At 48.1% G+C, this 72,089-nt stretch overlaps 1 protein-coding gene across 3 annotated transcripts; it reads left to right on the forward strand.

Moving 5' to 3' along the window:
• The first annotated feature begins 11,554 nt into the window (after positions 1 to 11,554).
• RABL6 (RAB, member RAS oncogene family like 6) lies at positions 11,555 to 59,464 on the forward strand. Of its 3 annotated transcripts, none has more exons than XM_063936239.1 (16): positions 11,555 to 11,657; positions 16,312 to 16,804; positions 35,519 to 35,653; positions 39,668 to 39,715; positions 40,257 to 40,312; positions 41,324 to 41,415; positions 42,653 to 42,793; positions 44,520 to 44,625; positions 47,049 to 47,152; positions 51,658 to 51,995; positions 52,184 to 52,337; positions 54,560 to 54,757; positions 55,708 to 55,927; positions 56,130 to 56,298; positions 56,438 to 56,493; positions 57,117 to 59,464. In XM_063936239.1, the coding sequence occupies exons 2-16, from the start codon at positions 16,675 to 16,677 to the stop codon at positions 57,318 to 57,320; spliced, it is 2,151 nt and encodes a 716-aa protein (XP_063792309.1). In that variant the 5' UTR covers positions 11,555 to 11,657; positions 16,312 to 16,674; the 3' UTR covers positions 57,321 to 59,464. The 3 variants fall into 3 exon arrangements, with proteins under 3 accessions (XP_063792309.1, XP_063792311.1, XP_063792310.1); XM_063936241.1 differs by having other exon boundaries at positions 52,187 to 52,337; XM_063936240.1 differs by lacking the exon at positions 11,555 to 11,657 and adding an exon at positions 14,844 to 14,862.
• Positions 59,465 to 72,089: the final 12,625 nt, after the last annotated feature.

Raw genomic sequence — 72,089 nt, forward strand, 5'->3', positions numbered from 1 at the left:
CTACTCAGAAACTGCACAAAATTACTTTGTAGCCGCTCTGCGATCCTTTTGTTCGCACTTCTGCTAAGCTAAGATACACTCCCAAAGGGCGGTGGCTTAGCGTTTGCACGGCTGCTAAAAGCAGCTAGCGAGCGAACAACTCGGAATGGGGGCCATTGAGCACTGCTGTAAGATGACATGGTGCTGTACTGCAGTGGTAACAAGGGCTGTACTGACACTGCAGGAACACTGGGTGCTGTACTGCAGTAATGACAGGGGATTTACTGACACTGCAGGTACACTGGGTGTTGTCCGGTAACATGGTGCTGTACTGCAGTGGTAACAAGGGCAGTACTAACACTGCAGGTACACTGGGTGTTGTCCGGTAACATGGTGCTGTACTGCAGTGGTAACAAGGGCAGTACTGACACTGCAGGTACACTGGGTGCTGTACGATAACATGGTGCTGTACAGCAGCGGTAACAAGGTCTGTACTGACACACAGGGACACTGAGTGCTGTACGGTGACATGGTGCCGAACTGCACTGATAATAAGGGACGTACTGACACTGCAGGGACTCTGGGTGATTTATGATGACACGGTGCTGTACTGCAGTGATGACAGGGGATGTACTGACACTGCGTGCTGTATGATGACACGGTGCTGTACTGCAGTGATGCCAGGGGACATGGGTGCTGTATGATGACATGGTGCTGTACTGCAATGATGACAGGAGATGTACTGACACTGCAGAGACACTGGGTGCAGTATGATGACACGGTGCTGTACTGCAGTGATGATAGGGGATGTACTGACACTGCAGGGACACTGGGTGCTGTTTGATGACACAGTGCTGTACTGCAGTGATGATATGGTATGTACTGACACTGCAGGGACACTGTGTGCTGTATGATGACACGGTGCTGTACTGCAGTGATGATAGGGGATGTACTGACACTGCAGGGACACTGGGTGCTGTATGATGACACGGTGCTGTACTGCAGTGATGATAGGGGATGTACTGACACTGCAGGGACACTGGGTGCTGTATGATGACACGGTGCTGTACTGCAGTGATAGGGGATGTATTGACACTGCAGGGACACTGGGTGCTGTATGATGACACGGTGCTGTACTGCAGTGATGATATGGTATGTACTGACACTGCAGGGACACTGTGTGCTGTATGATGACACGGTGCTGTACTGCAGTGATAGGGGATGTGTTAGGGTAATAAGCTTACACCTCAACTATCAACGCCTTAGTAGCCCTTCTGTCTTGGAGATTCAAAGTACTGGATACAGCCGGCTGGAGAGCAAGAAGTCACACTAAACAATTTTAAGTATAACACTGCTCTGTCCTGTGACACTTCACTGTGATTGGAGGGCATGTAAAAGCCCACTTCTCTTTTGGTATAAATAAAAGCTCTCCGGGCAGATGTATTAACCTGGAGAAGGGATAAGGAAGTGATAAACCAGTGATATGTACAAGGTGATAAAGGCACCAGCCAATCAGCTCCAATATGTAAATTAACAGTTAGGATCTGATTGGCTGCTGCCTTTATCACCTTGCACATATCACTGGTTTATCACTTCCTTATGCCTTCTCCAGGTTAATACATCTGCCCATCAGTCCCAAACTATTCCTGGAGTCTGTCTTGTCCAAGAATGAGGCGATTGCTGAAGATCTCTATTTCTGTCATTCTCTGTCTCCTGGCTTCGCATTCTTATCTTGTAAAGTATTTAAGGAAACCACCTGTTGTCTCACACATACAATACAAGCAACGATCACCTTATAATATATGTAAAGGTTCATATATACAGTATTTAGAATATAGTGAAACATTAATACAGCAAAAAAAATTTAATCAATATTACTCTTACAGATGTATTGACACTGCAGGGACACTGGGTGCTGTATGATGACACGGTGCTGTACTGCAGTGATGATAGGGGATGTACTGACACTGCAGGGACACTGGGTGCTGTATGATGACACGGTGCTGTACTGCAGTGATGGTATGGTATGTACTGACACTGCAGGGACACTGGGTGCTGTATGATGACACGGTGCTGTACTGCAGTGATGATAGGGGATGTACTGACACTGCAGGGGCACTGGGTGCTGTATGATGACATGGTGCTGTACTGCAATGATGACAGGGGATGTACTGACACTGCAGGGACACTGGGTGCTGTATGATGACACGGTGCTGTACTGCAGTGATGATATGGTATGTACTGACACTGCAGGGACACTGGGTACTGTATGATGACACGGTGCTGTACTGCAGTGATGATAGGGGATGTACTGACACTGCAGGGACACTGGGTGCTGTATGATGACACGGTGCTGTACTGCAGTGATGATATGGTATGTACTGACACTGCAGGGACACTGGGTGCTGTATGATGACACGGTGCTGTACTGCAGTGATGATAGGGGATGTACTGACACTGCAGGGACACTGGGTGCTGTATGATGACACAGTGCTGTACTGCAGTGATGATATGGTATGTACTGACACTGCAGGGACACTGTGTGCTGTATGATGACACGGTGCTGTACTGCAGTGATGATAGGGGATGTACTGACACTGCAGGGACACTGGGTGCTGTATGATGACACGGTGCTGTACTGCAGTGATGATAGGGGATGTACTGACACTGCAGGGACACTGGGTGCTGTATGATGACACGGTGCTGTACTGCAGTGATAGGGGATGTATTGACACTGCAGGGACACTGGGTGCTGTATGATGACACGGTGCTGTACTGCAGTGATGATATGGTATGTACTGACACTGCAGGGACACTGTGTGCTGTATGATGACACGGTGCTGTACTGCAGTGATAGGGGATGTGTTAGGGTAATAAGCTTACACCTCAACTATCAACGCCTTAGTAGCCCTTCTGTCTTGGAGATTCAAAGTACTGGATACAGCCGGCTGGAGAGCAAGAAGTCACACTAAACAATTTTAAGTATAACACTGCTCTGTCCTGTGACACTTCACTGTGATTGGAGGGCATGTAAAAGCCCACTTCTCTTTTGGTATAAATAAAAGCTCTCCGGGCAGATGTATTAACCTGGAGAAGGGATAAGGAAGTGATAAACCAGTGATATGTACAAGGTGATAAAGGCACCAGCCAATCAGCTCCAATATGTAAATTAACAGTTAGGATCTGATTGGCTGCTGCCTTTATCACCTTGCACATATCACTGGTTTATCACTTCCTTATGCCTTCTCCAGGTTAATACATCTGCCCATCAGTCCCAAACTATTCCTGGAGTCTGTCTTGTCCAAGAATGAGGCGATTGCTGAAGATCTCTATTTCTGTCATTCTCTGTCTCCTGGCTTCGCATTCTTATCTTGTAAAGTATTTAAGGAAACCACCTGTTGTCTCACACATACAATACAAGCAACGATCACCTTATAATATATGTAAAGGTTCATATATACAGTATTTAGAATATAGTGAAACATTAATACAGCAAAAAAAATTTAATCAATATTACTCTTACAGATGTATTGACACTGCAGGGACACTGGGTGCTGTATGATGACACGGTGCTGTACTGCAGTGATGATAGGGGATGTACTGACACTGCAGGGACACTGGGTGCTGTATGATGACACGGTGCTGTACTGCAGTGATGGTATGGTATGTACTGACACTGCAGGGACACTGGGTGCTGTATGATGACACGGTGCTGTACTGCAGTGATGATAGGGGATGTACTGACACTGCAGGGGCACTGGGTGCTGTATGATGACATGGTGCTGTACTGCAATGATGACAGGGGATGTACTGACACTGCAGGGACACTGGGTGCTGTATGATGACACGGTGCTGTACTGCAGTGATGATATGGTATGTACTGACACTGCAGGGACACTGGGTACTGTATGATGACACGGTGCTGTACTGCAGTGATGATAGGGGATGTACTGACACTGCAGGGACACTGGGTGCTGTATGATGACACGGTGCTGTACTGCAGTGATGATATGGTATGTACTGACACTGCAGGGACACTGGGTGCTGTATGATGACACGGTGCTGTACTGCAGTGATGATAGGGGATGTACTGACACTGCAGGGACACTGGGTGCTGTATGATGACACGGTGCTGTACTGCAGTGATGATATGGGATGTACTGACACTGCAGGGACACTGGGTGCTGTATGATGACACGGTGCTGTACTGCAGTGATAGGGGATGTATTGACACTGCAGGGGCACTGGGTGCTGTATGATGACACGGTGCTGTACTGCAGTGATGACAGGGGATGTATTCACACTGCAGGGACACTGGGTGCTGTATGATGACACGGTGCTGTACTGCAGTGATGATAGGGGATGTACTGACACTGCAGGGACACTGGGTGCTGTATGATGACACGGTGCTGTACTGCAGTGATAGGGGATGTATTGACACTGCAGGGGCACTGGGTGCTGTATGATGACACGGTGCTGTACTGCAGTGATGATAGGGGATGTACTGACACTGCAGGGACACTGGGTGCTGTATGATGACACGGTGCTGTACTGCAGTGATAGGGGATGTATTGACACTGCAGGGGCACTGGGTGCTGTATGATGACACGGTGCTGTACTGCAGTGATGACAGGGGATGTATTCACACTGCAGGGACACTGGGTGCTGTATGATGACACGGTGCTGTACTGCAGTGATGATAGGGGATGTACTGACACTGCAGGGACACTGGATGCTGTATGATGACACGGTGCTGTACTGCAGTGATAGGGGATGTATTGACACTGCAGGGGCACTGGGTGCTGTATGATGACACGGTGCTGTACTGCAGTGATGACAGGGGATGTATTCACACTGCAGGGACACTGGGTGCTGTATGATGACACGGTGCTGTACTGCAGTGATGATAGGGGATGTACTGACACTGCAGGGACACTGGATGCTGTATGATGACACGGTGCTGTACTGCAGTGATGACGGGATGTACTGACACTGCAGGGACACTGGGTGCTGTATGATGACACAGTGCTGTACTGCAGTGATGATAGGGGATGTACTGACACTGTGAGTTTTTTTTAATGAAAATGCATCTTATTTGCATTGCTATGTGGCTAGGATGCACAAGCAGCTTCTGCTGATTAAAATAAGAATTTACTTACCGATAATTCTATTTCTCGGAGTCCGTAGTGGATGCTGGGGTTCCTGAAAGGACCATGGGGAATAGCGGCTCCGCAGGAGACAGGGCACAAAAGTAAAGCTTTCCGATCAGGTGGTGTGCACTGGCTCCTCCCCCTATGACCCTCCTCCAAGCCAGTTAGGTACTGTGCCCGGACGAGCGTACACAATAAGGGAGGAATTTTGAATCCCGGGTAAGACTCATACCAGCCACACCAATCACACCGTACAACTTGTGATCTAAACCCAGTTAACAGTATGATAACAGCGGAGCCTCTGAAAAGATGGCTCACAACAATAATAACCCGATTTTTGTAACTATGTACAAGTATTGCAGATAATCCGCACTTGGGATGGGCGCCCAGCATCCACTACGGACTCCGAGAAATAGAATTATCGGTAAGTAAATTCTTATTTTCTCTATCGTCCTAGTGGATGCTGGGGTTCCTGAAAGGACCATGGGGATTATACCAAAGCTCCCAAACGGGCGGGAGAGTGCGGATGACTCTGCAGCACCGAATGAGAGAACTCCAGGTCCTCCTTAGCCAGGGTATCAAATTTGTAGGATTTTACAAACGTGTTTGCCCCTGACTAAATAACCGCTCGGCAAAGTTGTAAAGCCGAGACCCCTCGGGCAGCCGCCCAAGATGAGCCCACCTTCCTTGTGGAATGGGCATTTACATATTTTGGCTGTGGCAGGCCTGCCACAGAATGTGCAAGCTGAATTGTATTACACATCCAACTAGCAATAGTCTGCTTAAAAGCAAGAGCACCCAGTTTGTTGGGTGCATACAGGATAACAGCAAGTCAGTTTTCCTGACTCCAGCCGTCCTGGAACCTATATTTTCAGGGCCCTGACAACATCTAGCAACTTGGAGTCCTCCAAGTCCCTAGTAGGTGCAAGGCACCACAATAAGCTGGTTCAGGTGAAACACTGACACCACCTTAGGGAGAGAACTGGGGACGAGTCCGCAGCTCTGCCCTGTCCGAATGGACAAACAAATATGGGCTTTTTTGAGAAAAAAAACCCCACCAATTTGACACTCGCCTGGTCCAGGCCAGGGCCAAGAACATGGTCACTTTTCATGTGAGATGCTTCAAATCCACAGATTTGACTGGTTTTAAACCAATGTGATTTGAAGAAACCCAGAACTACGTTGAGATCCCACAGTGCCACTGGAGGCACAAAAGAGGGTTGTATATGCAATACTCCCTTGACAAAGTTCTGGACTTCAGGAACTGAAGCCAATTCTTTCTGGAAGAAAATTGACAGGGCCGAAATTTGAACCTTAATGGACCCCAATTTGAGGCCCATAGACACTCCTGTTTGCAGGAAATGCAGGAATCGACCGAGTTGAAATTTCTTTGTGGGGCCTTCCTGGCCTCACACCACGCAACATATTTTCGCCACATGTGGTGATAATGTTGTGCGGTCACCTCCTTTCTGGCTTTGACCAGGGTAGGAATGACCTCTTCCGGAATGCCTTTTTCCCTTAGGATCCGGCGTTCCACCGCCATGCCAACAAACGCAGCTGCGGTAAGTCTTGGAACAGACATGGTACTTGCTGAAGCAAGTCCCTTCTTAGCGGCAGAGGCCATAAGACCTCTGTAAACATCTCTTGAAGTTCCGGGTACCAAGTCCTTCTTGGCCAATCCGGAGCCATGAGTATAGTTCTTACTCCTCTACGTCTTATAATTCTCAGCACCTTAGGTATGAGAAGCAGAGGAGGGAACACATACACCGACTGGTACACCCACGGTGTTACCAGAACGTCCACAGCTATTGCCTGAGGGTCTCTTGACCTGGCGCAATACCTGTCCCGTTTTTTGTTCAGACGGGACGCCATCATGTCCACCTTTGGTATTTCCCAACGGTTTACAATCATGTGGAAAAAACTTCCCGATGAAGTTTCCACTCTCCCGGGTGGAGGTCGTGCCTGCTGAGGAAGTCTGCTTCCCAGTTTCCATTCCCGGGATGAAACACTGCTGACAGTGCTATCACATGATTTTCCGCCCAGCGAAAAGTCCTTGCAGTTTTTGCCATTGCCCTCCTGCTTCTTGTGTTGCCCTGTCTGTTTACGTGGGCGACTGCCGTGATGTTTTTCCCACTGGATCAATACCGGCTGACCTTGAAGCAGAGGTCTTGCTAAGCTTAGAGCATTATAAATTTACCCTTAGCTCCAGTATATTTATGTGGAGAAAAGTCACCAGACTTGATCACACTCCCTGGAAATTTTTTCCTTGTGTGACTGCTCCCCAGCCTCTCGGGCTGGGCTCCGTGGTCACCAGCATCCAATCCTGAATGCCGAATCTGCGGCCCTCTAGAAGATATGCACTCTATAACCACCACAGGAGAGACACCCTTGTCCTTGGATATAGGGTTATCCGCTGATGCATCTGAAGATGCGATCCGGACCATTTGTCCAGCAGATCCCACTGAAAAGTTCTTGCGTGAAATCTGCCGAATGGAATTGCTTCGTAGGAAGCCACCATTTTCTACCAGGACCCTTGTGCAATGATGCACTGTTTTTAGGAGGTTCCTGACTAGCTCGGATAACTCCCTGGCTTTCTCTTTCGGGAGAAACACCTTTTTTTTTTTTTTGGACTGTGTCCAGAATCATCCCTAGGCACAGCAGACGTGTCGTCGGGATCAGCTGCGATTTTGGAATATTTAGAATCCACCCGTGCTGTTGTAGCAGTATCCGAGATAGTGCTACTCCTACCTCCAACTGTTCCCTGGACTATGCCCTTATCAGGAGATCGTCCAAGTAAGGGATAATTAAGACGCCTTTTCTTCGAAGAAGAATCATCATTTCGGCCATTACCTTAGTAAAGACCCGGGGTGCCGTGGACAATCCAAACGGCAGCGTCTGAAACTGATAGTGACAGTTCTGCACCACGAACCTGAGGTACCCTTAGTGAGAAGGGCAAATTTGGGACATAGAGGTAAGCATCCCTGATGTCCCGGGACACTATATAGTCCCCTTCTTCCTGTTCGTTATCACTGCTCTGAGTGACTCCATCTTGATTTGAACCTTTGTAAGTGTTCAAAAAATTTTTAGATTTAGAATAAGTCTCACCTAGCCTTCTGGCTTCAGTACCACAATATAGTGTGGAATAATACCCCTTTTCTTGTAGTAGGAGGGGTAATTTAATTATCACCTGCTGGGAATACAGCTTGTGAATTTTTTCCCATACTGCCTCCTTGTCGGAGGGAGACCTTGGTAAAGCAGACTTCAGGAGCCTGCGAAGGGGAAACGTCTCGACATTCCAATCTGTACCCCTGGGATACTACTTGTAGGATCCAGGGGTCCTGTACGGTCTCAGCGCCATGCTGAGAACTTGTCAGAAGCGGTGGAACGCTTCTGTTCCTGGGAATGGGCTGCCTGCTGCAGTCTTCTTCCCTTTCCTCTATCCCTGGGCAGATATGATCTTATAGGGACGAAAGGACTGAGGCTGAAAAGACGGTGTCTTTTTCTGCAGAGATGTGACTTAGGGTAAAAACGGTGGATTTTCCAGCAGTTGCCGTGGCCACCAGGTCCGATGGACCGACCCCAAATAACTCCTCTTCCTTTATACGGCAATACACCTTTGTGCCGTTTGGAATCTGCATCACCTGACCCCTGTCGTGTCCATAACATCTTCTGGCAGTTATGGACATCGCATTTACTCTTGATGCCAGAGTGCAAATATCCCTCTGTGCATCTCGCATATATAGAAATGCATCCTTTAAATGCTCTATAGTCAATAAAATACTGTCCCTGTCAAGGGTATCAATATTTTTAGTCAGGGAAACCGACCAAGCCACCCCAGCTCTGCACATCCAGGCTGAGGCGATCGCTGGTCGCAGTATAACACCAGTATGTGTGTATATACTTTTTATGATATTTTCCAGCCTCCTGTCAGCTGGTCCTTGAGGACGGCCCTATCTATAGACGGTACCGCCACTTGTTTTGATAAGCGTGTGAGCGCCTTATCCACCCTAAGGGGTGTTTCCCAACGCGCCCTAACTTCTGGCGGGAAAGGGTATACCGCCCATAATTTTCTATCGGGGGGAACCCACGCATCATCACACACTTTATTTAATTTATCTGATTCAGGAAAAACTATGGTAGTTTTTTCACATCCCACATAATACCCTCTTTTGTGGTACTTGTAGTATCAGAAATATGTAACACCTCCTTCATTGCCTTTAACGTGTGGCCCTAATAAGGAATACGTTTGTTTATTCACCGTCGACACTGGATTCAGTGTCCCTGTCTGTGTCTGTGTCGACCGACTAAAGTAAACGGGCGTTTTAAAACCCCTGACGGTGTTTTTGAGACGTCTGGACCGGTACTAATTGTTTGTCGGCCGTCTCATGTCGTCAACCGACCTTGCAGCGTGTTGACATTATCACGTAATTCCCTAAATAAGCCATCCATTCCGGTGTCGACTCCCTAGAGAGTGACATCACCATTACAGGCAATTGCTCCGCCTCCTCACCAACATCGTCCTCCTACATGTCGACACACACGTACCGACACACAGCACACACACAGGGAATGCTCTGATAGAGGACAGGACCCACTAGCCCTTTGGAGAGACAGAGGGAGAGTTTGCCAGCACACACCAAAAACGCTATAATTATATAGGGACAACCTTATATAAGTGTTTTCCCTTATAGCATCTTTTTTATATATTTCTAACGCCAAATTAGTGCCCCCCCTCTCTGTTTTAACCCTGTTTCTGTAGTGCAGTGCAGGGGAGAGCCTGGGAGCCTTCCCTCCAGCCTTTCTGTGAGGGAAAATGGCGCTGTGTGCTGAGGAGATAGGCCCCGCCCCTTTTTCGGCGGCCTCGTCTCCCGCTCTTAACGGATTCTGGCAGGGGTTAAATATCTCCATATAGCCTCCGGAGGCTATATGTGAGGTATTTTTAGCCAAAATAGGTTTTCATTTGCCTCCCAGGGCGCCCCCCTCCCAGCGCCCTGCACCCTCAGTGACTGCCGTGTGAAGTGTGCTGAGAGGAAAATGGCGCACAGCTGCAGTGCTGTGCGCTACCTTTAGAAGACTGAGGAGTCTTCTGCCGCCGATTCTGGACCTCTTCTTATTTCAGCATCTGCAAGGGGGCCGGCGGCAAGGCTCCGGTGACCATCCAGGCTGTACCTGTGATCGTCCCTCTGGAGCTGATGTCCAGTAGCCAAGAAGCCAATCCATCCTGCACGCAGGTGAGTTCACTTCTTCTCCCCTAAGTCCCTCGTTGCAGTGATCCTGTTGCCAGCAGGACTCACTGTAAAATAAAAAACCTAAGCTAAACTTTTCTAAGCAGCTCTTTAGGAGAGCCACCTAGATTGCACCCTTCTCGGCCGGGCACAAAAATCTAACTGGCTTGGAGGAGGGTCATAGGGGGAGGAGCCAGTGCACACCACCTGATCGGAAAGCTTTACTTTTGTGCCCTGTCTCCTGCGGAGCCGCTATTCCCCATGGTCCTTTCAGGAACCCCAGCATCCACTAGGACGATAGAGAAAATGATATGCAGCATGCCTATATACTGTGTGAGAGTGTTGCTGTATCTGCATATGAAATGCTACATACAGAATATAGGCATGCCGCATATCATTTTAATCAGCAGAAGCTGCTGATGCCCCTAGGCATATCAAATGCCCTAGGCAATTGCCTAGTTTGCCTATGCCTATGGCCGGCTCTGCTGCAGGGACACTGGGTGCTGTATGATGACACGGTGCTGTACTGTAGTGATGACAGGGGATGTACTGACACTGCAGGGACACTGGGTGCTGTATGATGACACGGTGCTGTACTGCAGTGATGATAGGGGATGTACTGACACCGTGTACTGTAGTGATGACAGGGGATGTACTGACACTGCAGGGACACTGGGTGCTGTATGATGACACGGTGCTGTACTGCAGTGATGATAGGGGATGTACTGACACCGTGTACTGTAGTGATGACAGGGGATGTACTGACACTGCAGGGACACTGGGTGCTGTATGATGACACAGTGCTGTACTGCAGTGATGACAGGGGATGTACTGACACTGCAGGGACACTGGGTGCTGTATGATGACACGGTGCTGTACTGCAGTGATGACAGGGGATGTACTGACACTGCAGGGATACTGGGTGCTGTATGATGACACGGTGCTGTACTGCAGTGATGATAGGTGATGTACTGACACTGCAGGGATACTGGGTGCTGTATGATGACACGGTGTTGTACTGCAGTGATGACAGGGGATGTATTGACACTGCAGGGATACTGGGTGCTGTACTGCCTCTGCAGACACCGGTCCCGGTATACAGTACGCTGCAGCAGCACTGATGACTGATGTGGAAGAACCCATGTGCTGCGCATGCGCCTCGCCCTGACCGGTTTCGCTCTCTGCGGTATTTTGGCTCCTGCGGGCTCCGTAGCAGCTGCAGCGTCTCCGCCTTCTTGCTGCTCCCGGGAGGAGGAAGGAAGATGGCGGCGCCGCGGCTCCGGTTGGAAGCGGGAGAGAGAGAGTAAGGCAGCGGGGGCGGGCTGAGGGAGGGGGCGCAGAGGTGACCCAGCACTACGCTGTGACCCGGGGGAGGGCAGGGCGCCCTCACCCCACATCTGCCACGTGACACAACACATAGCTGTCACATGCCACATACATGTTCTGTTACACACCATACTCACATACATGTTCTGTCACACACACCATACTCACATACATGTCCTGTCACACACACCATACTCACATACATGTTCTGTTACACACCATACTCACATACATGTTCTGTCACACACACCATACTCACATACATGTTCTGTTACACACCATACTCACATACATGTTCTGTTACACACCATACTCACATACATATTCTGTTACACACCATACTCACATACATGTTCTGTTACACACCATACTCACATACATGTTCTGTTACACACCATACTCACATACATGTTCTGTCACACACACCATACTCCCATACATGTTCTGTTACAGACCATACTCACATACATGGTCTGTTACACACCATACTCACATACATGTTCTGTTACACACCATACTCACATACATGTTCTGTTACACACCATACTCACATACATGTTCTGTCACACACAACATACTCCCATACATGTTCTGTCACACACAACATACTCCCATACATGTTCTGTTACACACCATACTCACATACATGTTCTGTTACACACCATACTCACATACATGTTCTGTTACACACCATACTCACATACATGGTCTGTTACACACCATACTCACATACATGGTCTGTTACACACCATACTCACATACATGGTCTGTCACACACACCATACTCCCATACATGTTCTGTTACACACCATACTCACATACATGTTCTGTCACACACACCATACTCCCATACATGTTCTGTTACACACCATACTCCCATACATGGTCTGTTACACATCATACTCACATACATGTTCTGTTACACACCATACTCACATACATGTTCTGTTACACAGCATACTCACATACATGTTCTGTTACACAGCATACTCACATACATGTTCTGTTACACAGCATACTCACATACATGTTCTGTTACACAGCATACTCACATACATGTTCTGTTACACACCATACTCACATACATGTTCTGACACACACACACACACACACACACACACACACACACACACACACCATACTCACATACATGTTCTGTTTCACATTATACTTAACATGTGTGTTCTAATGCACACGTCCTTGTCTTACATGTTCTGATGTACACCTCCCTGTCATACGTGTTCTGATATACACCTCCCTGTTATACGTTTTCTGATGTACACCACCGTATCATATGTGTTCTTATACACATTATACTCACATGCATGTTCTATTACACACCTCTCTGTCATACATGTTCTTATACACATTATGCATGGGTTAGATTCAGTTGTTTATTGCAGCACTGACAGCTGCCGGGCACCCAGCGGAGAAGTTTAGTTGTTGCTCTGGCCGGTCGCGAACAGCCGCCAGCGCTGGAACTTCAGCCCAATAGTTTAGCGTTAAACGGCTAAACCTTGTCTGTTTGGGTGCGAAGGAAAAAATATTTGAATCTCACCCTTTGGGGACGATTCAATTCAGCGACAGTTGAATAGCGCCGGGAGTTAGCTCCCGGCACTATTCAATACAGCGCCAAGTGACACCAATTGTCGGGAATTCCTCTCTCACCCCCGGGGGATGAGAGAGGAAATCCGACAAAAGTGCTGCCACGCGGCCGGTGCGAGGCTGATTCTGTCCGGAATCAGCATTGCGGCGGGGAGTTAAGTCGGAGAATGCCTGTTCTCCCGACAATTCAACCTGTTAAGTCGGCGAGAACGGGCCTGCGCCGACTTAACTTGACCTGAATTGAATAGCGACGGGAGCTAACTCCCGGCGCTATTCAACTGTCGCTGAATTGTGTTCATTCTAGCACCCTGCACCTAATCAGTGGGGGGGGGGCACATATTTTTAGTGGCAACATTTTAGACATAGAAACATAGAATTTGACGGCAGATAAGAACCACTTGGCCCATCTAGTCTGCCTCTTTTTTTTTTTTATCCTTTATGTAATCTCAACCCTTTTTGAACCCTAATTCTTTGTAAGGATATTCATATGCCTATCACAAGCATGTTTAAATTGCTCTACAGTCTTAGCCTCTACCACCTCTGATGGGAGGCTATTCCACTTATCCACTACCCTTTCTGTGAAGTAATTTTTCCTTAAATTTCCCCTGAACCTCCCCCCCTCCAGTCTGTGTATCGCTACAGCTACTGTAACTATAGCTGCACATTTTTGCCTTTCAAAATTAAAATATGCCCCCCTCACTGATTAGGTGCAGGGTGGGGTGTGGTATGGAAGATCGACAGTAACTAGGTCGACAATGTCTAGGTCGACAATGTCTAGGTCGACCACTATTGGTCGACAGTAAGTGGGTCGACAGGGTGTCTAGGTCGACATGTTCTAGGTCGACAGGTCAAAAGGTCGACATGAGTTTTTTATGTTATTTTGGTGTTGTTTCCTTCGTAGAGTGACTGGGAACCCCAATTAGTGCACCGCGTCCCCTCGCATGGCTCGCTTCGCTCGCCATGCTTCGGCCAAGGTGCCTTCGTTCCGCTACCGCTTCCCTTGGCACAGATTACCGTTCCAATCGTAGTCCACGTGGATCGTTAAGTATGAAAAGGTTCAAAAAAAGAAAAAAATTGTGAAAAACTCATGTCGACCTTTTGACCTGTCGACCTAGAACATGTCGACCTAAAGACCCTGTCAACCTAGACACCCTGTCGACCTACTTACTGTCGACCAATAGTGGTCGACCTAGACATTGTCGACCTAGTTACTGTCGACTTAGAGACCGGTTCCCGCAGGGTACTAGAATGCACACTAAATGACACACATGTTCTAATACACACCTTCCTGTAATACATGCTAAAATACTCATCATTCTCCTATATATATTCTAATGCACATCACCCCTACACGTTCTAATAAATAGATCCCTTTCATACATGTTCTATTACACATTGCTTACATGCATGTTCAGCTGCACACCTCCCTCATACATGTTCTGATACACAGAACCTTTTCACGTGTTCTAATGCATGATTAATATACAGTAAGTAGCATATCAATATATATGGACCATCCTAGGAAGGCAGCAGCACTCCATAGAGAGCCAATCAGTGGCTAACGGTGAATACACACGGTGAGATATTGACTATCTCTGATTTTGACTATGTGATTTCCCTTGAACTCCCCCAGAGCCCAGAAGCACCGATTTTGACTATACTTTGTACTAGATAGTACACTACATAGTCAAGATTGACTTGCCTGCACAGTCTATATCTAGCCTTGCGATGCCGACCCCGCAGGAGTGCGAATCGGGATCGCAAGGTGGCTAATACCTTGAGATGTGCGCTAACTTTCCTTGCGATTTTGACTATATGGTCAAAATGGAAAGGAGAAATCTCGCACCTTAACCGTCATTATGTCATCTCCCACAAGACTTGTTGCTGTGTTTCAGCCAATGCGCTACTTTATTACATAGTCCTCGTTCTTCATCTGTGAAACAATCTTTGTACTACTGGCCGTACAGGGTGAAATCGGTGCTACCATGTGCAGAACCCCCTGCGCCTCTTCTCCCTCCTGGTGCCTGGCTGCAGCCTGTGTGAGACCAGGTAGCGCTAGCTGCAGATCGTACCACAGTTTGACGTCCTGCCTGCCTGCGCACGGCTTGCAGAATATACCATTAAATAGCATCACAACCTGCCATATAGCTAGCGGGGGAGTGAAAAGCGGTGCTGTCTGAGGGGGACTTGGGAGGGCAGCAGCCGGTTGTGTCCTTCTGTTTCATGTGATGCTTTTTAGTGTTAGGTGGAGAACCACTTAAACTTGCAGTTACAGTAGAGCTACTGTATATACTATTAATACCATTTGTTATTTTGATCATGCCTGTTGTATTGTACTTAGGGGGTCATTCCGAGTTTGTAAGCTCATACATGCGGGGGGACGCACAACACAGGGCTAGTCCGCCCCGCATGTCAGTGCCGCCCCCCCCCCGCGCCCAAATACAAAAGCATCGCACAGAGGCGATGCCTTTGTATTTGAGGAGTAACTCCCGGCCAGCGCAGCCCCTGCGGCTGGCCGGGAGTTGCTCGTCGCTCCTGCTGGCCGCAGCGGCTGCGTGAGACGTCACGCAGCCGCCACGCCCCCCCCCCAATGGTCTGGCCACGCCTGCGTTGGCTGGACCGCTCCCCCTAAACGGCGGCTTAACGCCGCCGTTCAGCCCCCTCCCACCTAGCGACCGCCTCTGTCTTAGAGGCGATCGCTAGGTAACGAAAGCTGCCATGCGCCGGCGCACTGCGGCGACGGCGCATGCGCAGTTCCGACCCGATCGCTGCGCTGCAACAAACTGCAGTGAGCGATCGGGTCGGATTGATCCCCTTAGTGCGCAGAGGCGCCTGTAAGGTGCCCGTGTTAAGTGGCACTAGGATACATTCAGGATACCCCGGCGTTTGGTGTGATGCCAGGCAGCCTTTAAATATGACCTACCTCGCCTCTACGGGTTGCCCTGCATTCATGGCGAGTGCCGCGCGTTGTTGAGTATTTGTTCGGATGCACAAACTTACTGTGTTTCTCTCCCCCATACCCTTAGGACCCGTGACTCTGGCATCGGCAGACAATGTGGATCCCTCCGACCATCTTTTTGTTGTTGACCATTTGTTCTACACTAAACTTTTGATGGATTTTTGTGAAACACTTCCTGGTATCCCGGACTTGATTGGCTAAGAGCTTGGAGCAGAAATAATTGTTTTACCCCTGAGAAAGATGGTGTCCCGGGGCTTGTGATGTCCGATATTCACCAGAAGTCTTACCATCGATATTCTCGCCTGCCTGACGCTTTATTACCTGCTCCCTGTGTATGGAGGGATTCTTTGCCGCTAGAGTCTTACATTGAGAGGCACAAGACTTCCTGTTGATCAAGTGGGCTCGTCCCCCTTTTACGTTAAAAGAGAAGATGTTTTCGGCTTTGAAGAAACTGGTGGGGTCGGATGTGGCGACGCTGAGAGAGAAGAACATTCCTGCAGGGCTGCAGTCCATGAACCAGACCCTACAGAGGAGGTTCGCCAAGGGAGTGCAGTATAACAGTAAGCAACAGGTGTTAGGTTACTACACTGCCCGCTTGCTTCCATCGCAAAGCGCTACCAGACAGTTCTACCATGCACAATCATTTTGATAGCATTAGTTTGTTACAGTGGCTATCATTATTACTAATTAGCAGTATTGGTCCGGATTGGACAGTAAAGGTCACTTTTGGCAGCTCCATCTCCGTTGGATTGGTCCCTTTCCTTTTCCCCTGGCCTTAGGGTCCTTGACTTACATAAGGCCAGATTCAGTTAGGCACAGAAGCAGCCAGAAAGGGTCCTGATGCCTTCTGCTCGTAAACTATAGAAGGCAGATTCTGCTCGTAGCCTATGGAGTGTCAAGCAGAATCTGCCGAAAGTTTTCACGGCTAATTGAATCTGCTCTATAGTGGGTGATGTTAGAGGGTTGCATTGAACACGCTACGTCATGGTACCTTGTGGCAATACCTGTAGAAACCTTCCAGCACTGTGGGGTACATTTACTAAAGCTTCTAAAAGCGGAAACCAATCAGGTTCTAACTATAACTTCTACTTGGCATCCTAGAAAATGATAGCCAAAATCTGATTGGTTGCTGTGGACAACAGCACCAATTTTCATTTTTAGAAGCTTTTCCATGCGATTCTTGTGGGTGCAATGATTCCATAAGGGTGCGCACACTGTAGAATTTTTTGTTACATTGCTAGTTGTTTTTTTTATTTAACATTGATTTCGCTACAGCTGGATGTATAAAGTGAGACTTGCATACAGGAAGGCTGTAATTGCCTGGTCTTGCTTTCTTGTGATATGCATGTGACCGTGTAACTGTCTGATGCAAATTCCTTTCCGAGCACGGAGGGCCGGACAGGGGCACATCTGACGGGAACAAAACCGCAAGACTGGGTGGATCCTTCTGCAGGGTTCCCCAAAATTCATCATGATCTCTCTCCTAACCAATTGACTTTTTTTTCTTTCTTCTATTTAATTGCCTATCTGCCATTCAGCAGTGATCTAGCCCTGCACAGACCCTGCTCCCCGCTCAGCTACTATCCTGGCAGCCTGCTTGGCAAAGGATTTGCAGCTCTCCTGCCTTTATATATCACCATTGCAATATGGGCTTGATTCAGAGCCACACTCAGTCGATGTTCACGTTGAGCAATTATTTGCAAGCGTGCGTGAAAGTCAGAAATCTGCAGAGTATGCGTTACCCTGAGTGTACGCACAAAGGTACTATTGCAATTATGATAGACGGTGTCCGAAGCGTGGTGGGAAAGTGATGGAGATCTTGAGCAGGGACTGGGAGGTGGTAAGAAATGTACGAAAACATGGTCAGGAGGAGACACTGTACCTTCCATATTTATACATGCAGTGTGACGCACGAATAAATATTGCAGCCTTCACAGGCACTAAAAGTGGGCAACTTAAGGTGGGTACACACTGATAGATATATCTGCCAATCAATTGATCTGCAGATATATCTATGGACGGATCGGGGCAGTGTGCTGTGCATATACACTGCCTGATCCGTCGGGGACTGACCTCATGAACTGGGTGGGTGTGTACACACGCCCCGCCCAGTTCAGCTGTCAATTACCACCGGACACCGCAGCATATGTGTACAGGTGTCCGGCTGGTTGCCCGTACACACACAGCGATGCGCCAATATATTGGTAGATATATTGGCCGTCGGCTGTGCTGCGGGGCCGACGCGATACGTCTGTGAACGACGGAGTTCACAGACATATCGCCCGTACACACTGGCCGACGGACCCGCGATATATCGGCCGTTCAAGAGAACGCCCGATATATCAGCCAGTGTGTACCCACCTTTAGACTTCACACCTTCGGCTACATGAATGTACGCAAGGGAAGGAGCATGTAGGCTATACACAGTAACTCACAGGCTGGCGCCCACCAAAATGCACTGTTACGTGCAAATCTGAATGTGGCCCCATATGTGGCAGTGCTCTGAGTCACTGTAATGTCCTATCTCTATTACAGAAAGAGACAGACGCGCAGCTAGAGCGCAGTCAGATCCGTTACCAGAGCTGGAAGTGTCATGTTACTCAGCGTCTTTATGCCACTCCATCACTTCTTTACTATGATGTGGTTGCAGATTATTACTTATATTTCTCTGACGTCCTAGTGGATGCTGGGGACTCCGTAAGGACCATGGGGAATAGACGGCTCCGCAGGAGACTGGGCACATCTAAAGAAAGATTTAGGTCTATCTGGTGTGCACTGGCTCCTCCCCCTATGACCCTCCTCCAAGCCTCAGTTAGATTTCTGTGCCCGGCTGAGCTGGATGCACACTAGGGGCTCTCCTGAGCTCCTAGAAAGAAAGTATATTTAGGTTTTTTATTTTACAGTGAGACCTGCTGGCAACAGGCTCACTGCAGCGAGGGACTAAGGGGAGAAGAAGCGAACCTACCTAAGTGGTGGTAGCTTGGGCTTCTTAGGCTACTGGACACCATTAGCTCCAGAGGGATCGCACACAGGACCCGACCTCGTCGTCCGTTCCCGGAGCCGCGCCGCCGTCCCCTTACAGAGCCAGAAGCAAGAAGGTCCGGAAAATCGGCGGCTGAAGACTTCTGTCTTCTCCAAGGTAGCGCACAGCACTGCAGCTGTGCGCCATTGCTCCTCATGCACACCACACACTTCGGTCACTGATGGGTGCAGGGCGCTGGGGGGGGGCACCCTGAGCAGCAATATTAACACCTTGGCTGGCAAAACTGACACCATATATAGCCCCAGAGGCTATATAGGTGTAAATTACCCCTGCCAGAATAACACAAAAAGCGGGAGAAAGCCCGCCGAAAAAGGGGCGGAGCCATCTCCCTCAGCACACTGGCGCCATTTTCCCTCACAGCTCCGCTGGAAGGATCACTCCCTGGCTCTCCCCTGCAGTCCTGCACTACAGAAAGGGTAAAAAAGAGAGGGGGGGCACAAATTTAGGCGCAGTATAATATATATATGCAGCTATAAGGGAAAACACTCTTTATAGGTGATATCCCTGTGGTATATAGCGCTCTGGTGTGTGCTGGCATACTCTCCCTCTGTCTCCCCAAAGGGCTTTGTGGGGTCCTGTCCTCTGTCAGAGCATTCCCTGTGTGTGTGCTGTGTGTCGGTACCCGCTGTGTCGACATGTATGATGAGGAAAATGATGTGGAGGCAGAGCAAATGCCTGTAAATGTGTTGTCACCCCCTGAGGGGTCGACACCTGTGTGGATGGACTTATGGAAGGAATTACGTGACAGTGTCAGCTCCTTACATAAAAGGTTTGACGACATAGGACAGCCGGCTACTCAGCTTGTGACTGTTCCAGCGTCTCAAATGTCACCAGGGGCTTTAAAACGCCCGCTACCTCAGATGGCAGACACAGATGTCGACACGGATACCGACTCCAGTGTCGACGACGATGAGACTAGTGTACCCTCCAATAGGTCCACCCGTTACATGATTGAGGCAATGAAAAATGTATTACACATTTCTGATAGTACCCCAGGTACCACAAAAAAGGGTATTCTGTTCGGTGAGAAAAAACTACCAGTAGTTTTTCCTGCATCTGAGGAATTAAATGAGGTGTGTGAGGAAGCCTGGACTTCCCCCGATAAGAAATTGATAATTTCTAAACGGTTATTGGCAGCGTACCCTTTCCCGCCAGAGGATATGTCACGTTGGGAAACGTCCCCTAGGGTAGATAAAGTGCTTACACGTTTATCAAAACAGGTGGCACTACCGTCTCCGGATACGGCCGCCCTAAAGGATCCTGCTGATAGAAAGCAGGAGGCTACCCTAAAAGCTATATATACACACACGGGCATTATATTGCGACCAGCGATTGCATCAGCATGGATGTGCAGTGCTGCTGCTGCGTGGTCAGATTCCCTGTCGGATAATATTGATACCCTGGATAGGGACACTATTTTGCTGACAGTAGAGCATATAAAGGACGCTGTCTTATACATGCGTGATGCACAGAGGGATATTTGCCGGCTGGCATCAAAAATAAGCGCAATGTCCATTGCCGCCAGAAGGGGGTTATGGACTCGGCAGTGGTCAGGTGATGCCGATTCAAAAAGGCACATGGAAGTTTTGCCTTATAAGGGGGTGGAACTGTTTGGGGATGGTCTTTCAGACCTCGTTTCCACAGCTACGGCTGGGAAATCGACATTTTTGCCACAGGCTACCCCACAGCAAAAGAAGGCACCGTATTATCAAGTACAGTCCTTTCGGCCCCATAAACACATGAGGGCTCGAGGCGCATCCTTTCTGCCGAGAGGCAAAGGTAGAGGGAAAAAGCTGCAGCATACAGCCAGTTCCCAAGAGCAAAAGTCCTCCCCCGCGTCCGGTAAGTCCACAGCATGACGCTGGGGCTTCACAGGCGGATCCGGGTACGGTGGGGGCCCGTCTCAGAAATTTCAGCACACAGTGGGCTCTCTCACAGGTGGATCCCTGGGCCCTTCAAGTAGTATCTCAGGGGTACAGGCTGGAATTCGAGACGTCCCCCCCCCCCCCCCCCCCCCCCCGCCGTTTTCTAAAATCTGCCTTACCAGCAACTCCCTCTGCCAGGGAGGCAGTGTTGGTGGCTATCCAAAAACTGTATTCACAGCAAGTGATTGTCAAGGTACCCCTCCTTCAGCAAGGGAAGTGTTACTATTCCACAATGTTTGTGGTACCGAAACCGGATGGTTCGGTGAGACCCATCTTAAATTTAAAATCCTTGAACACTTATATCAAAAGGTTCAAGTTCAAGATGGAATCGCTCAGGGCAGTTATTGCGAGCCTGGACGAGGGGGATTACATGGTCTCCCTGGACATCAAGGATGCGTACCTGCATGTCCCCATTTACCCTCCTCACCAGGAGTACCTCAGATTTGTGGTACAAGACTGTCACTATCAGTTCCAGACGCTGCCGTTTGGGTCATCCACGGCACCGAGGGTCTTTACCAAGGTAATGGCCGAAATAATGATACTCCTTCGCAAGAAGGGAGTTTTAATTATCCCGTACTTGGACGATCTCCTGATAAAGGCGAGGTCCAAGGAACAGTTGGTAGTGGGGGTAGCACTTTCTCGGGAAGTGCTACAACAGCACGGCTGGATTCTCAATATTCCAAAGTCACAGCTGGTCCCGACGACACGTCTTCTGTTCCTGGGAATGATTCTGGACACAGACCAGAAAAAAGTGTTTCTTCCAGTGGAAAAAGCCGAGGAGTTGTCATCTCTAGTCAGAGACCTCCTAAAACCGGGACAGGTGTCGGTACATCAATGCACACGAGTCCTGGGAAAAATGGTAGCTTCGTACGAAGCGATTCCATTCGGAAGGTTCCACGCAAGGACTTTCCAGTGGGACCTGTTGGACAAATGGTCCGGGTCCCATCTCCAGATGCAACAGCGGATAACCCTGTCGGCAAGGACCAGGGTGTCGCTGCTGTGGTGGCTGCAGAGGGCTCATCTACTAGAGGGCCGCAGATTCGGAATACAGGACTGGGTCCTGGTGACCACGGATGCCAGCCTTCGGGGCTGGGGCGCAGTCACACAGGGAAGAAATTTCCAAGGACTGTGGTCAAATCAGGAGATTTCGCTTCACATGAATATTCTAGAGCTAAGGGCCATTTACAATGCCCTAAGCCAAGCAAGGCCCCTGCTTCAGAACCAGCCGGTACTGATCCAATTAGACAACATCACGGCGGTCGCCCATGTAAACAGACAGGGCGGCACAAGAAGCAGGAGGGCAATGGCAGAAGCCACAAGGATTCTCCGATGGGCGGAAAATCATGTGTTAGCACTGACAGCAGTGTTCATTCCGGGAGTGGACAACTGGGAAGCAGACTTCCTCAGCAGGCACGACCTCCACCCGGGAGAATGGGGACTTCATCCAGAAGTCTTCCAAATGCTGGTAAACCGGTGGGAAAGACCACAGGTGGACATGATGGCGTCCCGCCTCAACAAAAAGCTAAAAAGATATTGCGCCAGGTCAAGGGACCCTCAGGCGATCGCTGTGGACGCTCTAGTAACACCGTGGGTGTACCAGTCGGTTTATGTGTTTCCTCCTCTGCCTCTCATTCCCAAGGTACTGAGAAAAGGGCATTCCGGAGGAAGTCATCCCTACCCTGATCAAAGCCAGGAAGGATGTCACTGCAAAACATTATCACCGCATTTGGCGGAAATATGTTGCTTGGTGTGAGGCCAGGAAGGCCCCAACGGAGGAATTTCAACTGGGTCGATTCCTGCATTTCCTGCAAGCAGGGGTGACGTTGGGCCTCAAATTGGGGTCCATTAAGGTCCAGATTTCGGCCCTGTCGATTTTCTTCCAGAAAGAACTGGCTTCACTGCCTGAAGTTCAGACTTTTGTCAAAGGAGTTCTGCGTATTCAGCCCCCTTTTGTGCCCCCAGTGGCACCTTGGGATCTCAATGTGGTTTTGGAGTTCCTGAAATCACATTGGTTTGAACCACTTAAGACTGTGGATTTGAAATATCTCACGTGGAAAGTGGTCATGCTGTTGGATCTGGCTTCGGCCAGGCGTGTGTCAGAATTGGCGGCTTTGTCCTATAAAAGCCCTTATCTGATTTTCTATATGGATAGGGCAGAGTTGAGGACTCGTCCTCAGTTTCTCCCGAAGGTGGTATCAGCGTTTTCACTTGAACCAGCCTATTGTGGTGCCTGCGGCTACTAGGAACTTGGAGGATTCCAAGTTACTGGACGTAGTCAGGGCCCTGAAAATTTATGTTTCCAGGACGGCTGGAGTCAGGAAAACTGACTCGCTGTTTATCCTGTATGCACCCAACAAACTGGGTGCTCCTGCTTCTAAGCAGACTATCGCGCGCTGGATTTGTAGCACTATTCAGCTGGCGCATTCTGCGGTGGGACTACCGCAGCCTAAATCTGTAAAAGCCCATTCCACAAGGAAGGTGGGCTCATCTTGGGCGGCTGCCCGAGGGGTCTCGGCTTTACAACTTTGCCGAGCTGCTACTTGGTCAGGGGCAAACACGTTTGCAAAATTCTACAAATTTGATACCCTGGCTGAGGAGGACCTGGAGTTCTCTCATTCGGTGTTGCAGAGTCGTCCGCACTCTCCCGCCCGTTTGGGAGCTTTGGTATAATCCCCATGGTCCTTACGGAGTCCCCAGCATCCACTAGGACGTCAGAGAAAATAAGAATTTACTCACCGGTAATTCTATTTCTCGTAGTCCATAGTGGATGCTGGGCGCCCATCCCAAGTGCGGATTGTCTGCAATACTTGTACATAGTTATTGTTACAAAAATCGGGTTGTTATTGCGAGCCATCTGTTCAGAGGCTCCGTTGTTATCATACTGTTAACCGGGGTTCCTATCGCGAGTTATACGGTGTGATTGGTGTGGCTGGTATGAGTCTTACCCGGGATTCAAAATCCTTCCTTATTGTGTCAGCTCTTCCGGGCACAGTGTCCTAACTGAGGCTTGGAGGAGGGTCATAGAGGGAGGAGCCAGTGCACACCAGATAGACCTAAATCTTTCTTTAGATGTGCCCAGTCTCCTGCGGAGCCGTCTATTCCCCATGGTTCTTACGGAGTCCCCAGCATCCACTACGGACTACGAGAAATAGAATTACCGGTGAGTAAATTCTTATTTTTTGGGGGGTTTGTTTCAGCTTTAGAGTCTCTTTATTTCCTCCTGTTGTAAAGCATGAAATAATATATCGCATTAAAATGTTAATGCCCGCTCAACGTGCTTTTAGGATGGGCTGGCCCAGTTTGGGGACTGTTGCAAAGTAACTCTTCCCTTATTCTCTAAGGGGTGAATTCAGTTGTTGTCGGAAACTTCTCTTGTCGGAAAGACGGCAGTTTCCGACTTTTTTAGGCCGGAAGGGGTTCCGAGCTATTCAGTGACCCTTCGGGTTTTCCGACAAGTCTGGAACTCTGACTTGTCGGAAAACATGTGGATCGGCAGAATAGCCGCAGATCCACGCGTTTTCTTGGAAAAGGTGGCCAAATTCGACAGGTTTTGGCCCCGTTTCCGACAATGTCAATCCGACTTTAATAAAAATCGGATTGTCATTGTCGTGAATGGCCAAATACTCATTGAATACTCAGACGTCGGATCCTTTCCGTCGAAAAGGATCCGACATCTATTGAATACACCCCTATGACCGCGTTCAGCACATAGTGGACTGCTGCACCCGGGAACCCTATACAAAAATAATAAAAATGTATAATTGCGCTTACACTGGTAATATGAATACACAAGCTGAATTCAGTTTTAGTCGATTTCTCCCAGAGAATAAAGCCACTCTCCTTTTTTTTTTTTACCTCAAAGATCACCAAGGATAAGGAAATGTAGCAACTTTCATTAAACTTTAGAAGGTTAATGAGAAAGGAAAACCTTTATGCAACATCCATATAATAAACTGAAATGACAGAGGAAAGCACAATAGTGCAGACAACCAAGATAAAAAAAAATAGTATATTTATTCGTGGTTAGGTGGTGCACTCACAAACATCTCAGATTTGTCAAGCATGTAGTATAATCCAGATCTATGCAGATGTATAATGTCCGGTCCAGTGAGTTTTTCAATAATGACAGAAGAATACTCCAGTGGAATACTACGAGATGAAAAGATATGCAATAGTGCAGACACCCAAATTAAAGGGTTAATTTTTAATTAAAAAAAATGAACTCATAAACAATTCAATTATGACAGACATATAACAAAATCGCTGATGAGGGAAGGCACTCATATAATCATCCAGCGGTTTTTCAAAAGGGTCCCATAGAGTTCCGGATACTTAATGGTTCCTATGGGGTGAGTTCTGATGCAAGTCCTTCAGTCCAATGTAAAGTTGATAGCCACTCCGCTTAATGCATTTCGAACCCTGCCTGGGTTCTTCCTCAGAAGCACCCGGGAACCCTGGCATCACATGAATATTAAGGGCTTGTAACTGGGGGTGTTCTCATGTTGGAAAGTATGTTTTAAAGCCCGTACACACTGGCCAATATATCGGTCGTTCTCTTGAACGGCCGATATATCGCGGGTCCGTTGGCCAGTGTGTACAGCCGATACGTCTGTGAACTACGTCATTCACAGACTTATCGCGTCGGCCCCGCAGCACAGCTGACGGCCAATATATCTACCGATATATTGGCGCGTCGCTGTGTGTGTATGGGCAGTCGGCCGACCGCCCGTACACATGCTGCGGCGGCCGGCGGTGATTGACAGCTGAACTGGGCGGACATGTGTACACGCCCGCCCAGTTCATGACATCAATCCCCGACGGATCGGCCAGTGTGTATGCTCAACACACTGCCCGATCCGTTCATAGATATATCTGCCGATCAATAGATCGGCAGATATATCTTCCAGTGAGTACCCACCTTTAGTGCGCAGTCAGCAACAGCTGGTAAGGGGGTGGTCAAACCCTCCAATGTAGAAAAAGAGAAATAGGGTGTACCAGCGCTGGCTGTGATAGTTACGTACAATGGACGGTTTGCTTCATATAAAAATATAAATTTATTGATACAATACAAATGAAAACAGCAGGAGTAGATTCGTATTGATGCTTGTAGCAACAAACTGCAGATACCTCCCTAAATGGGGTCACTATTGCGAGTTCACTCTTATGTATGGTAAAAAGTCAACTTATTATTGGCTAGGACAGTTCTCAAAGTGCAGTCACTGTAGAGCAATCCTATTTACCGGATCTACAGAATGGTATCCCTTGATGGCATCAGCTTTAGAAAAAGTCCATTTATAGCTGCAGGGATGAACTGGAATGATGCTGAAAATAAGATTTTAAACCTACCGGTAAATCTTTTTCTCCTAGTCCGTAGAGGATGCTGGGTACTCCGTAAGGACCATGGGGTATAGACGGGCTCCACAGGAGACATGGGCACTATAAAGAACTTTAGAATGGGTGTGCACTGGCTCCTCCCTCTATGCCCCTCCTCCAGACCTCAGTTAGAGAACTGTGCCCAGAGGAGACGGACAGCACGAGGAAAGGATTTTTGTTAATCCAAGGGCAAGATTCATACCAGCCCACACCATCCACACCGTATAACCTGGAATATACGCAACCAGTTAACAGTATGAACAAAACATTTTCAGGCAAAGACTGATTTCAACTGTAACATAACCCTTATGTAAGCAATAACTATATACAAGCCTTGCAGAAAATAGTCCGCACTGGGACGGGCGCCCAGCATCCTCTACGGACTAGGAGAAAAAGATTTACCGGCAGGTTTAAAATCTTATTTTCTCTTGCGTCCTAGAGGCTGCTGAGGACTCCGTAAGGACCATGGGGTTTATACCAAATCTCCAGACCGGGCGGGAGAGTGCGGACGACTCTGCAGCACCGACTGAGGAAACGCAAGGTCCTCATCAGCCAGGGTATCAAACGTCCTCATCAGCCAGTGTATCAAACTTTTAGAACTTTGCAAAAGTGTTTGAACCCGACCAGGTAGCTGCTCGGCAAAGCTGTAAAGCCGAGACTCCTCTGCAGCAGCCCAAGAAGAGCCCACCTTCCTACTGGAATGGGCCTTTACCGAATTTGGTAACGGCAATCCAACCGTAGAATGCGCCTGCTGAATCGTGTTACAGATCCAGTGAGCAATAGTCTGCTTGGAAGCAGGAGTGCCAAGTTTGTTGGCTGCATACAGGACAAACAGTGCCTCTGTTTTACTAACCCGAGCCGTCCTGGCTACGTAGATTTTTAAGGCCCTGACTACATCCAGGGACTTGGAGTCCTTCAAGTCACCCGTAGCCACAGGCACCACAATAGGCTAGTTCATATGAAATGATGAAACCACCTTGGGCAAAAATTAAGGACGAGTCCTCAACTCCGCTCTATCCATATGGAAAATCAGATAGAGGCTCTTGTGAGACAAGGCCGCCAATTCGGACACCCGCCTCGCAGATGCCAAGGCCAACAACATGACCACCTTCCAAGTGAGAAATTTTAATTCAACTGTCTAAAGCGGTTCAAACCAGTTTAGGAACCGTAACACCACGTTAAGGTCCCATGGTGCCACTGGGGGCACAAAAGGAGGCTGGATGTGCAGCACTCCCTTTACACAAGTCTGGACTTCTGGGAGAGAAGCCAATTCCTTCTGAAAGAAAATAGATAGGGCCGAAATCTGTACCTTAATGGAGCCTAACTTCAGGCCCAGATGGAAATCTTCCGTAGGAGCATTCTTGGCTTCACACCAAGATACATACTTCCTCCAGATATGGTGATAATGTTTCGCCGTCACCTCCTTCCTAGCCTTTATCAGCGTAGGGATGACTTCCTCCGGAATACCTTTCTCAGCTAGGATTCGGTGTTCAACCACCATGCCGTCAAACGTAACCGCGGTAAGTCTTGGAACACGCAGGGCCCCTGCTGCAACAGGTCCTCCCTGAGAGGAAGAGTCCACGGATCTTCTGTGAGCATTTCCTGAAGATCTGTATACCAGGCCCTTCGAGGCTAATCTGGAACAATGAGTATTGGTTGCACTCTTTTTCGTCTTATGATTCTCAATATTTTTGAGATGAGAGGAAGAGGAGGGAACACATAGACCGACTGAAACACCCATGGTGTCACCAGGGCGTCCACCGCTACTGCCTGAGGGTCCCTTGACCTGGCACAATACCTCCGAAGCTTCTTGTTGAGGCGTGACGCCATCATGTCTACTTGAGGAAGTCCCCAATGACTTGTTATCTCTGCAAAAACTTCTTGATGAAGTCCCCACTCTCCTGGATGGAGATCGTGTCTGCTGAGGAAGTCTGCTTCCCAGTTGTCCACTCCCGGAATGAAGACTGCTGACAGAGCGTTTACGTGATTTTCCGCCCAGCGAAGAATCCTGGTGGCTTCTGCCATTGCCACTCTGCTCCTTGTCCCGCCATGGCGGTTTACATGAGCCACGGCTGTGACATTGTCTGATTGAATCAGAACCGGTAGGTCGCGAAGAAGATTCTCCGCTTGTCGTAGGCCGTTGTATATGGCCCTCAATTCCAGTACGTTGATGTGTAGACAAGCCTCCTGGCTTGACCATAGTCCTTGAAAATTTCTTCCTTGTGTGGCTGCTGCCCATCCTCGGAGGCTCGCGTCCGTGGTTATCAGAACCCAGTCTTGAATGCCGAACCTGCGACCCTCTAGAAGGTGAGCACTCTGCAGCCATCACAGGAGAGACACCCTGGCCCTGGGGGACAGGCTTATCTTCTGATGTATTTGTAGATGGGACCCGGACCACTTGTCCAGAAGGTCCCACTGAAATGTCCTCGCATGGAACCTGCCGAAGGGGATGGCCTCGTAGGCTGCCACCATTTTTCCCAGAACTCGAGTGCTTTGATGAACAGACACTCTCTTTAGTTTTAGCAGGTCTCTGACCATGTTCTGGAGGTCCTGGGCTTTTTCCATTGGGAGAAAAACCCTCTTCTGTTCCGTGTCCAGAATCATGCCTAGGAATGATAGACGAGTCGTTGGAATCAATTTAGACTTTGGCAGATTTAGAATCCAACCATGCTGCTGCAGCACTCTCGGGGAGAGCGACACGCTTTTCAGCAATTGATCTCTCGATCTCGCTTTTATCAGGAGATCGTCCAAATACGGGATAATTGTGACTCCCTGCTTGCACAGGAGCACCATCATCTCCGCCATCACCTTGGTGAAAATCCTCGGGGCCGTGGAAAGCCCAAACGGCAACGTCTGAAACTGGTAATGACAGTTCTGTACAGCGAATCTCAGGTACTCCTGATGAGTAGGATATATGGGTACATGAAGGTATGCATCCTTTATGTCTAGTGACACCATAAAATCCCCCCCCTTCCAGGCTGGAGATCACTGCCCGGAGCGATTCCATCTTGAATTTGAACTTTTTCAAGTACAGGTTTAGGGATTTTAGATTTAAAATGGGTCTGACCGAGCCATCCGGTTACGGGACCACGAACAGGGTTGAATAGTACCCTTTCCAGTGTTGGACTAGGGGAACCTTGATAATCACTTGCTGTTGACACAGCTTTTGAATTGCAGCTAACACTATTTCCCTCTCTGGGGGAGCAGCTGGCAAGGCCGACTTGAAAAATCGGCAAGGAGGCACCTCTTCGAATTCCAGTTTGTAGCCTTGGGACACAATTTCCAGCGCCCAAGGATCCACGCCTGACAGAACCCAGACCTGGCTGATGAGTCGAAGACGTGCCCCCACCAGTGCGGACTCCCTCAGTGGAGCCCCAGCGTCATGCGGTGGATTTAGTGGAAGCCGGGGAGGACTTCTGCTCCTGGGAACTAGCCGTAGCAGGCATTCTTTTCCCTCTACCCTTACCTCTGGTGAGGAAGGATAAGCCCCGACCTCTTCTGGACTTATGCGACCGAAAGGACTGCATCTGATATTGTGGAGTTTTCTTTTGCTTTGGGGGAAAAAAAGGCAAAAAAGTAGATTTACCCGCGGTAGCTGTGGAAAACAGGTCCGCGAGACCTTCCCCAAATAAAACCTCACCCTTGTAAGGTAAAACCTCCATATGCCTCTTTGAGTCGGCATCACCTGTCCATTGGCGGGTCCACAGGGCTCGCCTAGCCGAAATCGCCATGGCGTTGGCTTTCGAACCTAGCAGCCCAACGTCTCTCTGAGCGTCTCTCATAAATATGACTGCGTCTATAAAATGGTATCCCTATCTAGGGTATCAATGTCAGCTGACAAGGTATCTGTCCAAGCTGCAACTTCACTACATACCCATGCCGATGCTATTGCCGGCCTGAGTAAAGCCCCCGTATGTGTATAAATGGATTTTAAGGTAGTTTCCTGTCTGCGATCAGCAGGATCCTTGAGTGCTGCCGTGTCTGGAGACGGTAGCGCCACCTTCTTGGACAAGCGCGTTAAAGCCTTGTCCACCCTGGGCGAGGATTTCCACCGTACCCTGTCCCGTGCAGGAAAAGGATACGCCATAAGAATCCTCTTGGGAATCTACAGTTTTTTGTCTGGAGTTTCCCAAGCTTTTTCAAATAACTCGTTCAGCTCATGAGATGGGGGAAAAGTTACCTCAGGCTTCTTTTCCTTATACACGCGCACCCTCGTGTCAGGGACAGAGGGGTCATCTGTGATATGCAAAACATCTTTTATTGCAATAATCATATAATGAATACTTTTGGCCACCCTTGGGTGTAACCTTGCATCATCATAGTCGACACTGGAGTCAGAATCCGTGTCGGTATCAGTGTCTGCTATTTGGGATAGAGGACGTTTTTGGGACCCTGAAGGGCCCTGTGACACAGTCAAAGCCATGGATTGACTCCCTGCTTTTTCCCTGGACTCTGCTTTGTCCATCCTTTTATGTAATAAAGTCACATTTGCATTTAAATCATTCCACATGTCCAACCAATCAGGTGTTGGCGTTGCCGACGGAGACACCACAATCATCTGCTCCACCTCCTCCTTAGATGAGCCTTTCGCTTCAGACATGCCGACACACACGTACCGACACCCCCACACACACAGGGATATATTTATATGGAGACAGTTCCCCAATAAGGCTCTTTGGAGAGACAGAGAGAGAGTATGCCAGCACACACCCAGCGCCAACTGACACTGGAAACAAAATTCCCAGATAAATAGCGCTTTTATATATAATTATCTGTATATAATACACTCACTGCGCCTTACAAATGCCCCCCCCCCCCCTTCTTTTCTGCCCTGTGTCACCATGTTCAGCAGGGGAGAGTCCGGGGAGCAGCTCCTCTGCAGTGCTCTGTGGAGAAAATGGCGCTGGTTAGTGCTGTGGGATCAAGCTCCGCCCCTCCCAGCGGCCGGCTTCGGTCCCTCTCAATTTTGTAATACTGGTGGGGGATTTTAATGTATACTGCCTCCGCAGCCTATATATGTACTAGCCAGTCCTAGAGGTGTAATATTGCTGCCCAGGGCGCCCCCCCTGCGCCCTGCACCCATCCGTGCCTGCAGTGTGTGTTGTGTGTGGGAGCAATGGCGCGCAGCGTTACCTCAGAGAAGATCTGAAGTCTTCTTTCTTCTTATACTCACCCGGCTTCTTTCTTCCGGCTCTGTGAGGAGGACGGCGGCGCGGCTCTGGGACAAACGGCGAGGGGAGACCTGCGTCCGACTCCCTCTGGAGCTAATGGTGTCCAGTAGCATAAGAAGCAGAGCCTATCACTTAAGTAGGTCTGCTTCTCTCTCCTCGGTCCCACGATGCAGGGAGCCTGTTGCCAGCAGTGCTCCCTGAAAATAACAAACCTAACAAAATTATTTTTTCAGAGAAACTCAGGAGAGCTCCCTGTAATGCACCCTATCTCCTCTGGGCACAGGATCTAACTGAGGTCTGGAGGAGGGGCATAGAGGGAGGAGCCAGTGCACACCCATTCTAAAGTTCTTTATAGTGCCCATGTCTCCTGCGGAGCCCGTCTATACCCCATGGTCCTTACGGAGTCCCCAGCATCCTCTAGGACGTAAGAGAAATAGGAATTCCAGTGATATATGGATGTCCAAATGATGGCCAAAATAGTTGACAGAGTTCCAATGGATACAGGATATGGAGTGGGATCCAGGTAGGTATGTAGGTAAGATCTGTAGTGCTGCGCTGCTGAGTATGAAACAATATTCTGTAATATGTGAAATATACACGAGCCAAATTTACGGCCTAAAGTTAGATTCCATAGGGCTAATTTATATTGACACTTGCGCTCTCCACAACAGTCTGTCAGAGACAGGCGCCCCCTCCCCCATATGCATGACCTGGAATCACACGTAGCTTTACGTACACGCCCGCAAGACAGAGTGGTTCCGTTTGTTTGCATTGTTGCTGCCCAGAGATGCCAATTTCCATGGAAAGACAGATCCAGCCGACTCAGTCTACCACGTAAAGGGGGTCATTCCGAGTTGATCGCATGTTAGCTGTTTTTAGCAGCCGTGCAAACGCATAGTTGCCACCCACGGGGGAGTGTATTTTCGCTTCGCAAGTGTGCGAACGCCTGTGCAGCCGCGCTCTACAAAAAGATTTTAAGTCGTTTCAGAGTAGGTCTGAACTTACTCAGCCCTTGAGATCACGTCAGTCTTTTTGGTCCCGGAATTGACGACACACACCCGCCCTCCAAACGCCCGGATACGCCTGCGTTTTCCCTACCACTCCCAGAAAACGGTCAGTTGACACCCATAAACGCCCTCTTTCTGTCAATCTTCTTGCAATCGACTGTGCGTATGGATTCTTCGTTAAATCCATCGCTCAGCAATGATACGCATTGTACCCGTACGACGCACATGCGCATTGTGGTGCATACGCATTTGCAGTAGAGACCCGATCTCAGCGTGCGATCAACTCGGAATGACCCCCAATATCATTCCTGAGTGTGACAACATAACATACATGTGAGATGTGTGTATCTGGTTTAAAGATCTCTTCCTCTGCCACGAGCCATTTGATGCTCCAGTTATCACCATTCAGTGTCGTCTAATTGACGTAGGGCTAAAATGTTTTACTTGCACATAATACACTGGATATCTTGGTTATCCCCCTTCCGTCCACACAAACTGAGCTGGTCTCCCAGCTGTACTGTCCCCAGCACACCTTGATAACAGCCTAGCTAGGTGTAAATGTCCTGTACATGGAAGCCTGCAGGTAAAGCCCCCTCCGCTCTCTATTGCATCATGGCTACAACGTGGAGCACTCTGCTATGTCCCGTGTAGTTTGGTTTCAGTTCAGATCCATTTACAAGTCCCCGCCCTGGGGAATAAACAGAGATCGTGTACTTAGTGTGAGATTAGATGGAAAATTCTGGCCTTTCTTTCCAAGGATGAATTGTGTGACGTCCACAGTGGGATATATTGTACCTCCTCGCTGAATAAATACTGTTACATAGAACTATATACGACAGACCGGGAATTCTGCAAGTGAAATGTTTGCACAGACTGATGGTCCTATTGTATACTGTCTGTATACTGCAATAGTGCGCAGTGATTTTTGGCGACTTTGGTCTTTTGACAATCGGATTGGCTGTCTGTAGTGTTAGGTGTATGGGAGGCTTTACACTTCGTGCCTTATGTGAAGTAGCGGTGCGAATTTCCCTATTGTAGAACCATAATATACAGTGAGAACAAAGCTGTTTCCATGACAATGGAATGTGTGACGCTGTCCATACCCTGAAGCTGCTGTTGCTTCGTATTAAAGGGGTCGTTTAGTCTAAAAGTATAAACTGAACGAATATAAAAATTCATCTTACAGTGTCCACAGAACTGTAGATTCTATCCATTGTATTTTATCACCTGTGTAAATGACGGCTGCATTGCCTTTCAGGAGGATAACTTAAAAAGCAAGTTACGTTACTGTATATTGGTGTCAATAACCTTAATGACAACTGAGCAAAAGTCTTAAGGTTGCCTACACACTAGGCGACACGCTCCGTGAGCGATATCGCCTAGTGGTTTCCGTACACTCCCCGGTGGCCAGAGCTGGGGTCGGCACCCAGTCACTGACAAAGAGCCAAGAAAATTCTTTGGGTATGCCAAAGAGCTGACACCATTCCTTTGGTATAGGTGCAAAAATGGGGCATGGCCAAGCGGGCACAAAATACATTGAAAAAGCCAAATTAACTTCACTCCTTTCAGTTTCCCCATGTGTCACTCCAGGTCCCCCGTGCCACTGTAGCAGCACCTCATGTTATCACTGCAGCCCTTCATGTCTCATTCCAGCCCCCCTGTGCCATTTCAGCAGCCCCTCATGTGTCCAGCGGCCACACCGCGTGTCCAGAAGCCACCGCTCCAAACCTGCGGTGGTCTGTGCCGAGGTACCTGTAGTCCCCCTCTGCTTGCTGGTGGGTGTCTCACCTATTATCCGGTGCCCTCGGTCTCCATAGTGCTGCTGGCGCTGCAGCCCGGCTGGAGCGCAGTGGTTTCCGGATTTTTTTAGGTCACCTGACCTTGAGTGTTGGTAGCCACATTTAAATAAAGAGAGCCGTGGGTTGGCCACTGCCGCTCTAGAGTATACTGGTCTATGACCGGTGAGGCACATCTCTGATCAAAGCTCACCAAATTTCTAGCAGTATATGCTGTTGCACCTGTGTATAATGCCCACATGTATATACTGCTGCACCTGTGTATGGTGCCCACATGAATATACTGCTTCACCTGTGTATAATGCCCACGTGTATATACTGCTGCACCTGTGTATAATGCCTACATGATATACCGCTGCCCCTGTGTATAATGCCCACATGTATATACCGCTGCCCCTGTGTATAATGCCCACATGTATATACTGCTGCCCCTGTGTATAATGCCCACATGTATATACTGCTGCACCTGTGTATAATGCCCACATGTATATACTGCTGCCCCTGTGTATAATGCCCACATGTATATACTGCTGCACCTGTGTATAATGCCCACATGTATATACTGCTGCACCTGTGTATAATGCCCACGTGTATATACAGCTGCACCTGTGTATAATGCCCACGTGTATATACTGCTGCCCCTGTGTATAATGCCCACGTGTATATACTGCTGCCCCTGTGTATAATGCCCACGTGTATATACTGCTGCACCTGTGTATAATGCCCACGTGTATATACTGCTGCCCCTGTGTATAATGCCCACATGTATATACTGCTGCACCTGTGTATAATGCCCACATGTATATACTGCTGCCCCTGTGTATAATGCCCACATGTATATACTGCTGCACCTGTGTATAATGCCCACATCTATATACTGCTGCACCTGTGTATAATGCCTGTCAGGTGTTTTGTATTGCTGGGTAATATCCATCTAAATTCCCTTCCCTGTTTTCCAGTGAAAATTGTCATCCGGGGGGACAGAAATACCGGGAAGACCACTCTCTGGCATCGGCTGCAGGGGAAGAAGTTTGTGGAAGAATATATTCCCACTCAAGAGATCCAGGTCACCAGCATACACTGGAACTACAAAAGTAAGAGGCCTGCAGCTCTCCTGTACATCCTGTGTGTGCCCTGTGGTGTCTCTTGTCTTTATCTCTGGGTTACTCATACCTGTCTGACTCCTGTGTGTCTATAGGTGCACCCCCTCTCTCTCTACCCAAGCCCTGCGTGTGTCTCATCTATTACTCACACCTGTCTGCCTCCTGTGTGTCTATAGGTGCACCCCCTCTCTCTCTACCCAAGCCCTGCGTTTGTCTCATCTATTACTCACACCTGTCTACCTCCGGTGTGTCTATAGGTGCACCCCCTCTCTCTCTACCCAAGCCCTGCGTGTGTCTCATCTATTACTCACACCTGTCTACCTCCGGTGTGTCTATAGGTGCACCCCCTCTCTCTCTACCCAAGCCCTGCGTGTGTCTCATCTATTACTCACACCTGTCTGCCTCCTGTGTGTCTATAGTTGCACCCCCTCTCTCTCTACCCAAGCCCTGCTTGTGTCTCATCTATTAGTCACACCTGTCTGCCTCCTGTGTGTCTATAGGTGTACCCCCTCTCTCTCTACCCAAGCCCTGCGTGTGTCTCATTTATTACTCGCACCTGTCTGCCTCCTGTGTGTCTATAGGTGCACCCCTTCTCTCTCTACTCAAGCCGTGTGTGTCTCTCATCTCTATTAATCACACCTGTCTGCCTCCTGTGTGTCTATAGGTGCACCCCCTCTCTCTCTACCCAAGCCCTGTGTGCCTCTCATCTATTACTCGCACCTGTCTGCCTCCTGTGTGTCTATAGGTGCACCCCCCTCTCTCTACCCAAGCTCTGCGTGTCTCTCATCTCTATTACTCACACCTGTCTGCCTCCTGTGTGTCTATAGGTGCACCCCCTCTCTCTCTACCCAAGCCGTGTGTGTCTCTCATCTCTATTAATCACACCTGTCTGCCTCCTGTGTGTCTATAGGTGTACCCCCTCTCTCTCTACCCAAGCCCTGTGTGTGTCTCATCTATTACTCACACCTGTCTGCCTCCTGTGTGTCTATAGGTGCACCCCCTCTCTCTCTACCCAAGCTCTGCGAGCCTCTCATCTCTATTACTCATACCTGTCTGACTCCTGTGTGTCTATAGGTGCACCCTCTCTCTCTACCCAAGCCCTGCGTGTTTCTCATCTCTATTACTCATACCTGTCTGCCTCCTGTGTGTCTATAGGTGCACCCCTTCTCTCTCTACCCAAGCCCTGCGTGTCTCTCATCTCTATTACTCATACCTGTCTGACTCCTGTGTGTCTATAGGTGCACCCCCTCTCTCTCTACCCAAGCCCTGCATGTGTATCATCTATTACTCACGCCTGTCTGCCTCCTGTGTGTCTATAGGTGTACCCCCTTCTCTCTCTACCCAAGCCCTGTATGTCTCTCATGTCTATTACTCACACCTGTCTGCCTCCTGTGTGTCTATAGGTGCACCCCCTCTCTCTCTACCCAAGCCCTGCGTGTCTCATTTATTACTCACACCTGTCTGCCTCCTGTGTGTCTATAGGTGCACCCCTACTCTCTCTACCCAAGCCCTGTATGTCTCTCGTGTCTATTACTCACACCTGTCTGCCTCCTGTGTGTCTATAGGTGCACCCCCTCTCTCTCTACCCAAGCCCTGCATGTGTATCATCTATTACTCACACCTGTCTGCCTCCTGTGTGTCTATAGGTGCACCCCCTCTCTCTCTAACCAAGCCCTGCGTGTGTCTCATCTATTACTCAAACCTGTCTGCTTCCTGTGTGTCTATAGGTGCACCCCTTCTCTCTCTACCCAAGCCGTGCGTGTCTCTCATCTCTCTGTTACTCACACTTCACCTGTCCATGGTTTTAATGTTAGGGCTGATGGGTGTATAGCATTGGAGATGATGGGTGTATAGTATTGGAGACAAGGATGTAGCGGTTAAATACAAGAAAATCCCAGTACTCTGCCCATTTTGTCATCTTGTAATTTACTGGTTTGGACGTCATTCTCCCCTTTGTTTTCTGTCCCTTCCCTCATCCTTTGTATTCCTCATTTCTTGTGTCAGTAGTCGCCTTTATTTCTCTTTTTATCTTGAAAACACACGGCAACATCACGTCCTTTACAGACAACAGACCCTGCCACCTCTGTGCACTGTGATATGGAATGTGGGAAACATGGCTGCAATCTTTCTGGTTCAGACCAAACCGTCTTGTGAATACAGGTTTACCGGACAAAGTGGCTGCTCTCGCAAGTGTGCGGAGCTGCTGCATATATCTCTTATATTGGGGAGGGTGAGGGGGGAGCTGCGTGCAGAACAGTTTAGTGTGGTTTCGCCCATGCCCCACTACCCTGACATATCGGCCTCTCCTGTGTATAATGGGAATGCTGCTACAGTGCAATCACAAGAGGTGCAGCAAGCTATCGCATTACGCTGGTAAGTGAACTCTTGGAAAGGTAAAGAGAGCTTGTAGCCCGGGGACGTTGTATATCACCAGTGCACCGCACCTCCTCCTGTCTTCGTAGCTCACAGTATCACTTTTCTGCACAACCCGAGGCTCATTTCTAACTTCCTTATAATACACGCATTGCCCTAATGAGCACTGATGTGACGGTGTCGCTGCTCATACAATCTATACACCTATTACTATCACTGGCGTGTGGCGGGCCCGATTCTGAGTCACATGCATTGCTGATAGTCTTGCAATTGTTGGTAGGTTTCGACTACTCGTGCATCTTAGTAGCTAAAAAATTTGCACCGCGAACGCGCTCAGCAGTGTGTCTGCAGCGTCGCAGTTGCCACTGAGACGTACAGCCTCAGAAACGTATTGGAAAGATATTGGGCGGTGTCTGGGAGGTGGCTATTCAGATGGATGAAGACGGTCCGTCTTACGTGAATGGCGCAGCCATGTGGCATAGCTGGGTGTGAACTCGGACACTGAGGGGTAGATGTATTATAACCGAATGTATCGTGTGGGCAAAACGCTTCCTGCTTCGCCTCTGTACCGAGGCAAAGCAGGAAGCCACAGCACTGGGATGTATTAACATCTCGGATGCCGAAGGGGTGCAGGCTACCCCCTCCAGTGATCACTGCCAGACCCCCACAGTCCATCAGCCTAGTGCCTCTCCCCTAGCCGGCTCACCGGGCTTGGGCGAGATATTGCCACTCTCAAGAGATCTTGCATGCAGCCCCGGAGCCGGCAGCTGCCGCAGCCAGGGACACAACTGTCCCTGGCTGTGGTGTATGGTCATCGACACCTGCATCTGTCGATATCGGTAGCTGCAGGCATTGGAACGTTAAGCGCAACTGACCGATCATACATTGCCTTGCATAACGGCGTGCTATCTTTTAGATAGCAGCGCTGATATAGACAGGGGCACGTAGCGTCCCTTACACTGAGCACACTTCCCCGCATTCATACACAAAGGGTCGTCCCAGCCCTTGCACGCTTACACCGGGGAAAGGGCAGATACCAGCATTAGCATAAAGCCGGAGACGCGACTACGGAAAAAGACGCTAAAGAGGACGCAGCAGCGCACGGCCCAGGGTCAGGCCCTGTATGTTTATTACAGTAAATAAATGTAAGACACTGACCTGGAAATGGCACGGGAGAGGCAGCAATGAATCCTTGATGGTTACAGTGAAAACAATTGAAACTTCTATAGAATAACACACAACTCTGAGTCCATGCAACCCAAACACTACTAGTCCGTGTTCTTCATCAGGTGTGGTGGCCACATGCATTGTGTATCTAACAGGGCCACAGAGATCATTTCAGGCAAACATTTGATATTGTTGCTCTAGTAGACCTGTGGTAGCCAACCCTGGTCCTCGAGAGCTACCAACAGTTCCCGTTTTCCAGGTCTCCTCACAGACTCACAAGTGAAGTAATGAGCTCCACTTGTGGATCTTTTAAAATGTGTCAGTTAGTAATGACTACACCTGTGCACCTGCTAGGTGAGCTGGAAACCATGAACTTGTTGGTAACTCTCGAGGACCAGGGTTGGCTACCACTGCTCTAGACCTTTAGGCCCCTGTGTACTGTATCTTTACTTCTTGTCTTTGCAGCCACTGACGATATAGTAAAGGTGGAAGTTTGGGACGTGGTTGATAAAGGTAAGACCCTCTGTTTCCCCCGCAGTGAGCGCAGGGCTGGCTGTCTCTACCTTAGGCATTCTTAGTGTATGCACCCTGTATTATCTATTTATAATCCCCCATGCTCACGTCTCTGTTCAGTGCGCTCTCTCCCCATTACGTGCGGTGAAGATGAGCAAAAAACTAAATAAATGGAAGGAAATTGATTTAGTAACATTTCTACGCTGCCCCATCCGCAGTGCTGAGGTCAGGAGCCTCTAGGCTCCGCTGTGATTGGTGCAGATAAGTTAAGATTCCGATACAACTTAAACCATTGTCATAGTAACCTGAATACTGGGTAACTGTACCATTGACATCAATTGTGCGCACAACGTCATTACTGCTCCCGCTCATGTTGTAATATTCAGGGTGCAGAATAATGTATGCCTTTCATGTGTCACACAAAGAACAAAAATAAAAACCAGCGTCCCATAGAAGAACATTGTGTCCTCCTAAGGGGGTCATAGATCCCTTCTCACATGTTTATTGGGTGTAATACATCTCTTTACCCTGCTGTATCTAGGTAAAGGTAAGAAGAGAGGGGAGACCACCTTGAAACTGGAAAATGAACCACAGGAGGTGAGTAAGTCTGAGTTTCTTATTAGGAGATCATTGGTGGACTAAAAGCTACTTTATCCCGTTTCCTAGTATAGATTGTAAGTCTGTGTCACTCAGGTCTTATCTTTAAGCTGCATACACACTGGAGAGACTTGACGGCAAACCCGACATTGGGCCGACAAAGCGGCGGATGATTCGGCCGCCTGATTTGTCGGTCATTACAGCTGGGCGGGCATTTGAATTTGCCCGTCCAGCTGTGACGTCAGTCTCTGCAGCAAGTGTATGGGTGGTCGGCGGACCGCCCGTACACACAACCAGATACGCCGATATATATCGGGCATCGGCTGTGCTGCGGGGCTGACGCTATATGTCTGTGGAAGTGTGTACACACCCTCCGACCTGCTCGCGATATATCAGCCAGTGTGTACTCCGCTTTAGAGTCAGAGCAGGTGTGGCTTCACTGTGTCAAAGAGATATCATGAGACCGCCACCTTGCAGGAGATACGTAGCTATACATTAGCCAGGTCTTCCTGTACAGGTTACCTGGGCGGCAACTTGGGCACAGTGCCAATCTCCACCTGGCAGTCAGAAGGAAGGGTACACAGGCTGTAGCGGATGATTCTAATTTAAAAATCATTAGCATTTTTTTTTTCCTCTTTACGTAACAGCTCCCCCCTCCCCCTTTTCTAACGCTTGGAAAGAGAGCGAGTACCAACCAATCGGCTTCTGCATAATATTTTACAGGCTGTGGGGCAGATGTATTAACCTGGAGATGGCATAAGGAAGTGATAAACCAGTGATATGTGCAAGATGATAAAGGCAGCAGCCAATCAGATCCTTACTGTTAATTTACATACTGGAGCTGATTGGCTGGTGCCTTTATCATCTTGCACATATCACTGGTTTATCACTTCCTTATGCCTTCTCCAGGTTAATACATCTGTCCCTGTGTTTGAAAAATGACAGGAGCTGATTGGTTGGTTCTTTATCTCTCGCCAAAGTTTTAGCAGTTCTCGCTTGATGTATTCTCAGGGGGACGGCGACTTGGCGTTAGACGCAGAGTTCCTGGACGTCTACAAGAACTGCAATGGAGTAATCATGATGTTCGACATCACTAAGCAGTGGTACGCATCTCCTTTATTACATCTTGTCCCGGCCACGTCCTGCTGCTACGCCGCTTGTAAAGCCACGCTGTCAGCTAGCTGTCTACAACCCACAAGTCATGTTCTATTGATTCACCAAGGCAATTAATCCTGGTCAGAGTTGGGGGCATAAATATCTACAGAGGTTGCGCTGTTCTCAGCGAATGTTTCCTGCTGCGGGGCCTGGATTGCATCTACCTAAAGGGGAGTGAAGCAGATATCACTGTGATCGATATTCTCTACTCACCGATGTATTGTACATTACATTAAATTACATTTATTGTGTCTGAGCCACCATGATGGACAGACGGAATATGGTCGTTAGGTCGACAGTCATTAGGTCGACCACTATTGGTCAGTTAACACCCATAAACGGCCTCTTTCTGTCAATCTCCTTGCGTTCGGCTGTGCGAATAGATTCTTCGCTAGATCCATTGCACAGCAGCAATGCTGTTTGTACCCGTACGGCGTGCCTGCGCATTGCGGTTCATATGCATGCACAGTTTTGCTGTTTTTTTACCTGATTGCTGCGATGCGAAAATCGGCAGCGAGCGATCAGCTCGGAATGACCCCCATAGTAAATTAGAACTGAACAGTTTAATCGGCAGCCAATTGCCTTTCTTGGTATGTACAGTATAGATTTAATCCATACTGTGAGGCATTCCGGTGGACTCCTTACTTTATTTCCATTATTTGCTGATTTCCCCTACGATATCTTTTGGAGGCAGTCATTCCGAACTGGAGTCCACTTACAGTTAGACCAGGTAAGTCCACTCATGGAGTCACACTTCCGATGTCAGACGCAGATTATTTTATTTCCTTCTACTCATGCATCTATGCCGCAGAGAGCCGCAGTTACGATTGTGGTGCACAGTCGCAGAAATGTTTTGAAAATGCATTGTGCGTTCCTTTGCTGGTGACTAAGTGGAGTCATGGAAATGGTCCATTTTATGGGAATGTCGCTGTAGTGGTTGCAAACTCAGACGCACAATCGCTCACATTGGAGCCCATACTCGGAGAATCCGCACCTAGCATCAGGCTGGTGAAAGTTTCAATGGTGGCATTTCATGAACTCGCAGGCGTGCGTCCGGCAAAAGACGCAGACACAGACGTCGCTGCCTGCGTCTCAGAATAAGCCTCATGGTTTTCTGTTTATAGACATGCAGAAATGTTTAAGTGACATCTGACAGTTTGCTGTCTTTTGTCTGTTGGGCGTCAGGACCTTTACTTACATCACGCGAGAGCTGCCCAAGGTGCCCAGCCATGTGCCAGTGTGCGTGCTTGGCAATCACCGCGATATGGGAGAACACCGAGTTACCTTGCCTGATGACGTTCGAGATTTTATCCAGAGCCTGAATCGGTGAGTAATAAAGCTTTGACTAGATCTGAACCATCCATGGTGTATTGCTGCTAAAGCCTCTGTAATGTTGTTCTAGGTATTAATATGTTCTGCTGTTCTATTTAAACGTGCACTACCACCTAGGTAGAATCTTTACTTGAGCCAGTGGGGCAAACGTGCACTACCACCTAGGTGGAATCTTTACTGGAGCCAGTGGGGCCAACTGCAAACGTGCACTACCACCTAGGTAGAATCTTTACTTGAGCCAGTGGGGCCAACTGCAAACGTGCACTACCACACCTAGGTAGAATCTTTACTTGAGCCAGTGGGGCCAACTGCAAACGTGCACTACCACACCTAGGTAGAATCTTTAGTGGAGCCGGTGGGGCCAACTGCAAACGTGCACTACCACCTAGGTAGAATCTCTACCGAGGTGGCCTTTACTGGAGCAGTAGGGCCAACTGCAAACGTGCACTACCACCTAGATAGAATCTTTACCAAGTTGGCTTTTACTGGAGTCAGCGGGGCCAACTGCAAACGTGCACTACCACACCTAGGTAGAATCTTTACTTGAGCCAGTGGGGCCAACTGCAAACGTGCACTACCACACCTAGGTAGAATCTTTACTGGAGCCGGTGGGGCCAACTGCAAACGTGCACTACCACCTAGGTAGAATCTCTACCGAGGTGGCCTTTACTGGAGCCAGTGGGGCCAACTGCAAACGTGCACTACCACACCTAGGTAGAATCTTTACTGGAGCCAGTGGGGCCAACTGCAAACGTGCACTACCACCTAGATAGAATCTTTACCAAGGTGGCTTTTACTGGAGTCAGCGGGGCCAACTGCAAATGTGCACTACCACCTAGGTAGAATCTTTACCGAGGTGGCCTTTACTGGAGCCAGTGGGGCCAACTGCAAACGTGCACTACCACACCTAGGTAGAATCTTTACTTGAGCCAGTGGGGCCAACTGCAAACGTGCACTACCACACCTAGGTAGAATCTTTACTGGAGCCGGTGGGGCCAACTGCAAACGTGCACTACCACCTAGGTAGAATCTCTACCGAGGTGGCCTTTACTGGAGCCAGTGGGGCCAACTGCAAACGTGCACTACCACACCTAGGTAGAATCTTTACTGGAGCCAGTGGGGCCAACTGCAAACGTGCACTACCACCTAGATAGAATCTTTACCAAGGTGGCTTTTACTGGAGTCAGCGGGGCCAACTGCAAACGTGCACTACCACCTAGGTAGAATCTTTACCGAGGTGGCCTTTACTGGAGCCAGTGGGGCCAACTGCAAACGTGCACTACCACCGAGGTAGTATCTTTACTGGGGTGGCCTTTACCGGAGCCAGCGGGGTTCTGCTGGTTCTGGAAAACCACTACATAAATTAAGTGTGCCCATTTTTAAAATGCAGCATACAGCTGGTGTTCGGAGCTGCCCAAGGAAAAACAGCAGAGTGCCACCCACGTGTCTCGGGCATGAGCAAGTTACAGCTTCAGTAAAAACGCTACTAGGTGGTTGTGCATAGTTACTGTTTGTCTGGCAGCAGTGGTGAAAGCCAGTGTTCTACTGACTGGAGTAATGGGTGTCTATCATGTATTACCTGCTCTCACCCTCTGCTTCTCTGGCCCTATTACCAGCCCAGATTCTGTTATATGTCACCTAGTTTCTTTATTATTGTGTCCCAGGAGTTTTCTGCGTTAGATGACCATACTATCCCATTTCTCCTCTGCTTCCCCAACAGACGCCCCGGCTCCTCCTACATCCGCTATGCTGAGTCTTCCATGCAGAACAGCTTTGGGCTGAAGTATTTACACAAGTTTTTTAACATCCCTTTCCTCCAACTCCAGGTGAGATCTCTGGACCCCAGCTCCATGCTTAGCCTCCCAAAGCTCTGTTAGCACCGGAGGAGTCAGTGTTGCCTTTGCTGTGTATTGTTCAGTACAGCCGTAGATGCCTCATGTTCTGGTCTCAGTGGTTATAACAGAATTGTCATATGTGGATTCTCTCTCTCTCCCCCTTCTCTCCCTTTCTCTGCCCCCTTCTTCTCCCCCCCCCCCCCCCTCCTCCTCCCCCCTCCTATCCCCCCCCCCCTCCTCCTCCCCCCTCCTCTCTTCATCTCCCTTTAACCTTGATACTGGCATGCAAGCGTCGTTCTTCATCTCTCACCTCTTCATTCTTTCCTCTCCGTCACGTAACATTGGGGGTCATTTTGAGTTGATCGTAGCACAGCTACGATCATTCACACTGACATGCGGGGGGACGCCCAGCACAGGGCTATCCCGCCCCACATCTCAGTCCGGCCCCCCCCTCGCAGAAGTGCAAAGGCATTGCACAGCGGCGATGCCTTTGCACTTCAAGAGTAGCTCCCGACCAGCGCAGTTTTAGCGTTGCTTGCCGGGAGCTACTCATCGCTCCCTGGCCCGCAGCGGCTGCGTGTGACGTCACGCGGCCGCAGCGGCCCACACCCCGTTCGGTCCGGCCACGCTCCCAAACCCACGAAACGGCGGCCGCCGTTCCGCCCCTCCCGCCCAGCGATCGCCTCTGCCTGTCAATCAGGCAGAGGCGATCGTATCCCTGCTACAGCCTTCGGCCGTCTGGCATGCGCCGGCGCACTAGGACGCCGACGCATGCGTAGTAGGGCCCCGTTCGCTCTGCTGCGTTAAAATGGGTCAGAATGACCCCCATAGTTTTCTCATTCTACTTGTAGTATCACACTCCTACAAATAATCCAGTGATTTAATTGTAGATTCCTGTAATGGGAGATTTGCTATGTAATTACCATGTGTACACCTGAGCTAAACTATACATCTGGAGTTACAGCCCAGAATCCACCGCCGCTCACCTGAACCCAGCAGAGAGTCTGGAGTTACAACCCCCGTGGCTGTACCTGTAAAGTGAGCCTGTGGGGACATGATACCTGTACGGTCTTATTTATTTATTTGTGGGCTGAATCTGACACTTTTAACCCCTTTGCTTCTGGGCACTGCAGCTGCATATTTGCGGTAACTTTGGGTCGTGTTCTCTCCCCCGATAGGATGGGGTTAAAGGTTTTGTTTCCTATTAAAAAAACATAACTCATGTTCGTCCTAATGGGAATCTCACTGGGGAGGTGACATGTACAATTGCTGATAGGGATTAGATAAACGTCCCTCCCGAGCAGGAGAGCGGCTCCCCTGCTGGGTCCGTTACATCGGAAAAGTAGAGGTAAGTCCATTCTTCTTTTTGTATTATACTTTACGCAACCTGATACTGCATGTTTTAGTTTTGGGTGGAGTTATTCTCTAATACTCTGTTAGCAGACTATGGGGATAATTCAGACCTGATCGCAGCAGCAAATTGTTAGCAGTTGGGCAAAATCGTGTGCACTGCAGGGGGGGCAGATGTAACATGTGCAGAGAGAGTTAGATTTGGGTGGGTTCTTTTGTTTCTGTGCAGGGTAAATACTGGCTGCTTTATTTTTACACTGCAATTTAGATTTCAGTTTGAACACACCCCACCCAAATCTAACTCTCTCTGCACATGTTACATCTGCCCCCCCCCCCCCCCCCCCCCCCCCCCCCCCCCCCCCCCCCTGCAGTGCACATGGTTTTGCCCAACTGCTAACAAATTTGCTGCTACGATCAGATCTGAATTAGGACCTATGATGGGGTCGGTAAACCGTGTTGCCCACTGTATACACAGACCGGTACAGCAGGGGTTTGTGTGCGCGGGTATGGGTTATTAGGTCGACAAGATTTAGGTCGACCACTATTGGTCGACAGGGTGACTAGGTCGACATGGTAAAAGGTCGACATGCTTTTTAAAACTTTTTTTGGGGTGTCGTTTTCTTCGTAAAGTGACGCCCCCTCGCTTCGGGGTGTAGTATGGTATGTCGGCGGCCGGGCTCCCGGAGATCAGCATACCGGCGCCGGGAGCCCGACCGCCGGCATACCGACCAGTGTGGCAAGCGCAAATGAGCCCCTAGCGGGCTTGCTGCGCTCGCCACGCTGCAGGCACGGCAACCAGAAGACCACCCCTCGCTTCGCTCTTCGGGCAAGGTGCCTCGCCCCGCTACCGCTACGCTCGGCACAGGATACCGTTCCCAGTTGTAGTCCACGTGGATCGCAAAGTATGAAAAAGTTCAAAAAATTTAAACTCATGTTGTTGACCTTTTTCTACGTCGACCTAATGACCGTAAGCCGTGTGCGCACCCCAGATGGACGTGCAGACATGGATAAGCGCGGCAGTCCGTGCACCGGATAACCGTCTTTTTTTTATCTTGTGCCCCCAGCGAGAAACCTTGTTACGACAGCTGGAGACCAATCAGCTGGACATTGATGCCACTCTGGAGGAGCTGTCAGTGCAACAAGAGACGGAGGACCAGAATTACGAAATGTAAGCTACTCCCCGGTGTTATTTAGGCAGCTAGGGGGAGGTAGGGCGTTATCACAGGCTGGCAATGTACTGCAGCCGTTCCCAGGCTCGGGGGGTTTCATAGTCATGTGCGGTAGTGTAATATAACCCCGTGTTACTGATGATAAGACGGCTTGTGTGTATAATGGATTTCATCTGAAGCTCCGGTGTGTGCAGCGTACATCTCCTGTGACGTCTGGTCCTAGAGGTTTAATATGTCCGATACAGCCCTTACCTCTCTACTGTCTGGTCCCGGAGGTTTACTATGTCTGGTTCATCCATTATCTCTGTCTGTTCTGGTCCTAGAGGTTTAGTATGTCTACTATAAACCTATATCTCTGCACTGTATGGGCCTAGAGGCTTAATATGTCTGATACAGCTTTAAACTTTGCTGTCTGGCCCTAGAGGTTTTCGATGTCTGATACGTCCTATACCTCTGTAATGTCTGGTCCTAGATTTATATAAAGCTTAAAAAAAAAATTATAATTATATTATTTGTATAGCACATTTCTCCCAGTAGGACTCAAATCACGCTGTGCTGCTTTTTTTATAACGTGCAGTTATTGCTCACACGCTGTGCTGTGTGTTATCACATGTATGTAATTACTGCTCACACGCTATGCTGTGTGTTATCACATGTATGTAGTTATTGCTCACACGCTGTGCTGTGTGTTATCACGTGTATGTAATTACTGCTCACACGCTATGCTGTGTGTTATCACATGTATGTAGTTACTGCTCACACGCTATGCTGTGTTATCACATGTATGTAATTACTGCTCACACGCTGTGCTGTGTGTAATCACATTTTTGTAGTTATTGCTCACACGCTGTGCTGTGTGTTATCACGTGTATGTAATTACTGCTCACACGCTATGCTGTGTGTTATCACATGTATGTAGTTACTGCTCACACGCTGTGCTGTGTGTTATCACGTGTATGTAGTTATTGCTCACACGCTGTGCTGTGTGTTATCACGTGTATGTAATTACTGCTCACACGCTATGCTGTGTGTTATCACATGTATGTAATTACTGCTCACACGCTATGCTGTGTGTTATCACATGTATGTAATTACTGCTCACACGCTATGCTGTGTGTTATCACATGTATGTAATTACTGCTCACACGCTGTGCTGTGTGTTATCACGTGTATGTAGTTACTGCTCACACGCTGTGCTGTGTGTTATCACGTGTATGTAGTTACTGCTCACACGCTGTGCTGTGTGTTATCACGTGTATGTAGTTACTGCTCACACGCTGTGCTGTGTGTTCTCACATGTATGTAGTTATTGCTCACACGCTGTGCTGTGTGTTATCACGTGTATGTAATTACTGCTCACACGCTATGCTGTGTGTTATCACATGTATGTAGTTACTGCTCACACGCTGTGCTATGTGTTATCACATGTATGTAGTTACTGCTCACACGCTATGCTGTGTGTTATCACATGTATGTAGTTATTGCTCACACGCTGTGCTGTGTTATCACATGTATGTAGTTATTGCTCACACGCTGTGCTGTGTGTTATCACATGTATGTAGTTATTGCTCACACGCTGTGCTGTGTGTTATCACGTGTATGTAATTACTGCTCACACGCTATGCTGTGTGTTATCACATGTATGTAGTTACTGCTCACACGCTGTGCTGTGTGTTATCACGTGTATGTAATTACTGCTCACACGCTGTGCTGTGTGTTATCACATGTATGTAGTTACTGCTCACACGCTGTGCTGTGTGTTATCACGTGTATGTAATTACTGCTCACACGCTATGCTGTGTGTTATCACATGTATGTAGTTACTGCTCACACGCTGTGCTGTGTGTTATCACGTGTATGTAGTTACTGCTCACACGCTGTGCTGTGTGTTATCACATGTATGTAGTTATTGCTCACACGCTGTGCTGTGTGTTATCACGTGTATGTAGTTACTGCTCACGCTGTGCTGTGTGTTATCACATGTATGTAGTTATTGCTCACACGCTGTGCTGTGTGTTATCACACATGTATGTAGTTACTGCTCACACGCTGTGCTGTGTTATCACGTGTATGTAGTTACTGCTCACACGCTGTGCTGTGTTATCACGTGTATGTAGTTACTGCTCACACGCTGTGCTGTGTGTTACCACATGTATGTAGTTATTGCTCACACGCTGTGCTGTGTGTTACCACATGTATGTAGTTATTGCTCACATGCTGTGCTGTGTGTTATCACGTGTATGTAGTTACTGCTCACACGCTATGCTGTGTGTTATCACGTGTATGTAGTTACTGCTCACACGCTATGTGTGTTATCACGTGTATGTAGTTACTGCTCACACGCTGTGCTGTGTGTTATCACATGTATGTAGTTATTGCTCACGCTGTGCTGTGTGTTATCACATGTATGTAGTTATTGCTCACGCTGTGCTGTGTGTTATCACGTGTATAGTTATTGCTCCCACGCTGTGCTGTGTGTTATCACGTGTATAGTTATTGCTCACATGCGGTGCTGTGTGTTATCACGTGTATGTAGTTATTGCTCACATGCGGTGCTGTGTGTTATCACGTGTATGTAGTTATTGCTCACATGCGGTGCTGTGTGTTATCACGTGTATGTAGTTATTGCTCACATGCGGTGCTGTGTGTTATCACGTGTATGTAGTTACTGCTCACACGCTATGCTGTGTGTTATCACATGTATGTAGTTACTGCTCACACGCTGTGCTGTGTGTTATCACGTGTATGTAGTTATTGCTCACATGCGGTGCTGTGTGTTATCACGTGTATGTAGTTACTGCTCACACGCTGTGCTGTGTTATCACATGTATGTAGTTATTGCTCACACGCTGTGCTATCACATGTATGTAGTTATTGCTCACGCTGTGCTGTGTGTTGTTACATGTTGTTATTACGTTGTGTTGCAGCATTTGTTTCATTTGCTTTGATTTATTCATGTGCATAAGTCTGATCACCTTACAGGTAGTATTCACCTCATCCAGAATGTCCTAACTGTGGAAGTGTGCATGGGTGTAGCAACATGTAGCCAGCTGTCAGATCCTCAGATAGGTCCCAGCAGAATGAGAGGAGTAGGGGGAGGCGATGACCTGTTCTTTCATGTTACATGTTATTACTTGACAGGGCAGTGACATGATGTGAGGAGGGGAATGGAGGCAACAGGAAGCCACAGACTGAGAGTTATATAATAGGAGGAGCAGGGTTCCCAGCAGCACAGAGTATATCAGGAGATGAGTGATGTGTCAGTGAGGACAGGGCTGCATGTGACAGAGGCAGTGACATGATGTGTGGAGGGGAATGGAGGCAGCAGGAAGCCACAGACTGAGAGTTATATAGTGCTAGGACCAGGGTCTCCAGCAGCACAGAGTATATCAGGAGATGAGTGATGTGTCAGTGAGGACAGGGCTGCATGTGACTGGGGCAGTGACATGATGTGAGGAGGGGAATGGAAGCAGCAGGAAGCCACAGACTGAGAGTTATATAGTGGGAAGAGCAGGGTCCCCAGCAGCACAGAGTATATCAGTAGATGAGTGACACGTTAGTGAGGACAGGGCTGCATGTGACAGGGGCAGTGACATGATGTGAGGAGGGGAATGGAGGCAGCAGGAAGCCACAGGCTGAGAGTTATGTAGTGGGAGGAGCAGGGTCCCCAGCAGCACAGAGTATATCAGGAAATGAGTGACACGTTAGTGAGGACAGGGCTGCATGTGACAGGGGCAGTGACATGGTGTGAGGAGGGGAATGGAGGCAGCAGGAAGCCACAGGCTGAGAGTTATATTGTGGGAGGAGCAGGGTCCCCAGCAGCACAGAGTATATCAGGAGATGAGTGATGTGTCAGTGAGGACAGAGCTGCATGTGACAGGGGAAGTGACATGATGTGAGGAGGGGAATGGAGGCAGCAGAAAACCACAGACTGAGAGTTATATAGTGGTAGGAGCAGGGTCCCCAGCAGCACAGAGTATATCAGGAGACGAGTGGTGTGTCAGTGAGGGCAGTGCTGCATGTGACATGATGTGAGGAGGGGAATGGAGGCAGCAGAAAACCACAGACTGAGAGTTGTATAGTGGGAGGAGCAGGGTCCCCAGCAGCACAGAGTATATCAGGAGATGAGTGATGTGTCAGTGAGGACAGGGCTGCGTGTGACAGGGGCAGTGACATGATGTGAGGAGGGGAATGGAGGTAGCGGGAAGCCGCAGTCTTAGTTTCGATTACCAATGGGAATTTGTTTTAAGTAGTAAAAGTATTTAGACACCAGCAGCTTACATATCTCACAGAAGTGTACAGTATTTATTCTCGATCTCATTATGTTTTGAGCTGGCACCTCCAGACATATACAGCGTCTTTCCACTCACTCTGGACTCATTAGCGAGATGATATTCTCTCTCTCCATGCTTCTGTGTGATTCACGATGTCTCCCGTATCAGCACAATCTGTCAGAGAGGTGTTTGTCTCGTTTTCTCTCATCTTTCCCGTATGTCCTCCCCAGATTCCTGGAAATGTTGGAGAATAACAAACGTCTAGCTTCTCCTGCGGCAACCAACGGACAAAGCCCATCGCCTGGCTCCCAGTCTCCGGTGGTCCCAGTAAACTCTGGCTCTCCTGATAGCTCCAGCCCTGGAACCCCTCTTCAGATGCCATCTGTGTTACCAGCATCTCCTGCCCAGGCTGCTTCACCCCCGCCTCCAGAATCAGACACTCCTGAAGTCCCCAGCCCATCTCCCTGCACCGTGTCCTCTCCCCCTTTGTCCCAGCAACCTCAGCAGAAGCGTGGGTTCATGTCTCGGCTCTTTGGTTCCAACACACCGGAGAACCCTCCGGCCAGAGGTGCTTCCAGACTTGATCATGTCTCTATTGTGTGATATGTATAAGTGTTATATCACAGTATGGCGTCTACGCGATTGTCACCAAGTTATCCCTGTTGTAACTTCATGGTTTATCTTTTTTGTAGATAACCTTTTGATATAATCTCCATTATCCTAACTTACTGACCCTGTGTTGTACTCCTCCGTCAGCAGAGATCGTGGCGTCAGCCGAGCAGCCTGTAAAAGTCCAGAGTGTGGAAGACTTTGTTCCGGAAGACAGCTTAGATCGCAGCTTCCTGGAGGACGGTTCTGCTCACAGAGAGCAGGAGAGAGCGACCCTGAGACACAGGAGACAGAGCGACAGGTACAGTTAATCTCGTAGTGTAAGGGCAGAGCCTGTGTACTCTAGTGTGAGCTATGAGTATTACCGTCCATAGTAAGTCACGTTGTGTAGGGGCAGAGCCTGTGTACTCTAGTCTGAGCTATGAGTATTACCATCCATAGTAAGTTACGTTGTGTAGGGGTAGAGCCCGTGTACTCTAGTGTGAGCTATGAGTATTACCGTCCATAGTAAGTCACGTTGTGTAGGGGCAGAGCCTGTGTACTCTAGTCTGAGCTATGAGTATTACCATCCATAGTAAGTCACGTTGTGTAGGGGCAGAGCCTGTGTACTCTAGTGTGAGCTATGAGTATTACCGTCCATAGTAAGTCACGTTGTGTAGGAGTAGAGCCTGTGTACTCTAGTCTGAGCTATGAGTATTACCGTCCATAGTAAGTCACGTTGTGTAGGGGCAGAGCCCGTGTACTCTAGTGTGAGCTATGAGTATTACCGTCCATAGTAAGTCACGTTGTGTAGGAGTAGAGCCTGTGTACTCTAGTCTGAGCTATGAGTATTACCGTCCATAGTAAGTCACGTTGTGTAGAGGCAGAGCCCGTGTACTCTAGTGTGAGCTATGAGTATTACCGTCCATAGTAAGTCACGTTGTGTAGGAGCAGAGCCTGTGTACTCTAGTGTGAGCTATGAGTATTACCGTCCATAGTAAGTCACGTTGTGTAGGAGTAGAGCCTGTGTACTCTAGTCTGAGCTATGAGTATTACCGTCCATAGTAAGTCACGTTGTGTAGGGGCAGAGCCCGTGTACTCTAGTCTGAGCTATGAGTATTACCATCCATAGTAAGTCACGTTGTGTAGGGGCAGAGCCTGTGTACTCTAGTGTGAGCTATAAGTGTTACCGTCCATAGTAAGTCACGTTGTGTAGGGGCAGAGCCTGTGTACTCTAGTGTGAGCTTTGAGTGTTACCGTCCATAGTAAGTCACGTTGTGTAGGGGCAGAGCCTGTGTACTCTAGTGTGAGCTATCATTACTGTACATAGTAAGTCACGTTGTGTAGGGGCAGAGCCTGTGTACTCTAGTGTGAGCTATGAGTGTTACCGTCCATAGTAAGTCACGTTGTGTAGGGGCAGAGCCTGTGTACTCTAGTCTGAGCTAAGAGTATTACCGTACATAGTAAGTCACGTTGTGTAGGAGCAGAGCCTGTGTATTCTAGTCTGAGCTAAGAGTATTACCGTACATAGTAAGTCACGTTGTGTAGGGGCAGAGCCCGTGTACTCTAGTCTGAGCTATGAGTATTACCATCCATAGTAAGTCACGTTGTGTAGGGGCAGAGCCTGTGTACTCTAGTGTGAGCTATAAGTGTTACCGTCCATAGTAAGTCACGTTGTGTAGGGGCAGAGCCTGTGTACTCTAGTGTGAGCTTTGAGTGTTACCGTCCATAGTAAGTCACGTTGTGTAGGGGCAGAGCCTGTGTACTCTAGTGTGAGCTATCATTACTGTACATAGTAAGTCACGTTGTGTAGGGGCAGAGCCTGTGTACTCTAGTGTGAGCTATGAGTGTTACCGTCCATAGTAAGTCACGTTGTGTAGGGGCAGAGCCTGTGTACTCTAGTCTGAGCTAAGAGTATTACCGTACATAGTAAGTCACGTTGTGTAGGAGCAGAGCCTGTGTATTCTAGTCTGAGCTAAGAGTATTACCGTACATAGTAAGTCACGTTATGTAGGGGCAGAGTCTATATATTCTAGTCTGAGCTATGATTATTATATGAGTAGTACGTTTATCCTACTGTTTAAGAGATGACTTTGCTCTCACATTAATTTATAGAGATGTGAAAAAGTAGGGGAACCATCTTGGACCCCATAACCTGAGAAAGCAGGACCATATAGAAAAAAAAATCAACCACCAAGGAGTACAAAACAGAAAATTAAATAAAATAACGCAAATAAAATGGATGAGACTGGCACCTGTTGGGAATAATTTATGGGTTAAAAGTAATACTTCTAGTGATACATGTGTACCATAAGCTAAACCTTTTATCCTGTTGAGGGGGATGCGCATGAAATAAAGAATATGTAAAAGCAGTTTGCGGTGTGAGTTCGCCGTGAGAGCGGCCCGCAGGACCCAACTCACACCTCATTGCATTGACCCTGTTGTGTTGTGTGATGCAGTCTTTCTCTTGCCTTATTTCCCTTTTGCTGTGTCACGGCTCAGACAAGCTCCTTCCATCATGTAACATTGCCTGTCTCGTTGCAGCGACGGGGATGTGCCTGGCACAAACCCTATGGTTGCTGGCTTTCAGGATGACTTGGATCTTGACGACCGGGTAGCCGCAAAACCTACACTCGCTGTCATCCCTAGTAAGAACATCGTCCTGTCCAGCGATGAGGAGGGGCCTACTCCGGCCGTGCACATCGCAGGAGATGAAGACGTTGACACAGAGATATATACATGGTGAGCGATGTAGTAGGAGATACATTTACAGTGTGCAGCATTGTCCATGGTCATCAAATTAGTGTTTAATGTTCCCGTCACACTGTATTGGTTTAAATATCAACGTACTGTGGTATTTGACTACATCATTCCTTTCGTGTTATTTGATTTTCTCAATCAGCCACTAGGGGACACTGGAACATGCTGACACCGGGGTATAGACCGATGGCTGTAGGGAGCCTGACACTTTACATTTTAAAGAAGTGTGGACTAGGGGCAATAGTGTCACAGTGGCATCACCCTTGTTCATTACAGTGGCTTTCTGCTCTTGCTTGGTGTCCCTACACAGCTATGTAACCAAGCTATACTGCATTAACCTATTATCGCACAGTCTGCCGGCCCGTGGGGACCAGAGAATGACTGTTGGCTTCAGAATAACTTCCGCCAACGCGCCAATTGCTTGCAGGGAATTAGGTGGCTGATGTCCAGAGGACATAAAGTAGAGCCGCGACTTGGCAGGTGCCTTTCGGAAATTGTCTGGGAAGCGTTCTCCACATTTTAGTGACGTATTGATTGGTATTAATTGGCTGATTGATAGTTCCCCGTCTCCTGCCAGCTGGTAATCTCTTTGTAAGCAAGTTGCTAGACGTTGTGTTATCAGCTCACAAACTCCTTGCCGACGCAAGAAAGGAGCTGTGTTGTCCTAATATAGCCCCGCAACTTCCCTTTTCCTCACACTGACATTTGTTCATTATTTGAAGTGTAAGCCCTTGAATATTAGTTCATAAGCAGAATGACCTGCTTCCATAAGCGACAGATTTTAAGACCTGAACTTCACGGGAGTACTAGGCGTCAGGTTTTGGCTGGAAAATATTACTTTCAAGAAGGGCTCTTGAGCTTGCAGGATTTAAGGAATTAATTTTGAGGATGATGTTGGAGACTTGCTGATGACTGATATTGCCATATTTCAGGAAAGCCCCTCAACCATCTGCTCCTCAATCTGGCCCTGATAAGCAGAACCCGGCACTCTTGGCGAGCCAGCCAGGCACCAAAACCAAGAAAGGCAAAGCCAAGATCGTGGAGGACTCAGAGAGCGATCCAGAGGGTCCGATTGCCACTCAGATGCTCTCTTTTGTCATGGATGACCCTGACTTTGACAGTGAAGATTCAAACCCGGTTTCTAAAACGCAGGTGAGTCAGAGCACCCAATGGAAATATTGCAACGAGCAGGACTAAGCGTTAGGGACAGGCTTCCTTTGCAACTTGAAACTGTTTAATTCTCTGTGATTAATTTTATTTTTTTGTCTTGTTGCTAGAATTGAGTGATACAAATCTGTATGGAGAATATCTCCTCAGTTGTTCCTAGTGATGAATTAAGGCTTTGTTCATGTAGGAAGTGTTCCCGGTGCTGAATAACCTGTCTGACAGCTCCAGTGAAGAGACGGGCTCCTCTCAACCTCCACCAACAGCCAAGCCCATCCTGCCCACCTTCAAGATGAGAGAAGACGCTGACTTGTTTGGTCTGGGATTTGATGATCAAGTGACAAAGGACGGCGAGGAAGGTGACCCTTCTACTGCAGATACATTTGCTGGACTGCCTCACCAGCCCTGCTATTTATGTACAAGTCCTAGCTGTCCTGGATCCCTGGTTTCTGATTGTTTGTTTGTTTTTCACTTGTATTTCCTGCTTTTATATTCCAGACAAGGGGAACAAGATCACCAAGGAGAAAACTAAAAAGAAGAAGAAGAGCAAAGAGGTAACGCATCCTATATTGTGATTCATTAAGAGTGTGCGGCCCACATCGCCACAGCCTGCTCCCATATAATTATTCTTGCCTCTCTGGAGTTCCGGGTCGGCCAGCATTGCAGACAGGAATCACTGGGAAAATGGTTGCAGTTGACTTTTTTTTCCTGGTAATGTGCGCATGCACAGTAGAGAAGTCCTCGGGAACAAGGGGCATGTGCCATGTTCCCGGAGACCTACACATGCAAAGTGGGCGGGGAAATAACTTGTGATCTGTGTCGTGTAATGTAAGCGCACAACAGCCCTGGAAATATTGTTATGTTCCTTTAACTGTCTGATATCACAGGAAACGCCATCTATAGATCTTTATTCTAAGTTTAGTTTGTGATGACTTCTAGTTTCCTCTGAAAGAGCAGGCCAACTAGTTTCTAACCATGAGACCATGGTTCCTGAGTGGGGGGGGAGGCAGTAAGAACCCCAAATTCTACTCCTTTTTATAACGGGTAAGGGTGTAATCAGGATTATAGCAGGACGTGACCTGACATCCTTTTCCTTAATTGCGGATGGATTGAGGTTCTCAATCTTTGTTGTTTCATCTCTTCAATCCCACCTGAGCTTTCCCCTTTCTCCCAACAGGCTCCAGAAGAAGAAAAAACGACCAAGAAAAAAAATAAACATAAGAAAAGCAAAGAGAAAGAAGAGGGAAAGGAAGGAAAAGAGGAGAAGAAGAAAAAGCCCAAGAAGAGCAAGGGGAAAGATGAATTTGATGAACTGGAGGCTTTTCTCGGGGGCGGTGTACCCAGCAGGCCACGTTCAGGCGAGGAATATGAAGAGCTCTAGGTTGCCCGTCAAGATAAACTTCTCATTCTCTGCCATGGGTCCTGATCTCTGCTTCTTTCAACTCATGTTCAATCTAGAGCCAGCACAACCTTGTTCTTTGGTATGGTGATGCTCACAGCTGGAGAACAAGAGTTCTATGTGAAGAAGAACCAGTGGGTCCACCTGACTTTCCACCTACTCCTTGTCCTCTTCCTACAAGAAATCTTGATCATATCTCCTTATCCAGAGCTGGGCTTGGGAGAGGAACACTAAGGGGTGTATCCCTGGCTTATGGTCACATTCAGGAGAGATCTGCTCCTATTATCCTGCGAAGATTCCTCATTATGTACTTGGACCTAAAGGAGACCTGAAGGAGAACATCCATTCCTGGTCACCGCTTATGAATAGCAGGAATCCACCCCGGGGTGAGCAGGGATGGTTGTCCTCATTCACATAATGTACAAACCAAAAACATAACGACGGTTACTCTGCACTAAACCACATGCTGCTTGATAACTCACTACACACTTCCACCAGGTCTCTTGCAGTCTAATTCACTAAAGAACTTGAAGGGCCAGCTCATTTTCCTCTTGGTGTTATAAGTTACCATTAACGGCATGTGTCTGACTGCAGCAATTTTGTTTCCACCGATTGGTCGTGCTCAGTGTTCCTTTATATTGCCACAAGCGTTTTCTTGGCAGAACAAGACCTGCCACGTATAATAGCACCTTTTTTCCCTCTTCTCTACATTCATATTTTAAGTCCCTAAGTTTTAGGGATTGCTTTTACCATGGCTTGAGTGCGTTTGGCAGTAAAATTGGGCGGCGGCAATGGTGCCACGGGTGGACAGTCTAACCACACCAACATAACTGGAATTCCCCAGTTGAAATAAGTTCATCGAGGGGGGAAGCAGGAAATTATTGGTTTTATTCAGGAAGAGGTTAAAAAAAAAAAAAAAAAAAACTTTTTGAATTTACCATTTTTGTTTTGTGTTGTTTTGTAGTGCATTTGTTTAGTAGTTGCTTTGTCCCCAATTATATGTCGGGCCCCTTCCCTTCACGGTTGAAGTGATAAGGTACTTCCTACCATTAATTTTTTTAATTGTATGCAAAACGGTTCCGTTTCCAGAATTGTGAAACTCATTCCAGCCCCTCTCCCTTACTTGTGCCTGCTTCCTTGACCCCCGTCCTACAGGCAAAAAAGGTCCCTTTGCCCCTACAGTGACCCCTCTCCCAGAATTTCATCTTGTTATTAATGACTCTTGACAGGCACAATTATTTCATTCTTTCTACAGGAATGTGTGCAGGCAATTGCTTGTCATATTACATTTGTTTCATTTGAAAGATTTGGGAGATGGGAGGGGCAGGGCTGGAGTGCCCCTTTCCCAGATCCATAGCTCAGCGGGGAACCAGCTCCTGCACAGAGGGGAGAGGGGTGTGCTGTGGGAAGAGAATGAAGCCTATCGGAACAAGAGGAATAAAGTGATGTCACCGGTTCTAGCACTAAATCCTGGGAAATTGATCAGCTGAACATCGGTGCCTCCGTGTTTATATCATGGGACCGGGAAAATCCTTGCTGCAACGAGGTACCTTTTTGTTCTGGGTCTATCTGGATTAATGTTACAAACCCAGTTTATAAAGGGGTTTCTGCTATTCCCAGCTCCAAAGTGCTGCGACCTTTGGGTACAGATTTTTATGTACTGTATTCGGTGCTGATCTGTTGGACCAGTTTTGCCGTCAGATGATCGGTAGATGCTTTGTCTCCATTGACCAGATCCAGCAGCGCAAACCTGCATCTCCCGTTCTCCGGGCCGTTTACAATCCTTATAAAATCTATATTGATACACACGGATGCCCATCGGCTTTCTACAAACAGAGTGGACAGTAATAACTCCCCTGATAGGGATGGCTGCCAGGCAAAAGCTACGTTCAGTATAGTATATAAGATTCCCTGTTCAGATTTTGGACGGCTGGATGTTAGGCGTCCCTCGTCCAGGCTCCCTGGTGATCCCTGACCTCCGTTTGGCCCGGTATAGTCATCACGCACAAATGGACATCCACCTTGTCATGTGCCCGTGGTCTCTGGATGGGAATAACATTCACAGTTCAGGACTGTTCTGCTTTATCTCATTGAGTACCTGACAAAATAAATGAAAATACATTGTGTGCACGGTTTGGTGTCTTACTACAGTCCCGGCCATTTGCAAAGAATTGGAAAAGCGAGTGCAGGGGCAATTATATAAATCGCATTACTGATTGTTGTGTAGAGTGCTTGACTTTTAAAATAGGGAAACTGGTTTAAGAATCACGTTCCAGCTCTCGGCTGCCTTCAGACAGGCTTTGTTACATCTGATGATCTTACTGTAACATCGCCTTCGGCACAGAGAGCGATCCGCACGCCCGGATTCTCCTCGTATTGTGGCAGCAAGGAATGGGTTGCTATAGAAACCCTGGATTCCCTCACAGCCTGGGAACATCCCTCCTGCCATAGCTTCTATATATAGTTTCACTAGAAAATACTCATCCACAATATCAGCCTTTACCACTGAGCCCCCAAAGGAGTCATTAGCGCTGCGTCGTTTCAGGGCTGACCAGCCACGCTTTTGTGGACATATCTGATGTCAAGTATGGCTGCGACCAACCGACTGACTGAATAGGGCTATCCCCCCGAAAAATAAGGGAACATAAACAATAGTTTTACATGGAGCCAGTTGCATTCTTAATCCCATCTCCAAGGCCCCAGGGTAGATGAGCAGAGGATATTGTGCACATAATCCACTTGTTCCCTCACAACCCATATTGGGGTCTTTACAGTCACCGAGCATTCGGAGGAGCCATCTCTTTTGTTGACTGATTAATGAGAGTAGCGTATCGCAATACTGGATGTCGGGCACTAATGTCACTAGGTCCTAGCAGATTGATAGATGACATAGTGGCTCAGTCTGTACAATGTATGGATTACACAGGATCTGTGGCTAATTCAGGGGAAATGCAGGCTTGAAGTCAGCCAGCCACAGAATCTGTGTAATTCATGAATGTCCCGGTTTAAAGGGATAGTATGGTAAGGCTATTTGTAAATACCTCCTCTGTTTGCATAGTAGTCAGCCATAGGGGGGAATTCAATTAGCTAATGTAATTTACCGCGGGGTGATTGATCCCTCAATGCTATCCAGTTAGCCCCAAAGCGCAGCCGCCAGCAGCTATTGTCTGGTAACTGTTTTCAGGACCTCTGCAGGCTCCAATAACAAATCCATGATAAATAACTCATTTTTTTTTCAAATCTTGACAGTGAAAACACAAGGGTCTGTGAATTTATCTTAGATTCTAGGTGTTTTTGCCCAAAAATAGATAATTTTTTCGGGAGCAAAAAGTGGGGGCTAAATGCATTGGGTGAAAAAAAAAAAAAAACTACAATCGACCATTTATTCCCAAACAATGGAAAACAGACAATGGTCGGTCAGACAAATTTGGTAAAATTTAACAAAATTACCCGAACAATAGTTTTTCTCTTACGCCCTGGAGGATACTGGGAATCCATTTAGTACCATGGGTATAGACGGGTCCACTAGGAGCCTTGGGCACTTAAAGAATTTTATAGTGTGCGCTGGCTCCTCCCTCTATGCCCCTCCTACCAGACTCTGTTTAGAAAATGTGCCAGGAGGAGCCGGTTACGTCTCTGGAAGCTCCTGAAGAGTTTTCTGCATATATTTTATATGTTTATTTTCAGGCAGGACTGCATGGCACCAGCCTGCCTGCTTCGTGGAACTTAGTGGGGGGGAATGGCCCAACCTCTTGAAGGGTTAATGGTCCCGTTCCCCGCTGACAGGACACTAGCTCCCGAGGGAACTATTCGCAAGCCCCAACAAAGCAATAGTACATTCCCGCAGCAAGCCTCCACCCCTAACAGAGCCAGAAGATAGAAGAGTGGTGAGTACTAAGCCGGCGTCCCGGTTAGCGAGTCGCCACCCATTATGGCGGCATGAGGGTACGGAGATGCACAGCTTCTACATGGGGCGGCTGGGTCTCCAGACTCGGTACACAGTGCAGACGCACAGCTTCTGAGGGGGTGAACTGAGTCTCGGTACCCTCTATGTGTACACAGTACCCAGACTGGCATTACAGACTTTAAAGGGGCTGACTCCATTTTAGGCACAAAATTACCTCAGCTAGTATAAAAAAGAGTGGGAAGACCGCGGGCCATTGAAGGGCGCGGGACTTCATTATGAGCGGATCCAGCAGCTCACCAGCGCCATTTTCCCTCTGCAGCTCAGCTCCTCTGGAGAGACTCCAGATTACCTCAAGCGTTACCAGGGGGTCATAGCAGGGCGGGAACGATTATTACTGTACCGAGTTCCTAATCTTAGTCTGCGACCCGGCTAATCTTGACATTAGCGGTAAGGGCGCTGTGTGCTGGCTCCATACTATATCTGTCTCTCCCTGGAAAGGCTCTTTATGGGTTAATGGTGCATTTAACCTTTTCCTGTGTGTGTGTGCTGTCACTGTTACAATATGTCAGGCAAAAAGTTTCATGTAAGGCACAGTGTTCCTCTTCTCAAGGGGGTTCACTAGTGTGTACTCAGTGCAGTGTACTCTCCCAGGCTAGCGGGGCAGAGCCAGCATGGCTGGACTCCATTAAGGGAATTATTTCAAATATTTCTACTAAATTGTCCCGCAAAGAGGAAAAGACGCAATACTTATGTCAATCGATGACCCTACCATTTGTCCGCAAAAACGTACTTTGGCCCATATCCTACATTCTGATGATGAAGGGTCAGATATGGAGGAGGGGTTGGTAGACTCGGAGGTGGGTGAGGCTACTCTGTCACAGGGAATAGAGGCTCTCATAGAGGCTATCAGAGAAGTTCTGCATTACCCTGATAAGGTGTCAGAGGAGAGTGAGTAATCTTATTTTAATATAAAAAAGAAATCCTCAGCCACTTTTCCTGTGTCAAGTGAACTAAATACCCTGAGGATAGGAAAAATGGGAAAATCCAACGATAGTGGATGCATCAGTATCCAGGCTGTCACGAAAAAATTGTATTGCTTGTCCCGGGTGCAGCCTCCCTGAAAGACATGGCTGATTGTGGAATTGAGACCACACTCAAATCCTTGTATACAGCTGCAGGGGTGGCCCAGAGACCCACTATAGCATGTGGGTGGATTACTAAAGCCATTGTCAAATGGTCAGGTATCCTAATTGAGGGGTTGGATACCTTGCCTCAAGGGGAGATTATTTTCCTGAAACATACACAGGACTCAGCAAACTTTATGGTGGAAGCCATAAAAGAAATAGGCTTGCTTAATGCACGTACCACTGCTATGGCAGTGTCAGCATGCAGGGGCTTATGGCTACGCCAGTGGAGTGCTGATACGGACTCCAGGAAAGGTGTGGAAGGCCTACCCTTCACAGGTGAGGCCTTCTTTGTAGAGGAACTAGACAAATGGCTCTTCAAAGCTACTGCGGGTAAGTGTACGTATCTTCCTTCTGCAGCTCCCCCAGCCAGGAAGGCTTACTCAGGTTCCAATTTGCAGTCCTTTTGGACGGCCAAGTTTAGGGGCAAATCCAGAGGTTCTCCTACGGCCACCAGAGGCGCTAGATGTAAACCACGCAAACCAGCAACTGCCGGTTCTCAGGAACAGAGCTCAGGCTTTGCTCCCTCAAAACCTTCAGCATGATGTTGGACCGCGATACCTGGAAGGCTGGCAGGTGGGAGCCTGACTAAAATTCTTCACTCAAATCTGGACAAGTTCGTGCCAGGATCCCTGGGTAATAGATCTTATTTCCCAGGGCTACAGACTGGAGTTCCAGGGGCTCCCACCTCACAGATTCTTCAAATCAGGCTTACCAGTTTCGCAAGAGGTAAGTATAACTTTACAGGACGCCATTCAAAAACTGGTACATACTCAGGTCATTGTTCCAGTTCCACCTCATCTGCAAAACAAGGGGTTTTATTCCAACTTGATTGTAGTACCGAAACCGGACGGTTCGGTAAGACCGATTTTGAACCTCAAGTCGTTGAACCCGTACTTCCGAGTGTTCAAATTCAAGATGGCGTCTCTGAGAGCGGTGATCTCAGGTCTGGAGGAAGGGGAATTCCTAGTGTCTCTGGATATCAAGGATGCTTACCTTCACATTCCGATCTGGCCGCCTCATCAGGCTTATCTACGATTTGCACTACAGGACTGTCACTACTAGTTCCAGGCCCTGCCATTTGGTCTCTCCATGGCACCGAGAGTGTTCACCAAAGTGATGGCAGAGATGATGTTTCTACTCCACAAACAGGGAGTGAACGTAAGACGATCTTCTGATAAAGGCATCGTCCAGGGAGCGGTTGTTGGACAGCATTGGCCTCTCAACCAGACTACTCCTGGATCACAGGTGGATTCTGAACCTACCAAAATCTCACCTGGAACCGACACAGAGGCTTCCTTTCCTGTGAATGATACTGGACACAGAGTCTCAGAGAGTGTTCCTTCCCTTGGAAAAGGCTACGGTAATCCAATCGATGGGTTAGGTTGTCCTGAAGCAACCCGGATCTCGGTGCATCTGTGCATTCGCCTTCTGGGGAAGGGTATGGGTCGACCACTGAATGTTGACATGGGCATTAGGTTGACATGCACTAGGCTGACATGGGAATTAGGTCGACGTGTACTAGGTCGACAGGTGAAAAGGTCGACATGAGTTTTTGGACTGTTTTTTTGTGTCGCTTTCTTCGTAAAGTGACGGAGAACCCCAGTTAGTGCTGATAATGTCAATTATTATCTTTAAACATAAAGCTATACACTATTACCGTGGAGCCGCTATGGCCGCTAGACCACGTGCTACGCACTTTGTACGCTATTTGCGTACAGAGTCCCGCACGTGGTACGCACTTGGCGTACACACGCTGCGCTGGGTGTACGGAATACACACAGCGGGCGCACACACAGTTGATAACCTTTAAACCTTTGACAATAAAACACAGTAAGAATATACTTATACTCTAAACCTTAGTAGTCAAATATTGTAATGATGTAACGCTTAAAAACCTTAACAATGTGTATGCAGTTTGAGCGATTTAGACGCTAAGAGAGCCCTTTGCAGGAAAGTGAAAACACAACACCGGGTTTGGTTATAACCGCAGCAGCTCTAACACTGCCGTGGATTATTCAGAGTAAAAGGGAAAAAACAGTACAAATCATACACTACAAACTAACATAGAAATCTAACATAATAACAGAGAATAACATGAACAATGGCTATAGAGAAATATACATACGTGGGGAATCTTTTGCATGCGCGACCTGGAATCCAGGCCTCAGCTATCAGGTAGAAAGCCTTCAGAGACATCAGGCTGGCCAGGCAACAGTGGTCTTTATATACACAACATACATTTACAATACAATGATACCTGTATCTCATTGTTCATTGGACACAGGGATGTGTCTCTACATTACAAGAAAGGTCATAGGTGGGTTTGAACAGGTGGGCTGTGTCTTTCCCCAACTGCTCTGGTGGGAGGTATCCTCAGGATTCCCGCCGCATGTGTAATTTACAGCAAATACAGTTAATGTTCATAATCTACTTCTGTACATAACTATACGCAGGAGCGAGCGATCCTTTCCTAACTAACACCGGAATGTTACCCTTAAAATACCCTACAGCTGGATACTAGACACCACCTTTCAACCTTTATCTGACCCTTCCTATCATGCAAAGAGGAATCTCTCTGTCCAGGAACAGTTTAAACTAATCATACTCGCTGACATGGTCTAGGGGAATATTAACTACAAAATGCACTATTTAGGTTAAATATGCTACAATCGAGTCGCACGCTACACGCTCACAAACTCTACCGTAAATGCGCACACCACGCGCCAAGGCGCATGGCCGTGGAAGCTCCGTTACGCAAAGTGCGGATATGCGCACACGGCAGAGCGAGTGCACGCGCAGCGGGCATGTGCATGGGGTTAGTACAAAAGGATATGCATCATGATATTTTTCGATTTTGACAGTCCACCCTTTGGCAGTCAACAATAACTGCCACTATCTAAACAATTAAGCAGAAAAATATTCAATACAATGAAATACCTATAAATGATTGGGTGGAGGGAGGAGAGGAGAAGGTGGGAAATGTATGACCTAGTGGGATAGTAAAAGCATGTATGTATGAAATTCATGTCTGAGGGGTCATGTATCATCGTGCCGTACATGTTCTAGACAAGCTTCGAGGTATTGCGAAGTATACATTAAATCCTTCTTATCCTGTATTAAGGGTCTGTGAGTGGGCTAACAAACACTACCGAGCTCTTTTTGGCTTTTAGCTCCAACAAATGGGGTGCACATTAGTTGATGATACATGGAGGGGGGAAATATGTGAGTGCTAATATAGGTACCTATATCACCTGTCGACTATGTGTGTCACTACCTGAAGATCGTAGAGATGAAGATAAGAAACGTGTTATAAATACATTCATATGATAATGTGTGTGATTGTCCTTGGGCATCTGTTGAAGTCTTGTCCGGATTGCTGTATCTTTGTTGTAAGTGGTAAGCAAAGTTTCTTTTTCATCCACTAGGGGTCACTGGAGTACTCTTGGGATATGGACGGTGTTAGCAAGGACTGGGCACTGAATATTCAAATTTCAGTAACTCTCCTCCCCTCCATATTCCCAGAATACCAGTGTTTTTTCGGTGCTCACATGGATAGGAAGCACAAGTGTGGACCTCCAGAGGGGGACATACATTTTTTACTTTTAAACATTTTTGTTTTTCTTTTTTATACATTACAATCCCTTCCAAGCTTACACAAAAGCTCTGGGTACGGGATTATAGAAGCTGCTGCGTGCAGCTCTTGGCGTGTCGGGCCTCACAAAGGAGCCCCCTCACAGCCACAAGCAGCTCAGTTAACAACAGCTGAGACTGCAGAAAGGACTGGACGGCGCTTGGAAGAAGCCCCGTCAGAGTCCAAGTACATCAGCTACCTTCAGCTGAGAATGCAGAACGGAGCTTGCTGTAGAAGCCCCGTCAGAGCACAGGAACCCAGGTATTTATGACAGGGGCGGTCAGCTCACGCTGCCGCCCCGCCGTGTGGGGGTACTGCTATGTGCGTCGCCCGAGCCGCTGCTCCGTCCCCGCCACCGCTGTTATCAGCTCCCCTAGTCCTGGCGCCGCTCAGAGGGACGCGCTGGACGGCCGCTGCAAGCGCCGTTCTCAACGCTCCCTGCCTGCAATCAGACCGCGGACAGCGTTCAGTGCTGCCGCGGTCTGTCCCTGTAACGGCCGGAGGCTCCGTCGCTTAGGGGAAGGTAACTGCTCCCTCAGACCGCGGACAGCGTTCACTGCTGCCGCGGTCTGTCTCAATAACGGCCGGCAGCTCAGCACTGCCAGCGCTCCCTGCACACACTAAGGGTAGCAGGGGGGGGGAGGATGCCGGCGCCTCTGATCACTCAGACCGCGGACAGTGCACACTACTGCCGCGGTCTGTCCCTGTAAAACAGCCCTCTACTAACTAGTGGGCTCATGCTGGGCAGTCAGGAGTTTCCCTGTCCCTATTACTTGTAGCGCAGCTGCAGGGGGGAGAGATTATGCCACAGCAGCAGCAATAGACAGCCTATGCTAAAGAAGGGCTGCATTGTGTTATATATGCATTCGTGTAGCACTTGTTATACCATAGACAATGTTATACCATAGGAAATGTATATAAAATACTGTATGTATGTATATATGGTCATGTAACAAAATATGCTATATGTTCTTTGACTATAAGCACATGGCTGGAGGCCATTTTAATCATACTTTCTGTTTCTTTTCCAGAACGTTCCTGTCCTACAACACTGCTCCACCGGATGGCGCAGGGGTGTTGGTAGGAATTTTTGCATCAGGTTTCTTATGGTCTGGCCACGTGCACTGCACTTTGACAATTTTACTGAGGTGGAATTGGTTTGTCTTTGTCTATTTATTTGTCTGGTTACATAATAAGTCAGTCACCAGCAAAGACGGAAAAGTTGTTTCACTGCAATGTCTGTACCAGTGGGTTCCCGGTGAGGTCTACCACATGCACAGTATATTTTATACTCTCATTTCATCTCCTATTTTGCAAAGATAGTTTTCATTTGCCTTATAAATTCCCAGTTTCTGCTATGTTGCAATCCTGACGATTCTATGCCAGGCCTAACTGCGCAAGATGAATGTGAGAAGACCAGCAGTCAGATAGTGTGGGTGCGTCAGACTCTGAAGTTTACAGGGATTGAAGACGCTCTGACAATTTATAAGGTGGTCTTTACTAAGGCCACAGATCTCCAGCGTGGAATCTCTAAATAAGATGTTAATAGGATCCTGATATACAGGTTTCTAAACCTCGCAGATTTTGGTCTAGTTACCCGTTTCTAAAGTCAGTGACATCTCCATGGGAGCTATGCTAGAGTCGCTGTATACAGCAGCAGGGGTGTTGCTTCGACCGTGTTTGGTTGGCATTTGGGTAACTACGGCGTTGCTTGTCTGGATAACAGGACTCAGGTCCGCCCTACAAAACGTCCACCTTATGCTTCTCGCTGATCAAATTTGCGAAGCTGCTGATTACCTATGTACAGCTTCTACGGACGTCTGCCTAGTCAGTTCTCGCCTTTCAGCATCACTCGTTGTGGCACGACAAGCGCTTTGGCTGCGTCCTTAGCAGGCGGAGGCAAAGGTTGAGAGAAGAATAGAAGCATTACCTTATGCGAAGGTTGTTTGGTCCTGATTTGGACAAAGGTATTTTTCACGGGATACTCTGGACCAGCGTTCGAATCCTTTAGACCTCAGCCATTTCGATGCCGTGGTAGACAAACAGCCACACCTGGTAGGCGAGGTCGAGGACGTGGTTTTCAACAAACCAACGCCAGTCGTCCGGACGCTACGGTCACCGGCAAGCCAGTGGCATGACGAGCTCCCAGCCCATCTCGGTGCTCCAGTTGTGGGAGCACGCCTTCAGACGTTTCATTTGGCATGGTTGCAGATATCCACAGATGGGTGGATCCGCAATTTAGTGTTAAAAGCAGTCTACCGCCTCTGCGGTTTTTCAACACAGGACTGCCTGTGTAGGAAGGGCGGTTCGGTAAATTGCCATTCACTCTCTGCTGGAGTCAGCAGTTTTGATTCCGGTCCCTGTACACCAACAAGGTCACGGTTATTATTCCAGTCTGTTGTGGTACCAAAGCCGGATGGCTTGGTCAGGCCAATATTGCATACTTACTACAGATTCAAGATGGAATCTCTGCGGACAGTACTTGCAGGTTTAGAGCCACAGGAATTCATGATTGCGCTGGATCTCGAGGATGCGTACTTACACATTCCGATTTGGCCACCTCTTCAGAGGTTCTTGCGTTTGCAATACGGCAGATCCATTATCAGTTTCAGGCTCTACCGTTTGCCATCTCGTCAGCGCTTAGGGTATTCACCAAAGTGATGTATGTTTTGATGGCTCATCTCATATTCCTGTAAGTGATAATAGTTCCGTACTTAGACGATTTGCTCATCAAAGCTCCGTCTCAACCAAATGCGCCTTCAACATGCGTTGCTAAGGTACAATGTGCTGGTTCAGCACGGTTGGTTTGTCATGTTCAAGAACTCACATCGGATTCCGTCTCAACAACTTCATTTCCTAGGAATGATTCTCGATACGGTAGATCGACGAATTTGTCTACCAGAACAGAAAGTACAGACTATTAGTCATCTGGTACGATTAGTGCTCAAGCCTCGGTACATTTGTGCATTCGCCTGTTAGGCACAATAGTGGCGGCTTTCAAAGCGCTTCTATTCGGAAGATTTCACTCACTTCCTTTTCAACTGCATGTGCTCGCACAGTGGTCGGCCTCGCATCTGCAGTTTCACTAGAGGGTGAGGTTGTCTCCACGGGCCAGAGTTTCTGTACTCTGGTGGCTCCAAGTACACAATCTAACTGCAGGAACTTGGTTAGGCATCTGGAATTGGATAGTGCTAATCACAGACGCGAGTCTCAGAGGTCGGGGAGCTGTAGTTCAAAATTGTCAGCTCCAGGGTCTCTGGGAGGATCACGACAGATTGCTGTCTATAAATGTCCTAGAACTCCGACCAATTTACAATGTGCTACGACAAGTAGTGCACTTGCTTCGGTCTCAGACGGTCCAAGTGCAGTCAGACACCGCAATGGCGGTCGCGTACGTCAATAAACAAAGGGGAAAGAGAAGCCGCATGGCAATGTGGGAAGTAGCTCGAATCCTCAATTGGGCCGAACATCACCAAGTGATATTGGCGGTAGTGTTCATTACGAGAATGGACAACTGGGAGGCGGATGATCTCAGCCATCGGGATTTTCATCCAGGAGAATGGGCATTAAATCCAGAAGTGTTTCACATGTTGGTCCAGAGGTGGGGTTACCCTCAAGTGGACCTGATAACATCTCGCCACAATCACCAAAAGCCAGTATGTGTCCAGAACGCGAGATCCAAAGGCAGTGGCAGTGGATGCTCTCAAGATTGCGTGGCCGTACAGCCTCGGGTTTCTGTTTCCACCGTTTCCGCTGCTCTCTCTGTTGCTAAAACGGATCAAACGAGAGTCCGCCACAGTCATACTAGTGGCGCCTCATTGGCCTCGGAGAGCTTGGTTCTCGGATCTCCGCGGACTACTCGCAGACGATCCTTGGCCGCTTCCGTTACGTCCGGACCTGTTACGACAGGGTCCATTCCTTTACCCCGATTTAGTGCGGCTGCGTTTGACGGGGTGGCTGTTGAGACCGCCCTCTTAAGAAGAGAGGGCATTCCACTATCGGTTATAACAACCATGTTACGTGCTAGAAATCAAGTTACGACAGCTCATTATTACAGGATTTGGCGTGCCTATATAGGTTGGTGTGAAGCTCGGAAGTTTCCGACATCATCTTTCAAGTTATCCCGTCTTTTGTTATTTCTACAGACGGGGTCAGATGGAGGACTGCGTTTATCTACACTAAAGGTGCAGGTATCTGCTTTGTCAAATTACTTTCAAAGACGATTGGCTCTATTGCCGTCTCACACACCTTTTCTGCAAGGTGTCCTCAGAGTACAGCCTCCATTCATTCCACCTACAGCGCCATGGGACTTGAATCTGGTTTTAGATTTCTTACAGTCTTCATATTTTGAACCCTTACAACAAGTGGATATAAAGTTTCTCACTTGGAAAACGATTTTTTCTCCTAGCCTTAGCTTCAGCAAGGCGTGTTTCAGATTTGGGTGCATTGGCATGCAAGCCACTGTTTGTAGTGGTTCATGATGACAGAGCGGAGCTTCGTACGAATCCCGCTTTCTGCCAAAAGGTAGTGTCATATGTTCACATCAATCAACCAATAGTAGTTCCTGTGTTAACAGGACAGTCTGGAACTTTGGATGTGGTACGCGCATTACGCGTTTATGTATCCCGAACGTCTACAGTTTGTAAGACGGATACGTTGTTTGTTCTCTATGATGCTGCCAAAATGGGTTGGCCAGTTTCTAAGCAGACCTTATCCAGATAGATTATACTGACCATACGTCAGGCTTACTTTCATGCTAGGTTACAGCCGCCTACAGCAGTAACAGCTCATTCCACACGTTCTGTGGAAACTTCAGGGGCAGCTGGTCGTGGGGTGTCTACGACGCAGAATTGCCGTGCGGCTACATGGTCATCAGTGCACACGTTTGTGCGCTTTTACAAGTTAATACGTTTGCGGCATCAGCATCTAGCTTTGCCCGCCTAGTGTTACAGGTGCCAAACAGCTCTCCCGCCCACGAGGGAAGCTTTGGTACGTCCCAAGAGTACTCCAGTGACCCCTAGTGGATGAAAAAGAAAATAGGATTTTGGTACTTACCAGGTAAATCCTTTTCTTTGAATCCATAGGGGGCACTGGACGCCCACCCAGAGCAGTTTTACCTGGTTGTGGTAAGTTCAGGGGATCTTATGGTAACACATTCTCACCGATTTATCGGTTATGGTGTCAACTGGTTAGTTGTCAGTTACGTTATGTGTCAACTTTATTGTTGTCCGTTATGTTATAATATTATAGGTAATTCTCCATTGTTCATCCTCTCTATCCTGTTCGCCTCAGGAAAAAACACTGGTATTCTGAGAGTATGGAGGGGAGGAGAGTTACTGAAATTTGAATATTCAGTGCCCAGTCCTTGCTAACACCGTCCATATCCCAAGAGTACTCCAGTGCCCCCTATGGATTCAAAGAAAAGGATTTACCTGGTAAGTACCAAAATCCTATTTTTTCAAGTGTCCATAGAAAGTTAAAGTCTCTAAAGTGTCTCGCAAAGTCTGTGAAAAAGTTCATCAAAGGTCTGTGAAAAAGTTCATCAAAGGTCTGTGGAAATGTTCATCAAAGGTCTGTGGAAATGTTCATCAACGGTCTGTAGAAATGTGCATCAAAATCTTCTTCCGAGTGGATGTCTTTTTACCTTGGAGAAAAACAAAGGAGAAACGGGTGAAAGAAACGGACCGTGGAATCACGTCTTATCACAACATTGTCTCGATTGATGGGTCATAAATTAAACCAGTTGTTGTAACAATGCCCTCGCTCCTTAAACTCATCAATTTGGTACTGCGCTTGCAATGCATTAAAATCCGAACACATCTAAATATCAATCCAATCATTATGACAACTCCTAGGATACAAAGGAGAAATTTCCTTACATTCACGATAACATTTTGAGCCCATTCTCCTAAACCTGAGAACCAATTGCGTGGGTTCAACCATGAAACCCAGCCGGTCAGTTCATTACTCACAGCAGTAAGGGTAAGGTTGTGTTTCCTTCGGAACTCCCACTTCAATTGCAAGAT

This window comes from Pseudophryne corroboree, chromosome 8 (assembly GCF_028390025.1).
Source record: "Pseudophryne corroboree isolate aPseCor3 chromosome 8, aPseCor3.hap2, whole genome shotgun sequence".
Lineage (NCBI taxonomy): Eukaryota > Metazoa > Chordata > Amphibia > Anura > Myobatrachidae > Pseudophryne > Pseudophryne corroboree.

What these genes read in the sequence shown, in the direction of transcription:
- RABL6 (XM_063936239.1), top strand. Translation starts at nt 16,675, where the DNA reads ATGTTTTCGGCTTTGAAGAAACTGGTGGGGTCGGATGTGGCGACGCTG. An exon ending in TTCGACATCACTAAGCAGTG is followed by an intron (nt 41,416 to 42,652) that starts GTACGCATCTCC and finishes GTTGGGCGTCAG; the next exon opens with GACCTTTACTTACATCACGC. An exon ending in ACCCGGTTTCTAAAACGCAG is followed by an intron (nt 55,928 to 56,129) that starts GTGAGTCAGAGC and finishes TTGTTCATGTAG; the next exon opens with GAAGTGTTCCCGGTGCTGAA.